This window comes from Gastrolobium bilobum, unplaced genomic scaffold (assembly GCF_033153095.1).
Source record: "Gastrolobium bilobum isolate Gb01-03AN ecotype WA unplaced genomic scaffold, APGP_CSIRO_Gbil_v1 utg12135, whole genome shotgun sequence".
In the NCBI taxonomy this organism is placed as follows: domain Eukaryota; kingdom Viridiplantae; phylum Streptophyta; class Magnoliopsida; order Fabales; family Fabaceae; genus Gastrolobium; species Gastrolobium bilobum.
The window spans coordinates 20,159-92,247 of NW_026899990.1; the positions used below are offsets into that span (position 1 = coordinate 20,159).

Sequence of the window (72,089 nt, forward strand, 5' to 3'; positions counted from 1 at the left end):
AAGCATTTTTATATATGTGAAATGATAAATCAAGCATTTAAAAATAATATTATAAACAGTTCGTCATTAAGGCTTTGTTTGGGAGTTTGGAGGGGAGGGTAAAAGATCCAAGGGAGAGGGAGGGGGAGGAAGGGAAGAAAATTGAAGGGTATTCTCTTCCCTTGTTTGAGAGTTAAAAAAATGGTAAATGAGAAAAATTGAGGGTTAATGAGTTATTTTTATCATTTTACCCTTTTTTAAATTAATATAATTATTATATTTTACAAATTAAATTAAATTTAAAATTTTTAACATTTGTATGTACTTTTCACAACACCAAAAAAGATCATATTTTCAATGAAATTTCTACGTTGCAAATGATGAAAATTTTATCACAAAATTATTTTTTTCGTCTGAATACTTTTCGTCGAAAAGCGACGAAATTTTTCAACCGATGAAAATTTTTACAAAAATAAATTTTCTGTCGAAATTTCGGACGAAATTTAGTTTCCATCAAATGTTTTAAATGAAAAAAGAATTCTGTCAAAAATTTTGACAGAACGTTTTTCGTTCAAAATTTTGATAGAAATGTGTTTTGACAAAAATTTCAACAGAAATTGTTTTGATAGACATTTTGAGGGAAATGTTTTATTCGAATCTTTCGACGAAATTTAGATTCTGTAAAGAATTTTGACAGAATACTTTTTTCGTCAAAATTTTTTGTCGAAATATTTTCCGTCAAAAATTTTTACGAAAACATTTTCAATCAAAATGTTTTGACAGAAATACGTTCCGTTGAAAATTTTGATGGAAATATTTTTTATCAAAAAACTTGAGGAAAATATTTTCCGTTGAAAATTTTCGATGGAAATGTGTTTCGTTAAAAATTTTGACAGAAATTTTTTTTGCCAAAAAGTTTAACGAAAATATTTCCGTTGAAAACTTTCGGCGGAATTTAAATTTTGATGAAATTTTTTTTCGTTAACAATTTTCGATAACATGTTTTTCATTGAAAATTTTGATAGAAATATTTTGCGTCAAAAATTTTAATGAATATGTTTTTTTGTGAAATATTTTGGAAAAATTTAGATTTCGTAAAGAATTTTGACAAAAAAAATTTCCGTCAAAATTTTTTACAGAAATATTTTTAGTCACAAATTTTGATGGAAATAATTTCCGTAAATTATTTTGACATAATTGTTTTACGTTAAAACTTTTCGATGAAAATGTGTTTCATCAAAATTTTGTACGGAAATATTTTCGTTAAAAGTTTCGACGGAATTTAGATTCTATCAATAATTTTGACTGAATATTTTTTTCCGTACAAAATTTATGTCAGTGATTATGGCAAAATCTGGTTCCGTCTCTAATTTTGTCTTTAGTTTTGATGGAAAAATTTTTACTTATATGATTTTCATTAAAAATTTCATCATTATTTTTGACAAAATATTTTTCGTCAATAAATTCTATCGGTATTTGAGACTTTTCTAATAATATCACATTTAAAAATGATTCACAATTTTGTAGTTTTAACATTTTAATACTAAGGGTAGAAAAGTAATTTTTAATATATTCCCCCTCAAACCCTCCAAATTGGGGAAACTTTAATTTTAAGAAGAATGAGGGTTTAGTGAAAATCTCCAAACTCTTCCCCTCCTTTTTGTAAACTCACAAACAAGGGAATGACTTACTAAAATCCTCTATTTCCTTTCCTTCCCCTCCTAAAACTAACTCACAAACACAGCCTAAGGCTCTGTTTGAGAGTTTAGAGGGGAGGGGGAGGAAGGGGTTCCAAGGGGGGAGGGAGGGGAAGGAAGGGGAGGAAATTAGAGGGTACCCCTTTTCTTGTTTGAGAGTCAAAAAAAGGGAATGGGAGGATAATGAAGGAACTTAAATTTTAGGAAGAAGGGGGATTTTAGAGGGTTTAGTAAAAATCTTCAAATCCTTCCCCTCCTTTTTTTAAACTCCCAAACAAGGGGAAGGTTTCCTAAAACCTTTCATTCTCCTTCCTTCCCCTCCTAAAACCATCTCCCAATATACTTAAAAAAATTGCTATAAAATTAATTTAAGAATAAAAATTCAATTCACCTACTTAGGTAGCAAATCTACACATCAATGCATTGCAGTTTAATGCCAAAAATAAATAAAATAGCCAAGCAGAACATAATATAATAAGTATACTTTTAAAAGTTAAGGATTCAAATTAGAACAGAGTTGGACAATTGAATAAATAAGGACAATCATAAAATCTGCAACAATCCATTATAATTATATATTACAAGTAGTATATAGTTATAGAGTTTTTTTTTTTTTTTTTTTTGCAGTTACTGCAGATAAATTATCCATAATAAGCCTAATACGACGTTGTTTTGGGGCGAAAATTATGATGTTTTTGTAATTTTAATTTATTTCAGTGTTATTATAGTCTTTATAATTATAATTATTTAATTTTTCAATCCCAAAACGACGTCGTTTTGAGAATAAATGCAGATAACTTATCTGCAGTAACCGCAGAAATATTATTCTGATAATTATAATGATAAAACTTTTTTTTTCTCAACCACAACAACCGATAATATATGAAAAAAAAACTTTAATAGAGATAAGATATTGTTACTACCAACTAATATTATTATCAATGTTATTATCATATCTTTACCATTGATTTCCGTCAATCAATGATTATCATTTATTGCGAATTTATAATTAATTAATGAGTTTGATTTGTGGAAATAATAACCGTTGATTGACGAAAATCAACACTTAAGAAATGGTAGTGACATTTATAATAATATTATTTGGTAGTAATAATATCATATCCAACTTTAATATTAAATTATATATACCGTCGTTACATAACATAATTATGATAGATTAGAGAAGATAATTTTTTCTTCATAACACAATCATTTCCCATTATTTATTCCACTTCTTATAATATGGAATATCTCTTCCTTTCATGACATTCCCCATTGCTTCCTCTCTATGGTTAGCCATCTTTAAACCCCTTAAGTTTTTTATGATTTATTTTGTATCAAAGAGAATAGACTAAGAGATGGCGAAGAAGGGTGCGTTTGAGAAAGTGCTGCTGCAGAAGAGCAAAAGCTGGAGCAATGAAGAGAATCTGAAAAGTAGGAACAACAATACCAACAGGTTCTTGATAACGATCAACATCCTGGGGAGTTCAGGGCCAATAAGGATTGTGGTGAATGAGAAAGATTTTGTTTTTAGTGTCATTCAGACAGCTCTGAAATCTTATGCTCGAGAAGGGAGACTTCCTGTTTTGGGGTCTGATGCCATTGATTTCTTTCTTTACAGTTCACATGCAGGGTTCGATGGTAAGATTGCTTACTCAATGGGAAAATGATGTTTTTTTCTTTTGCACTTGATTTTGATGTATATATGAATGGGATAGAATATTGTAACAACCAATAAATTTCACCGTTAGATTGTTTATGTTTGATTCAACGGTTATATTTATTTTCATCTTTGTACGATTATGATTCCTTATATTTAATATTTTATATTTATTTTCACATTTGTATGGTTATGATTTTTCTTCCCATTAAATATGAAAAATCATAACCATACAAAGATGGAAATAAATAAAATCATTAAATCAATAGATCAATCTAATGGTGAAATTGAATGGTAGCAACATTGATAATAATACTAATTGATTGTTACAATATCCTATCGCTATACGAAGTTGCTCTTTGTAAGTGTTTTGAGATTAATGGTTACTTATCCTTATTTTGCATGTGTATTTTTTTATTTTATTTTTAATTCGTTTTGAGTACCGTCTGATTTATATATATTACACGTAATTCTCCTAATATAATTTATTCCATTCCCAAAACCTGAAATGTTTGATTAAGCGAACAATTCCTGGCTACTTGAATCAATGGTTCTAGATTCTTATTTGCATGTTTAAGTAAAAGAAAAGAAAAAAAAAATGAGGGGAATCCTTTAACGAGTTGTGTTTCTTCCTTGTGAGTTTTCATGTCTCTTTTTATTTATGAAGTTGTTAGCGTATTGTTTTCCATGACAATGACCATTTCGTCATCTTTTTGGCAAAAATTTATTGAGAATTTTTTTTTTCCAAAATGTCACGTCATCAAACTAGCTGAGCTGTGCAGCGAGATTATGTGGCATCATATCAGCAAGTTTAAGGCCACGTAATCTTGCTGCACTGTGTAGCGAGATTACGTGGCAGGGCTAATTCGCTACATTGTGCAGCGTTTTATATGGTGCCAGTAATAATTTGACACATAGATTAAAGGATGAATAAAAAAATCAGCATTTATTTGACATTAAATTGTCTTTATAATTTTTCATATTTCATTTGACACTCCATCGTCTTTATTGTGTATTATACTTTCCAAAAAGAAAATAAAAAATAAATCAACATTTATTAAATATTAAATCATCTTTATCATTTTTCCATGGATATTCCATTTGACACTGCATTGTCTTTATTGTGTATTATATTTTTCAAAAAGAAAACAAAAAAAAAATCAGCATTTATTGGACATTAAATCGTCTTATCATTTTCCTATGAAAACTCCATTTGGACATTCTTTCGATTTTATTGTGTATTATATTTTTCAAAAAGAAAATAAACAAATAAATCAACATTTATTGAACATTAAATCATCTTTTTCTATTGTGTATTATATTTTCTAAAAAGAAAACAAAAAACAAATCAGCATTTATTGGACACTTCATCGTCTCTAGTGTGTATTATATTTTCTAAAAAGAAAACAAAAAACAAATCAGCATTTATTGGACACTTAAATCATCTTCATCCAAAAAGACAATTTAATGTTCAATAAATGCTGATTTATTTGTTTGTTTTCTTTTTAGAAAATATAATACACTATAAAGTCGAAAGAATATCTAAATGGAGTATTCATAGGAAAATGATAAAGACGATTTAATGTCCAATAAATGCTCATTTGTTTTTTGTTTTTTTTTTTTAAAATATAATGCACAATAAAGACAATGGAGTGTCAAATGGAATATCCATAGGAAAATGATAAAGATGATTTAATATTTAATAAATGTTGATTTGTTTTTATTTTCTTTTTGAAAAGTATAATACACAATAAAGACGATGAAGTGTCAAATGAAATATGAAAAATTATAAAGACAATTTAATGTCAAATAAATGCTATTTTTTTATTCATCCTTTAATCCATGTGTCAAATTATTACTGGCACCACATAAAACGCTGCACAATGCAGCGAATTAGGCCCTGCCACGTAATATCGCTACACAGTGCAGCAAGATTACGTAGCCTTAAACTTGCTGATATAATGCTACCTAATCTCGCTTCACAACGCAACTAGTTTGATGACGGGACATTTTATCGAAAATTTTCTCTAACGTGGCAATCCGATAAATTTTAGCCAAAAAGTGGCAAAATAATCGTTCTCAATCTAGACCTGTATGTCAGCCCTGTCACATTTTTATTTTCTTTTCTCGTGTCAGCAATATTATCATTTTCTATTTGGTATTACTGTTTCTCAAAGAAAAAGCATAAAAAGTTTGGTTCCTGGTGATTATAAGATAAAGAGTTATATATCTCGTGTTTGTTGGTGGAACTTTTTTACAGCTCTATGCCCATCGGAATCCATAGGAACTTATGGGACGAGGAAATTTTTGTTGTGCAAAAAACAGGAATCACAACCAAAGACAGAAGCACGATCAAAGGTGATAACTCAAAAGGGGAGTGCTGGCTGGAAATGGTTAGCCAAATTATTTAGTTTTAAGTCATTTCTGGCCAGGACTGTGCTGTAATTAGTAGTAGAGCACAATTTACTTGAGGGGCCATTTCATCATTTCAAGGATAAACTATATTTTTCAACTCAATCCTTGATTTCTTTGTATTTAACAATTTTAATTTATTAATTACGTAAGTTGTTAGATACAAAAAAAATTAATGACTAAAATTGAATATAAGACTTTTTATTTTTTATTTTCGTTTCAAATAAAATAGCGTTAACAGAATAATTCATGTAATTAATCTTTTACAAATGAGTTTAAAATTTTTCATATTGCAAGAAATAAAGTTATCTCCTACAAATATAAACTTATGTCAGCCCATAAAAAAGAAAAAATACAAATAGAAAAATTAGGTTTAACACATTTTTATCTCTTACAATATCATAAAATTTAAGGGCTTTATGTATATAATGTTACAGGATAAAAAAATAAGTTTTCGGTTGACACAATAAACTGATGAGTTCCTCCAGTTTATTTTTCTTTCTCCTCAGTCCACTTTCTTCGGAAACTTCTGTCTTCTTATGTATGTAACTTTGTTGTTGTATTTCCCAAAATTTAAACCTTTTATAAATTGGGGAAATATACTGTAACAATCAAGAAGTGTTATTACCAATCAATTTTACCGTTAGATCAAGTATGTTGATCCAACGGTTATATTTATTTCCATCTTTGTATGGTTATGATTTCTCATATTTAATATGGGTAATCATAACCATCAAAGATAGAAATAAATACAATTGTTGGATCAACGTAATCTATCTAACGGTGAAATTGATTGATAGTAACACTACTTAGTTGTTACAATATCATATCCCTTATAAATTTGAGATAAATATTGACTCTTAAGGGATGTTTGGTACACGTTTTTTTTTTTAGATTGATGGAGAAGTATGAGTGGATATTAAAAAGGGAAAAATATTTCTGCAGTTAATGCAGATAAGTTATCTGCAATTATTCCCAAAACAACGTCGTTTTGATATTGAAATATTAAAAAATTATAAATATAAAGACTATTATAACCCTGAAATAAATCATAATTACAAATACACCATGATTTCCGCTCCAAAACGACGTCGTATTGGACTTACTGCAGATAACTTATCTGCAGTAACTGCAGAAAAAGCGAACCCTATTAAAAAATACCATGTTTGGTACAAGGTTTATAAAAATAATTCTAGTAAACTATGTTGTCCATCTTATTCACATTTGTGTTGAAATTGTAAAGAAAATTACTATTCCAAAATACCACTTCCAATGTGGTATTTTGGAATAAATGGGCAAGTGAAAAATGAGATGAACCAAAATGACCTGCTGTGTAAAGTCAGTTGTACGGCCCGTGTTGTTTTTGTAATTTACACTTATTATCCTGTCAATATTTTACATTCAATCAAACATAGATTCAGGAAATTTAATTCAATTTTTCTAGTAATATTTTGGCGTACCAAATAATTTTTTTTTTTTAATTTTTCTACCAAACTCATTTTCCTACCATATTCCTAGTAATTATATTTTTCTGGTAAAAAAAAATTTATCCTCTTATCTTTATAGCACCGGATTGCTTACTATGGATCCAAGCAATGGCGTGACACTTCACAATACCCTCTGAAAAGCAATGGATTGGGAGAATATCTCTACTTGTTGACATTCGGTTCGTTCCTGATTAAACTCCAGGGCCTCCTAGGTGAATGTTGCACTACCAAAGTCAGACAGAAACTTCGTGAGAAGGTGTGACCAGTAAAAGACTAACGCTTTTTCACCGTCAAATTAACCAACCATGGCTTCATCCGCAAATTGTTGGTTATAGTTGTTATTCTTCAACCCATCAAAAGAGATTGTACACAGGCTCTCGCTTTAAAGATTAAATTTTTCGTTATGAAAATGTTGCCTAATTTTTGTTACGTTCATAAAAAGAAAAGAAATATGGTCTTGGATAAGCATATTATGTTGGGCACAAAATTGAAAATTCAAATCAACATACTTGGGCTAGAACTAGGGGTGTAAATGAGTTAGGTCAGCCTACAGGGGCCTACGATCTAGTCTATATTAGGTTAGACTTTGCTTATTATAAATAGTAAAATAGAATAGGCCTAGACTTTTAAAAAAACCTATTTAGAAAATAGGCCACAGACTTTTTTGTACATGTCGGGTCTATAGTTGAATGTTTAATAGGCTTAAACAGGCTAAAAGGCCTAGGTCAAGACTTTTATTTTTTAAATATAGATCATGTCAGACTTATAGTTTGGTGCCTACACAATTTAATAGGCTAGGCCATACTCAATATTTTTTACACAAACTTAACCAATTTAAATCAAAGTCTAACCTAGTCTAACCTATTTACACTCGAACACAGCATACCTCATCAAGTGACACCCAACTCGTTAGCTCACTTTTTGCGATCTCTGAGTTACCTAAGTTTTGAGTATGTGTTTAGCAATAGATAGTCCGTGACAACTTTAGCTAAATAGATTTTGTTAGGTAGTAGAAGAAATGATTGAGAAGGGTGCTCAGAGGATTTACTATTCTATTAATCTCAAATCACCAAACCAATGATTTTTAAAGTTGTAGTCCTTTTATAAAGTAGCTATTACAGCCTTGGATATCTCACTTTTACAAAGGCTAGTTATTACAACATCTCTTTTAGATTACTTATATATAGATACTAATTATAAATAAATAAAAAGTCATAATACTAATTTTTACTTAAAAATATTTTTTAAACGTTGTTGTAAATGTAAAATAGCTCCGATTGTTGAAAAAAAAAACATTTTAAATAAAACAATGTGCAAAAAATTCGTCCAACCAGATCTTTTCTCACTGAGCTGAGGTGTACTTCATGAATGTGATCAATTAAGGGTCTCTTTTGTTTATTGTAATGTATAAGATCTGATAATATAAATTTATATTATATATTATAATATTTTAAATTATTAATGTGACTATCGTATAATATAAACTTATACAATAGCATCTCTTAATATATTAAAATAATATATAATTTAATCAGGTGCAGAAATGAGATTAGAACTAATTATAAAGAGTTAATGTATTATGTTAATTTGTTCTCATCTTTCTCTTTGCCATTGTTAGAACGAAATATAAATCATTTAGAAGACCTTCACCTAACACCTTAAGGTTTTAAACTGAGGTGGTTTTTTACATGGTTTCTAGCTCAAGGGGCTCTTGCGTGAGGAGTGCGTTAGAGTTTAATATAAATCATTAAAAAGACTCCACCTAACACCTTAATCACTGTGTGATGGTGTGTGTTAGAGCTAATTTCTCAATGTTGAAGAAACCTAGACGATGATGGTGATAAGATAAAGACCGAAACGTGGAGCGTTCTGGGTTCGAGAGTGAAGTTACAGTGTGAGAGAGAATCTTCAACGGTGTATGCACTAATGCCCAATAATCCTTCATTCGAAGAATAAGCTTTTTGAAAACTGGAAAAGGTGAGACAGAAAAAGGAAAGGCTCTTTCTTTCTTCTTCTTTTTGGCATGATGAAGAAGGAAGCACATGGAATGACGTTTCGCGTTTCGTGTTGAAATTTGAATTTGAAACGGCTATAGTTAGGTGGAGGAGTTTGGCACAGCTAATTACATGAATAATGTTGTCTTGTCCTCCGAAAGAAGAATAATGCTAATTTCACCAAACATGTAAGACCTCACATCTAGACTTTTATAAAAGTTAATATTATATAATTTTTTTTATATAAATTATTTATTAAAAGATATTTTTATTAAAAATATTTTTTTTATCTTTTCTAATATTATACAGTGTATTACCAAATACTAAATAATATTATCTTGTACAATATATTATCTTATATAGTATCTTGTTAAACACAGGATAATATTAAAATTTAATTAAATTTTATATTATTAAATTTATATTATCATATCTTATTCTAAAATATATACCAAATACGGTCTAAGTCGTAGAATTTTAAATTAAATTCTCGAGGCGATGTTGATATGTGTTTTACATAATTCACGAAAAGTCTTGCTCTTGTAACATCTTACAGATTTATAATACTTTTGTGGTATTTTCAATCTTTACGACTAGATGTGACATTGCTCAAATGTTGACTGAGGTGACGAATACTTTGATAGATGCTTTCTCTTCATATTTAACAATTATCCAGCCTTCTCGTGATTTTTTTATGTCTGCACGTAAAAAAATTTATTAATTAACTTCAAAAGTGTTAAGAGTAGTCATATATCATAACTCTGAATTTTGTTGGTCATTAAAATCATATAGAAAGAACTGGATGAAAACAACATTGGAGCTTACATGCATTTCGAATATGTTGTGCATCGGTTCCTAGCCATACTAATATTCATACATGACAATTAAACCATTATCGCACATTAAATGTTAAACATTTAAATTCTCTAAAATCTTCACCCTATCACCAAACATGGCATGACAATTCGAATCATGCCACCAATGTAAAATATCACACATACACATACAAAGAATTGAATTCTAAGAAAGAAAATTATACGCAAGCAAAACTCACTCGTTAGACCATCTCTCATGGAGAATACACCATTAACTTATATATTTATCTCTTGCAGAGGTTTTGATTCTTCATACTAGGATTATTATTATTATTTTGAGATATTTCAATAGTTTATCACTCCGCAACTAGTCCGATTCAGAACGTGTTCCGAAATTAAAATTTTAAACCACTCCCAAAGATATTATACTAGGATATTTAAACTGATATATGAAGCACAATTAATCAACTTTGTTACTGGTTGTAAACTTGAATTGATTTTCACAGCTTAAAACAAATTTTAAGATCAAATTATGAAATTAAAAATTAAATATAACTTAAAATAAAGGGACAATAGGCTCTTATGTTGCAGGAATTTCATGTTCTCCTGCAAACTATATAATCCATGGAGTATATAGTTATAATATTAAAATGGGGAGAGATCATTTGACTCCAGAGTAAGATTTATAAGTCTTACTTCTCATCCTAACCGTTGATTTCCGTCCATCCAACGGTTATAATTTAGGAAGTTATATTAATTAATTAATTATTAATTACACTATAAATGACAATCGTGGATTTCCGTCCATCAACGGCTGAGATGAGGAGTAAGACATAAAAATCGTACTCTGGAGTCAAAAGAACCCTCTCCTATTAAAATTATGTATTCTTCGGAGTACATAATTTTTAGGAGAACTTCAAATTCCTAAATATGAAAAAAGGGACCCTAAAATAAAGGAATAAGAATTCTAATCAGTAATACAATAATTTATGGGGGTTACTTTTCTCAAAAAAGAAAAATTTCCCTATAAACTTGTGGAAGCATAAATTGAGTTTGATGGGGCTATTCTATGTAGAAGTGTCACCACGAGAGTAGAGGTAATCTCACGGGACTTTTTAGCGTGATTTATCGTTACTCATATACTTCTTGGGAAAACTTCTCAAGAGGTCACCCATCCCATAATTGCTCCAAGTTAAGCACGTTTAACTATGAAGTTCTTCTGTTATGGGCTATCGAAAAGTAGATGCATCTTGTTAGTATAGGGAGTACCAATAAATTCTTATAAGCTATCCCCAACTGTGTAGTCCGATGGAAGCCTATCAAGAGTCGCTCCTTGTTTGTGCCCTTTTGAACCATGTCTTTTCTCACCGGCGATCACTCTCCACCCTCGACAACGCTCGGGATGTTACAATAAAGAGGACAATATTGTCTTATGGAGACAATGTCTAACACTGGACTTAGATTTTTTCTTGTTACATTCACATATATAATTTTGTATGGTACATTTTAATTTTGAGTTATTGCATGTTTCAATTTTTGTACTTTATGAAACTGTATGCAGTGTGGAAGTGATTTTTCTAACACAGATTATCCCCTCTCAATGATTTTATCATCATTTATTTATAACATAAACAAATATTTTCGTGGGACCCATAATTTTTTTTTAAAGCAGGCTCAAGAGTTAGGAAGAGTGATCCAAATTAATGCCATTGTTTATGAAGTTATTTACCCAACTCGCATGCAAACAATAGTTATGAAATTATTTACTCAAACAATAGTTATATTTAACATTTGGAAACATATCAATTTTGTTTTATGAGATACTAATCAGTTTGAAATGGTTATCAATTAAGAAGAATGAGATGCTTATCAGTTTGAGTAAACATTTGTAATCTTAATTTCGAATGATTTTAATTTTACAAAATTCATTTTATCTAACAATATATTTAAGGGAAAACTTCAAAAAAAACCCTATAACTTTTTTCATAATCATTTACCCCCTCCCCAAAACTTGAATCATTTACCCCTGACTTAAATTTTTTTATCATTTACCCCATAAGTTACCTATCCAATTTCTAATGAATCAAGATAACCATTCGTTCCGATATAAATAGTTATTATCTGTTCTTCCACAGCGAGAGGAGCTGCTTGGGATTGTTTTAGCAACTCGCGCAATCGTTGACCTCTTGCCAATTGATTTTGAGTAGCTTTATCGAGATCAGAAGCGAACTGCGCAAAAGCTTCTAATTCTGCGAATTGTGCCAATTCTAATTTACCAGCTACTTGTTTTTTCCTTCCATTTGAGCTCGTTTCAATAATTCTTTTATCATCTTTGATAGGTGCTATTGTCGTAGCTCGCCAATAAGAAATCTTTATAACTAACAATATAAATAAATAATTCAATTTGATATGAATTTATCATATTTATTTTCGTTGAATTCTATGTGAGGGTGAAAGGGCGTTTGCGTAGAAGATCGTTCTCAATCAGAAAAAATCCATAGAAAAAGAATAGAAATTGATCTATATATATATATATATATATATATATATATATATATATATATATAGAAACTAGGGTTGGCAAAACGGGCTAACCCGGCCCAACCCGCATTCAACCAGAAAAAAATGAGCCGGGTTAGGGTTGGCTTGAAAAAAAACGAGCCAGAAAATCCAACCTGACCCGAGTTGGGTTAGGGTTGGCTCAACAATTGGCTCGCGGGTTGGCTCATTTTCAGCCTATTTAAATGCACCAGCTATGTGGCTTCTATTAGCTTAAACAAAGGGTTACAAAATGAGAAATAAAAGTAAAATATTTTAGTTTCAAATTTTCTTCACAACAAATTTGCATCAACATCTAGAAACAATCAAAACCACTTGATACCAAGTGGGTAAGATATTTGAACCAAATAGAGTCCGCACAGCCTAACAATATAAAAATGGCAAGGATGTGAGAAGATTAGGGACTTAGGTTTAGAGAAAGAAGAAAAATGATGATAACAAGTGTGGGTTTTGTCCAATTTTGTATATTATATTTTGTAATTTTTATAAAATAAAAAACTTACCCCGCGAGCTGGCTCGTTTGACCCGTGGGTTGGCTCATTTTTTCACGGGTTGAAACGAGCCGGGTTGGCAGCTCATTTTTGCCAACCCAACCCGGTTCATTTTTGGCGGGTTATGAGCCAACCAGACATGTTGGCTTATTTTTTCCAACCCTAATCGAAACAAACGAAAAGGAAAAGGAAACGAAAGACGAAACATAAATCATGGATCCACTAAACCCTCTCGGGGACTTGCTTAACTTAGAAAATAAGAAAGAGGAATCTTCTTGAAATACCATGGATAAGGGTTGGTCATATTCATGGTGATTCTGTAAATATTCCATTCCAAAAGAAAAAAATGGAAACAATTGGGATTTTTTTAGAGATTGAATGCAGTTACTAATCCATGATAAGTCGCTCCGGGGTGGGGGACTACTCCTTTGATGGGTGTTGCAATGGCGCTATTTGCGATCTTTCTATCTATTATTTTGGAGATTTATAATTCGTCCATTTTATTGGACAGAATTTTTATGAATTAGATTCACAAAAACCGACTAACTAGCTTTTCAATACAAAAATAAGTCTTTAGTTCTTTTTATTTTTAGCCGAGCCAACCAAAACCGATAAAAAAAAATACATTCGCCGAGTAAAAGGAGAGAGAGGGATTCGAACCCTCGATAGTTCTTTGTTTTGAACTATACCGATTTTCAAGACCGGAGTTATCAACCACTCAGCCACCTCTCCAAAAGATAATTTCTATTTTATCTTTATTCCATTGAATAGAACATGACCATATCTATAATATCCTTATTCTCTATCTATGTATGGTAAAGATATCAGATGTGAATTTTTTGGTCTAGTTTTCTATCTGTATATCTATATATAAATATATCTAGATGCAGTATCTAGCATGCGAGTAAAAAAAAAACCCTCGATCCATGCCCTCAAATAAAGGGGTAGTAATAAGTCATATAAAATATAGCTCCAGAATGTTTCAGTTTATGTTCCTATCTACTATCTGGATATACCAAGAAAGATATACATTCTAATGAGGCTACTACGAAATATTTACTAATGGGTGGGGCAAGCTCTTCTATTCTGGTTCATGGTTTCTCTTGGCTATATGGTTCATCCGGGGGGGAGATTGAGCTTCAAGAAATAGTGAACGGTCTTATCAATACACAAATGTATAACTCCCCAGAAATTTCAATTGCGCTTATATTCATCACTGTAGAAATTGGGTTTCAGCCATTCTAGTTGTTCGAAATCGACAAACCATTCCCACTTTCAGTCAGAATTTCTTTGAATATGTCCTTGAATTCATTCGAGATGTGAGTAAAACTCAGATTGGCGAAGAATATGGTCTGTGGGTTCCATTTATTGGAACTATGTTTCTATTTACTTTTGTTTCTAATTGGTCAGGGGCTCTTAATCATACAATTACCTAATGGGGAGTTAGCTGCACCCAAAAATGATATAAATACTACCGTTGCGTTAGCTTTACTTTCCTCATTTATTATATAGAAAATATATCATGATTTGCTATTATTCTTCATCGAATCACATGAATAGATTTAGCAAAAATGGAATTTCTATTCTTTTTACTGAATCACATGAAATTTTACTCAACTCCGTGTACAAAATACCTATTATAAAAGAGAGGAATAAATAGAATTTGATACTCAAATTGGAATTTGCACTAAAAGGCATCATCTGTGGCTCAAGTGGTGACTACTTTACAAGAAACAGGAGCAACGGAATACACTATTGTGGTAGCCGAAACAACGGATTCTCCAGCCACATTACAATATCTCGCCCCTTATACAGTAGCAGCTTTGGCTGAATATTTTATGTACCGGGAACGCCACACTTTAATCATTTATGATGATCTCTCCAAACAAGCACATGCTTATCTCCAAATGTCTCTTCTATTACGAAGATCGCGAAGCTTATCCGGGAGATATTTTTTATTTGCATTCGCGTCTTTTGGAAAGAGCCGCTAAATTAAGTGATAAAAAAATTCTAAATAAGGGTGTAAATTATTCAAAAATGTTACGAGAGAGATAAGTGATAATTAAGAAAACTCATACGATTTTTTTTTGAAGTTTTCTCCATATTTAAAGTGAACTTATCTATGTTTAGAATTTTTTAAAATACTTTATACTAAAGCTTATGTAATATTGTCAACCTAATACAGAAATTAGTTTTTTATTTTAATTAAAAATAAAAACGTAAAAATACATCTCGTCGTATTAATAATATCTGATTTTGATTCTAACTGATTATGGAAATCATTAATTATATTTGACTTTGATTTTACAGATTGATCAGTTTCTTATTTTATGCATATCTTTTAAGCTTATGTGTAAGATTTTTTTAAATAATAAAAAAAGTATATAATATGCTCTAAAAATATTTATCAACATTTAATCTACCGTGTTTTTAAAAATCACATCAAAGTGAAAATCGGCAAATATATATTTAAAATTTTAATGTTTTTATAGTAAATATAGATAAATTATCTATATTTACTCTAAAAATAACATTATTTTAGGTTGAAAGATTAAAAAATAATAATAAAAAAAATTATTATAATCTCGAAAGAAATTATAATTACAAAAATATATTAATTTTCGTTTTTAAATAATATTATTTTAGATTTGATGTAAATAATTTATCTATATAAAAAAAAATAGAAGAAGACATATTTGACATTTTATGTTAAAGCAGAGTTTGAAACCGGGCGCACAAATCCAAAGAAACTGTGAACTCAAAGCAAGTGTTTGCATTTCCCAAAGAAAAGACATTTAAATAAATAAAAGATAATGATCCAAGTCCAAGTCCAAATCCAACTCTAAATCTATATTCCAAATCAAATTGCAGTTGAGGATAATAAAAAACGGATAAAGTCATTATCGTAATTGATTTATGAAACGATGTCAAACTCGAAAAGTAGAAACCAAACACCCACGTGTCCAATTTAACACAATACAGAGAGAGAGAGACTCATATCTTTCTCTGTCATCGTCGTCTTCTTCTTCTTCTTAATAATCCTTTCTATCTCTCTCTCTCTCTCTCTCTTTAAAAAACACGGTTTTTGATCATCATCTTCTTCTGAATCATAAACAAAAAGAAGCTTCAGAGAGAGAGACAGAGAGTGCGTTGATTGAAAACATGGACGAGAATTCAGCTCTAATCCAAGCCATTCTCAGGGAGCAAGAAGAAGATGAAGAAGCTCATAGAAGAAGGACCCTCCAAATACTAAACAACAACAAAAACAATAAAAACCATAACGAATGGCAAACGGTGTCGTATCACAAGCGCAACCGTAACAATTCCTCTTCCAAGCAGCCCCTCGCCGACGATAATTCCGCCGCCAACAACGGCGCCGTCAATTCCTCCTCCGACGTCTTCCGCTCCATCGAACAACATTCCGAGGAGCGCCGCCGCCGTCTCCAGGAGGCTCAGATCGCCGCCGCCGAATCGGTGGACCCCGCTCCGAGCAGATCGAAGCGGCATTCCGACGAGGAAGACGACAGTGATGTGGAACCGGCGACGGAAGCTGTTCAGAATGGTTCTACGAAGGTGAAGAAGGTGAAGCAGAAGAAGCCTAAGGTGACGGTGGCGGAGGCCGCTTCCAAAATCAATTCCGATGATCTCGCTGCGTTTCTCGCTGAAATCACCGTGAGTGCTGATATTCGATTTCGATTTTGAGATTGATCTGCTATGATTGCGATTCGCTAACTTGTTGTGTTCATTGAATTTGAAAAAATTGAATCGCGTGTGCGTAGGCTTCGTATGAATCGCAGCAAGATATTCAGCTGATGAGATTTGCTGATTACTTTGGTCGTGCGTTCTCGTCTGTTGGTGGGGCTCAATTCCCGTGGTTTAAGACGTTCAAAGAGTCCACTGTTGCAAAGATTGTTGATGTGAGTTGTTTCTCTTCATCTTTTTGTTTCTCTCTCTCTCTCTCTCTCTCTCTCTCTCTCCTGAAAAAGTATAATTCAGATTAAGATTTGATTGCAATTGTAGAGTGCCAGCATTGTTTTGAAGGGAAAAAATTAGACCTTTTTGTGATGCGAATGACATATAGCATGGTATAGAATTTTGGAATGCATGAGTAATTAGACCTTTTAAATTGTTCGTTGGAAAATGTAGCTGAATCCTGTGAGTTACAAGATTTTTGCAATTCTCTGTTGTATGGTCATTGTTATTTTTGATGGTTAAGATGCAGGTTATGCGTGATAAGTAATTTTAATTAGTGTTTCTGATCTGTTTACTTTTCCTAACAGATCCCTCTTTTGCATATATCTGAGGATGTTTACAAAATATCAACTGACTGGATTGGTCATCGATCATCTGAAGCGCTTGGGTCTTTTGTGCTATGGTCATTCGACAGCATTCTTACAGACCTTGCCAGTCATCAGGGAGTTGTTAAGGGATCTAAAAAGGTGGTCCAGCAATCATCACCGAAATCTCAGGTACCTTTTGAATTCATATCATGCTGCACAACTTGACGTAGGTCTTTAAGGATGTTACATTGCTTAAAACATTCCTATATTTTTATTTGTTTTTTTGCTCAAAGAAAAATTTGCATCTTGGTCGCTTTGTGTCTCCATATGGGGCATGAATCTTTATGTGTGAGAGAAGGTACATAGTTTCCTCGGTTAACCCACATAGCTGACCCCACCTAGTGGGATAAGGCATGGTTGTATGTTCTTCTTCTAGCCGTGCCTGATGTCATTGGTATTGGGTACTTTTTCTGAATGATGATATTAGTTTTCTAGGAGTTTTTAATTTATTCTTTAACTTTAGAATTTTATACCTGACTGCTATTCAATTTTGAGTTTTGTCATAGTTTCTTTACTACATTGGTTTCCTATTTATTGAGATATAGCAATAATCGAAACAAAATAACCATTTTTAAGGCCTTGTCTTAGATCCTGGAAATTTCTGATTTATTCCTTAGCTTTGTTAGCAATAGTCACTTGTGGTTGACTAACTTGTCAAACAACATGAAATTGGGGCTATCATTTTATGTGTTCTATGAGACTGAATTGCATTAAGGTATGGCAAGGATACATGTTAGAGGCAGGGAGAACCAAGTTTGGATGTCGGTGGAGTATATGTGCTTCCTAGGACGGAAATCTACAAGAGCTTGATCCTCAATTTTGAATGGATGTGCATTGGATTTTCCGGAAATGTAGCCAGATATCAATAAGGAAAAATGCACTTTTATCACCAATGTGAAATTTTGTAAAGTATGGCCTTTTAGTAAACTTCTTGGTATTCTAGAATCAACTTGACTCTTGTCTGACTTCTTTCAGTGAAATTTGATTTTTTGTACTACTTTTTTATGATTGCCACATGACCCCCAAATTTGATTTCATGTGGATAAATTCATTGAATTATCAGTCAAAAAGCTTGTAATGTTTATTTAATGTTTTAATGACATGTTGCATATGAGCTATATGCCTATAACATATAATTGAGTGAGTATTTGATATGAATATTGTGTATCATTTGGACTGCAGGTTGCCATATTTGTGGTGTTAGCAATGGTGCTTCGACGGAAACCTGATGTCATGATTAGTTTATTGTCCATATTAAAGGAGAGTAATAAATATCAAGGACAGGATAAACTCCCTTTCACTATTTGGGTGATTACACAGGTGATTGTTTTCAACATGATTTAGTGTCTCCATACCGAACACAAACACACATGAATTGTTTATATGGATTTTTAACTGGATTTAAATTTGTGTAGGCTTCTCAGGGAGATCTAATTGTGGGGTTGTACTTGTGGGTATCCCTTCTTTTGCCCATGCTGAAAGAGAAGTCTGGTTGTAATCCACAGTCAAGAGACTTGATATTGCAATTGGTTGAGAGGTGAGGAAACCTTTGTGATTCAACACTAATTTTTGCTGATTTATTTATTGTAATTAGTGCACAGTTCCTAGCTGCTCCTTCTTGCCTTTAATGAATTAGCTCCTTTCCATCCTTTCTTTTCTGAAACAGAATTATCACATTTCCTAAAGCTCGACCTATCTTGCTAAATGGGGCAGTCAGAAAGGGGGAGCGTGTTGTGCCCCCATTGGCTCTTGACTCTCTATTGAGAGTTACTTTCCCTCTTCCTTCAGCTCGGGTCAAGGTAGATTTTTTGTACAGAATCTTGTCTGTTTTCCAATGACGTGCATTATAATCATTGGCTATTAGCTGTGTCACTCTTCTGGTATTTTTATTTGTTTATTTTGTTAAGGCCACTGAGAGATTTGAAGCTGTTTATCCAACATTAAAAGAGGTAGCCCTTGCGGGGTCCCCAGGAAGTAAAGCAACAAAGCAACTTGCACAACAGATGTTCAGCTTTGCAATCAAAGCTGCAGGAGAAGGTGATGTCGAGTTACTTTAGATTGTCGTCTTTTTTTACCTCTTCTTTTGCACATGTCAATTACTTATTTGCAGCATGTGCTGTCTCTCAAGTGCTTATAATTGAGAATTGAAGAAGTTGGTTTTGTACTTTAGTGTGAAAACTTAAATGCTTGAATCTTTTGCAGCCAATCCTGGCCTATCAAAGGAGGCAAGTGACATTTTTATTTGGTGTTTGACTCAGAACCCTGAATGTTACAAGCAATGGGTGAGTACAAGAGAGTAATATTTAACAATTACTTTTTCATTTGTTTCCTACTTTTTTCCCTAGTGGCTTTTTTCCTACTTATTAACACGAATTTGTATTGAATGCTTGGAAACAGGATTTGCTTTACACGGATAACCTTGAAGCAAGTATCGTTGTATTGCGAAAGCTTTGTGATGAATGGAGGGAACACTTTGATAAACATCCTACTCCTGATCCTTTGAGGGAAACTCTTAAGAGCTTCAGTCAAATGGTAAACTATTTTCATTTTTAGTAAATACAGTTGCATGATACCTTTCTAACTGTATCCTGCATTTCATGTAAACTTGAACACTGTCAGCATGCACATTGAAGCTTTGTCTATTTTACAAATTGCTCTTGTAGGTATTGACAAAATGAGGTTAATTATGAGCAACAATTTAATGTGATTAAGCTGGTTAATCTCTGGCGACATTTTCTAATTAGCCTTTCTATGGCATATTCTCTTAATTCTTAGGCCAGTCAGTCTAAAATCTAAATAATGATGTTATCTTAGGAGATTTTTTCTTTCTTCCAGATATGTCATTGTAGGGGATGCATCTTATCCTGAGCCTATTTTTACTATATTTGCAACTGGAAAGAAAAAATCATGTCTTTTCTCACTTAATTTGTCTTTATAGAATGAAAAGGCCTTGGCTAAGGAGGATGATGGTGCTCGCCTTGCATTATTGAAGGATGCAGACAAGTACTGCAAAGTCATTTTGGGGCGATTGTCACATGGTCATGGGTGTATGAAGAGCATGGCATTTGTTTCCGTTGCACTTGCTGTTGGTGCCATTTTCATGTCCCAGAACATGCATTTCTGGGATTACAATAAACTGTCAGAAATGTTGAATCTCTCCTAGGTTAACAGAGTTATCCTTTGGCTTACTCTCTTCTCATGCCCAGAGTGAAAGTGAAGTGTGATGAGGAATATTTAATTTATTTTAGGCTTCAACATAGTGAAATTAAACAAAAAATAGGAGGAACAAAGCCATGGAAGCTTGCGCTGGCCATCTCTACATAGGTATTGATTCGTGTTCTCTCAAGTTTTAGATTGATTTGAGAATTTACTTTTTTCAAAGTTTTATAGTGGCTTGTTATATATTGATTTTCAGATAAGTGCCAAATGGCTATAGAGAAATGCAAATCAAGATAAAATCTAATTGTGCTTGAAAGCAAATTTTGATGTATCCAGATTCCCATTTGTTTTTATTTTAACTTATATTTCTTACTGTTATTTACACTCGAGACCGAAATTAAATAATTAATGATGCTTCTGTTATAACATTATAGATCTGATATCAGATGGTCCGGTCTTTACACTATTGAAATTTTGCAAATTAGTTACCATGTCTTGCAATTTGGTTAAACCCTCTGCAAAGATTTGTGGATTTGGCATGTTTTTTATTTTATTTTGGCATGTTAGTTCTTGGTACTTTTCCCAGTTTTAAGACAACTGTATTTGAGTAGTGCTATTTGCTCAAATTTTCAAATTCTTCCCAAACTTATGCTTTTATTTAGTAATTTTCCTCTTCTTATTTTCAAAATGAAATGTATGCAACGCTTTTCAATTGAAAATTTATGGAATTAAATTCCCAAGGGTGGTACACTTGCTTTATAAAGTGTGTCCAAGGACTGGGTCTCAGGTTTGATTCTTCAAAAGTTATTTTAGGGCTAGAGATAAAAAAAATTGCGCTTAATCCTCGGTGGGAAATTAACTTCACCTTAGATAAGGGTTAATATACCATTCGTTTCAATAAAGAGCTACTTTAAGGCTGTGCTCGAGGGCAATGTAGGGTTTAAAAATTTGGTCCGGCCATCGACCCGGCCGAGGTCAAGGTTTAGGGGTCACGAGTTTAATTGGGGGATCACGAGGTCACTACGCTGACCCGGTTTTATATATTAAAAAAATATAAATAAAAATATATATATATATATATATATATATATATTCTATATGAAAATATTAAAAAATAAACCATCAATCATCAAAGATTCAAAATATACTTAACATAGTTCACTAATTACAACCACAAGTCAATATTAGACAACCTAATTAAAGTATTAGAAGGTCCCTGATAAAGAAAAATTTAAAGGAAGTAAGAATGAGTTTTTGTTTTCCATCGACGATCGTAAAGATTTCATTTGAATGGATAAAATTCTTACCTTTTCTAGAAGATTCACAACAATGAGGTGAAGATTGAAGACGTCTAGGTCGCTAGGAGAGAAGAGAACAATTAGATTTAGGTTTGCAAACATTTTTATTTTATTTTTTTTAATAAAACGATGTTGTTTCAAGGATTTATTATTTAAAGGAAAAAAAAATGCAGTGACCCTCTTTGACCCTTCCGACCCGGGAGTCACTGAAACCCGACCGGATTTTGGGGGGCGGAGGGGTCGATATGCATATAGTGTCCAACTTGTGACCCCAACCCTCAGAGAGAAGGAGTCAGGGTTGACCCGGGTCAACCCGAGAGGCGGGGTGTGGTTTTAAAACACTGGCGCAAAGTGATGTTTGAGTAGAGAACGGAGATACTTCTTGGATTTTATTTTTTTTTTATTGAATTAATTATTTTCTTTCTCTCATTGCACATTCGGCTAAACGATGAATCTTGAATTGGTATCAAAAATCTAATTATCCTCTTGGTTATACTTGAGCCAAAATTGGGGGCTCCAATCTTGAATTTTTCATTCAAAAAAGTTTAAGGATAGTGAATGAAATTATGATAAAGTCAACTTTTAAAGTAGTCGTATCTCCTAAAAAATGTTATATAAATTATTCTTAAACCAAAAAACGATTCTCACATAAAAGGAAATATATTAGCGTAGGCACAGACACAATTTATCGTAGTTAAAATATTACGTATATACCATTATTCCTCTCTCTTTTTTAACTAAAAAGGATATTTCAAATATCAGCATCAAAAGTGGTGGTAATTGTACATTTAGTAATATAAATAGAAAATTTTGGAAATATTGTGGAGCCCACCCCCACCCCCCATGGAGATACTTGCCCCCAATCTTGAATTGGGGGCTCCACAATATTTTCAAAATTTTCTATTTATATTACTAAATGTACAATTACCACCACTTTTGATGCTGATATTTGAAATATCCTTTTTAGTTAAAAAAGAGAGAGGAATAATGGTATATACGTAATATTTTAACTACGATAAATTGTGTCTGTGCCTACGCTAATATATTTCCTTTTATGTGAGAATCGTTTTTTGGTTTAAGAATAATTTATATAACATTTTTTAGGAGATACGACTACTTTAAAAGTTGACTTTATCATAATTTCATTCACTATCCTTAAACTTTTTTGAATGAAAAATTCAAGAATAATTATATATTATTTGGGTCTTTAGGAAGTCAGTATTTAGGTTAACAAAAGTTTAGGAAAAGAAGACAACTTAGGACATGCCATAAGCCTTAACTGATAGATGACTAACAACTAGATTAGAATACAAGAATTTTTTTTGTACCAATTATACTAGTTAGACTAACCATTAATAGCTTAAGTAGCTAGAATTTACTAGTTAGGGAAGGGAAGGGGGGCTGTTCATGATTGCTTTAGGAATAAGAAGTTCTTACTCTAGAAGCATGTAATAATTTTCTTAAAATTTGAATCTTTATTTCGTATTTCAATGTAAAAAATTGACCCCACTGAGCAAAATTTCTGGGTCCGGCTGGAGCTAAGAAGTGTGCTGGTGTTACCAGTATGCCATCTTTAATAAACATTGTACACGAGTCTTTAAATTCATTTTTTTTGTTGGTATCAAGTCTCAAAGTTGTGACAATCTTGAGATTTCCAAATTATTCATTTGTATGTACAGCCTTTAACTTATCATTATATTTATAAAAAAAGTAATAATATTAAGTATGAAGTTTAATTTTTTCACAAACTGATGAACATGGCAAGTTGCAGTCGATGAAATGGTAAATTGAAAACATACGAGGGGAAGGATAAGAGCCCATGAGTAATGAAGAAATATGGGGGGAGACAAGTTGCAATTCCGAGTGACCTTCCTCTATTTTTAAAGGGATGTATTGAATTAGGATTTTAAAATATTATTTTGAGATAAAATAATTTATTGATTTTAAAAGACTATTTAGAATTATAGTGATTTTAGAGATTTTTTTTACAATCAAGATTTTATAAGATTAAACTTTAAAGGATTTTATAAGATTTGAAAGGATAATATAGATTTATAAGATTTGTTTATAATTTTTTTTTACAAATTACACTAAGTATGATCGGTCATACACTCTTGAATGAAGTATGACTGGTCATACTTAGTGTAGTTTGTAATTTTTTTTTGTAAATATAACCTTTCTCATATATATATACTAGTATATTGCCCGTGCGATGCACGAGAAAAAAGATTAAAATTTTTGTCGCCCGCCGTGGTTGGTTAATCGCATTGCAAATTTTATACTTACAAAAAAATTGTTTTGCTATTTTGTTCTATATTTCATGTGAAAAAAATTACATCATTGACACAGAACTTTGCAAATATCAACCACATAAAAAAATCTGCTATTTAGAGAGATAATTAATTTTGCATACAACTACATCATAATACACCATAATACGTTATAATACACCATTTAACATGAGGAAGAAATATAAAAAAAAAATGGATACAAATCATTGCTAACTATAACATTCATCAACAAAATCAAGGTAACAATAACACCTAGCAAATATGGATTTAAAAGATCAGTTTTTACCTATAATATGAAAACGCTATTCATTCAGTGTCATTTCATAGCAATCATTGGAGGGATGAGTTCAACACTTACTAAATATTTCATTTACTACAATCAGATTTATAAAATGATAATAAATAATTATTATTTTTTTGCAAGGATTAGTGTCGTTAGTCATTGGAATTTCATAAATTTATATTTACAAAAATTGAAATCAGATTTAGTAATTTAATTATAAAAGAAGAAGGATAGAATTTCAATTGAATTATAAAAATATATTGGCGGGACGGCCCGGAGCCCAGTTTTCCACCTCTAACTGTCAACATTTTATATAAATAATTCTTTTTGCAAGGATTAGTGTCGTTAGTCTTTGGAATTTCACAAATTTGTATTTCCAAAATTTGAAATCAGACTTAGTAATTTAATTATAAAAAAAGAAGGATAAAATTTCAATTGAATTATAAAAATATATTGGCGGACCGGCCCGGAACCCAGTTTTCCACCTCTAACTGTCAGCATTTTATATAAATAATTATTTTTTGCAAGTATTTGTGTTAATTACACTCTTGCAATAAAAAAATGAAAGTTTAATTTCTTTCTTCTGTACTAAATTAAAATTTTCAATTTTATAGTTCTTAAATTTTAATAATTTTTTTACAGAATGACACAGGTCATTTTTATTCACGTCGTTAGTATTTGAAATTTTACAAATTTATATTTACAAAAATTCGAAATTAGATTTAGGAATTTAATTATAAAAGAAGAAGGATAACATTTTAATTTAATTATAAAAATGTGTTGGTGGGCCGGCCCTTCGGGCCGAGTCCAGTTTGCCACCTCTAACTATCAGCATATAAAATATTTTTATATTTATCTACAAAAAAAGGTTTTTATAGTTGCGTCTAGGTTTTTATATTTTATCTGAAAGATGAACTTTCATTTACTACAATCAGATTTATAAAATAATAATAAATAATTATTTTTTTTGCAAGGATTAGTGTCGTTAGTCATTGGAATTTCACAAATTTATATTTACAAAAATTAAAATCAGATTTAGTAATTTAATTATAAAAGAAAAAGCATAAAATTTCAATTGAATTATAAAAATATATTGGCGGGCCGGCCCTCCGGGCTGAGCTCAGTTTTCCACCTCTAACTGTCAGCATTTTATATAAATAATTATTTTTTGCAAGTATTTGTGTTAATTACACTCTTGCAATAAAAAAGTGAAAGTTTAATTTCTTTCTTATGTTACTAAATTAAAATTTTCATTTTTATAGTTCTTAAATTTTAATTTTTTTTACATAATGACACAGTCATTTTTTATTTAACTTTAAAATTTAATTTTTTTTATATTAATTATACATATTTTTTATTTTAATTTATGATTTTTATATATTTTGTTAATTGGTTATACATGTATATTTAAAATATTTATGTTAAATATTTTTCTTAAAAAATACATGTATATTTTTTAAATTGGTTATACATGTATTTTTAATGCAGCATTAATAGAGCTAATAATTATCCATGTAAAAAATAGTGGGATATACAACAAAAGAAAAGTAGAGGTATTTTTTACTCATAATATACAACAAAAGAAAAGTAGTGAGACATTAAATGAGTTGTCTAATAATAAAAATTTTCCAAAATTTTTTCCACCATTACAAAGTTAAAAATTCAAATTCAAAATTCAAATTTAAACATAAATCTGAAATTTTGAAGAGTTGAGTTATTATTAATTTGAAAATTCCAATGTACAATGTAGTGAGATATTGAATGAGTTGTCTGCCACCAATAATTGTCCAAATATTTTTTCATCACTACAAAGTTTAAAGTTCAAAATTCAAATTCAAAATTCAAAATTAAATAAAATTTGAAATTTAAAATAAATATTTCAGAAAGCCATGAGTTGTTATTAATTTGAAAATTCCAATGTAGAAAATAATGAGATATTAAATGAGCTGTGTGCCACAGAAAATTGTTCACATAGTTTTTCATTTTATTTATTTACAAATTTTGATTTTATTTTATGTTTACTTAATTTAAAATACTTGCGTTTTTTTACAAAATATGTTCGTTTTTTTAAAGATTCTTTTTAAACAAAATAGTTTTTTTTATGCAGCATTGATATGATTAACAATTGCCCATGTAGAAAGTAATGAGATAATAAATGAGCTGTCTGCCACCAATAATTGTCCAAAAATTTTCTCACCATTACAAAGTTTAAAATTCAAAATTCAAATTTAAATGAAATTCGAAATTTAAAATAAATATTTCAGAAAGCAATGAGTTGTTATTAATTTGAAAATTTCAATGTAGAAAGCAATGGGATATTAAATAAGTTGTCTGCCACAAAAAATTGTTCACATAGTTTTTCATTTTATTTATTTACAAATTTTGATTTTTTTATATTTACTTAATTTAAAATATTTGCACTTTTTTACAAAATATTTTCATTTTTTTAATGATTATTTTTTAACAAAATAGTTTTTTTTATGCAGCATTGATATGGTTAATAATTACCTATGTAGAAAGTAATGAGATAATAAATGAGCTGTCTGCCACCAATAATTGTCCAAATATTTTCTCACCATTACAAAGTTTAAAATTCAAATTCAAAATTGAAATTTTAATGAAATTCGAAATTTAAAATAAATATTTCAGAAAGCAATAAGTTATTATTAATTTGGAAATTCCAATGTAGAAAGCAGTGGATATTAAATGAGTTGTATGCCACAAAAAATTGTTCACATAATTTTCCATTTTATTTATTTACATGAGATGTCTCTGTTGCATGAGATACATAAATAATTATTTCCCTATATTTAAGGTCCGTTAATGATTTTTTATACTATATTTTTCTAATATAATTCCCTACACAAAAATTTATTTAACTTGAAGGGTGGATAATGCAAGTTCAATCTATCTGTATTAAAATATTCTATAATATTTAATTATTTTTATTAATAAAATAGAGTGGTGAAGATTAAACTTCTGATCATATATTTAATGTTCACCAGATTGATTAGCTGATAACTAACGATTTTTCCACTTTAGTCCTCATTTTCCTTCATTTTTTCTTTGTTTTGACTTGGCATTTCAGCTTATTCTTCATGCTCTGCGTGCTTTTCCTTTTTCTTCTTCTTTTCTCCTCCATTCAAATTGTTGTCCCCATTGGGCAACTCAACATATTCTCAGTAGAATCCTTCCTCCTTTTCTTCTTTTCCTTTTTCACGGGTTAAAAACACGGGTTGAATTTGAAGAGATTATGCCAGTTTTCCCGGAATAATCAGATGTTGAGACACAATTTAAGCATAAGGAAGACAAGAAAAAACAAAATGATTTGAACTTTGAAGTCCATATAGAAATTGACGACGACCAAATACTCAAATTGATCTTCTAAATAACAATTTGGAGGACCGATTTGAGTATTTACTCAAATAACAATTTTTTTTAAAAATAAAACAAAAAACATTAAAATATATAATTTTACTAACCACATGTCCCACATTGCGAGGATGCTACTTAATACTTATGAATTGCTTTGGACATAGAGCTGGATCCTAATATTTTTCCACCATACGAACCCAATCCACCTCGAACGAGTCTTGAATCCGCAACATTAAATGCACTCCTAAAAGGATTAGGTTGCGAGCTTGTTGGGAGCTACGGTGCCCCAGGTTGGGAGCCAATGTTATTATACATTCTTACCGCCAGGATAAAAAAAAAGCAATCAGAAACAACTTCAATGTGCAGAAAAATCGACATCAATATAACATAATAAACAGATAATAAATTATACCCGAGATCTATTTCTAACACAGATTGGCATTCCATAAGGCATAGAAACCAACGCTTCAAAAAATGATTAACAAAAACAAAATGCTTCATCATATTATAGGCAACAAATGAATTCAGTGAAAGAGAATAATAATTAGAAGACTTGAGCAGGTGTTACGCTATCGCAACACAAATAAACACTGAAGTATACGTAGATTCAAGATCCATAAGAAAAAGAAAAGAAGCAGAAGCAATGAAAATTCGAAGATACATGCAAATCTCAATATAATCGCCGTCAAACTGGAACACGAATCTGGGATCAGGTTCGGCCTTCACATTCAGATGAAACTGCGCGGAAGAACATTTGGCTTCCTTTCCCACCGTAATCCACCCATTGTGAAACACTGTAGTCTTCCGTTCCCGCCAGATCCAACGACACAGAAACTTTTCCCAGCAGCCTCCCGGAGTTGACGCCGCAGGTAGTGCCCCTCTGACCAGTGTAGATCGAGATTTTCAAGCAGAGCCTCCCGGTGAAGATGGATTTTCCGGCGAGTCTGTCAAGATCGGACTTGCTAAGGTGGAAGGTGGCAGTGATAGGCTGCACCTGAGAATCATAGAAGTTGCTATCAGGAGGGATGAAGGGAACGACAGCGGATTGAAGAGGGAAGTTCTTGAGTTCGATCTTGCAGAAACATGGAGAGGAAGAAGGGTGAATGACGGAGCGAGCGGGTTTGGAAGCAACAGGAATCTTGAGGGCGAGGTTACTGACGGTGAGGCGCACGAAAGGGCAAGGATCCATTTATGGGAAGTAGGCATATTATTTAGCCTGTACCGTAGGGGAGAACGAAATACCAGAGGGAATAAGTTTGGTCTTTTAATAGACGCAATCAACAAAAGAAGTGGGACATTTAAAATTTAAAATTTGAAATCAAAACATAATTCGAATTTAAAAAAAGAGCTGAGCAATTTCAAAAGCATTTAAGAGAGTTGAAGAATTCTAATGTAAAAAGCAGTGGGGCATTAAATGAGTTGTCTGCTACCACAAATGGTTAACCTTATTTTCCATTTATTTTTTATTTCGATTTTTAAATGAAATTATTATTTATTTAATTTAAAGATTTACCAAAGAAGGAAAGTTTCCCGGTGCCATGTAGTGTGAACAGAAACCTCAGAATTAAGCAAGGAGTGACACGTCAGCTGAGCTTCCAAAGTTTGGGTTTCCTTTATATATATATATATATATATATATATATATATATATATATATATATATATATATAGATGATTTAATTTGAGAAATTATGGCTTTAGCAATTAACATAGAAAAGGTAGAAATGAACAAAATGAAAGGAAGTAATATGCATTATTGATATTTTCTGATAGAAATCATAGTAAGTCAATAAGTCAAAGAAAAAGCTAAATCAGTAGTGGAAATTGGAAAAGAAAAGAAAAAACTAAAATAAGCCAGAAGGCATAATGGAATCACGGAAGAAACTAAGTAGTGGGTGCCATCCAAGATCCATCCAAATTATCCAAAGGAAAGTACTAAAGCAAACCTATGATTGGAATTTGGTGTCAAAGTTGTAATACGAGCATCACTATGAGTAAATTGAATAATTATTAGGCCACTTGACTCAGAATTAATTTCATATTTATTTTGGTCCTTTTTTCCATCATAGTTGTGAAGATATCAGAGACCCGACTTGTCCGATAATTAGGATCATAAACTTACATAAAAATGTTGTTTCTACTTTCTATTATGAGATAAAAAACATTGCATTTAAATTCTTCGTAGAACGCATCTGAAATATATTAATATAGAAAGGATAAGCAGAATAAACCAATCCTCCTAATGCCCGAAAAGCATGCACCAAAGAGTGGCAACATATATAATATAAGCGTCAATTCTCCACAAAGGCAAAGATGTCACGGTGTCCTAATAACTCCTAAGAATCACTTAGACCCAACGCAACATAAAGTTAAACAACACTAGTTTGAACTTAATAATGCTTTATCCAACGTGTGTGTCGCTGACCCAAAACTCACTCACACACACAAAACATTAGCGCGGACGCAAACGCAAACGCAAACGCAGCTTCCATTGCTTACCGGAGAAGCAGAAATCTCCAAACCTTCTTTCCGAAACTTTCCTTTATCATTTCCCACAACAATAAATGTCGGTTTCATGCGGGGTTGAGTGCGTTGTTGTGTTTGGCTGCGCACGTTGGATATGGAAGCGCTGCACCTACGTCGGCTCCTACGACAGCGCCACCTGGCCTTCCGCCACCGCCGACGAGTTCGAACCTGTCCCCCGCCTCTGCCGCCTCATCCTCGCAATCAACCCTCGCTATCAATTCGCAGCACTCAACCCTGACTGTGTCGTCAAGCGCGTCACCTACAAGGACACCCTCGGCCACGCGCCGCCCTACATAATCTACGCCGACCACAGCCGCCGCGAGATCGTGGTCGCCGTCCGTGGCCTCAACCTCGTGAAGGAGAGCGATTATAAGGTTCTGTTTGACAACGGCTTGGGCATGCAGATGTTCGACGGTGGCTACGTCCACCATGGGTTGCTCAAATCAGCGGTTTGGTTGCTGAACCGGGAATCCCATACCCTTAAAAGTTTGTGGGTCCAGAGCGGTTCACATTATAAGATGGTGTTTTGTGGTCATTCTTTGGGTTCGGGTGTTGTGTCCTTGTTGACCATACTCGTTTTGAATCATAGGGAACGTTTGGGAGGGATACCCAGGGATTTGATTCGGTGTTACGCAATTGCACCTGCAAGGTGCATGTCCCTCAATTTGGCTGTTAAATATGCTGATACTATACATTCCGTTGTGTTGCAGGTGAACTTGCTGTTGTTGTTAACTAGTACAATTTTACTTGCTTCTCTCTGTTTTTGTCGTTTTCATGTTTTCTCTTGTTTCATTGGTTGTTCAAATTTATTTGGCATTTGATTGGTTGTTATGATATCTGTGCTATTAGATTTTCATCAGTTTGACCAGACGGTATTTGTCGTTTCCTCCCTTTTTTTGTCGTTTTGCTGATGGTGCTGGTCCAAATTATATGCTTCAATTTTTGTGCAGGATGATTTCTTACCAAGAACTGCAACTCCCTTGGAAGATATATTCGAATCAATCTTCTGGTTAGTTCTCGCTTTTCTGTAGTATGGCAATAAGGGCATCATCATCATGTTTCCAAAGAGTGTGGGTGTGTGTGTACGTGTATAATTATTTTATGTTGAATAAGTTGAGTAAATTATCATTGCGGTTTCTTAAACCAGGCCTTGATGATTTGAACCTTGCTTAATATTCTTGGTTTGCCTGAGGGACACCTTCATACCTGAGGGTAGAAAGCTTAGGGATCCAAGGAGGCTTTATGCACCTGGACGTATGTACCATATCGTGGAAAGAAAGTTTTGCAGGTATTGATCGACATTGTCTTGTTTCGCAGTATATTCCTTTGTAATCATGAATCTGCTCTTTCAGATGTGGTTTCCACTGTCCTGTTTTTCTTTGACAAGTGCATTGGAAGGATTTCATCATTTCACTAATTCTAATAAGGGACAGAAATCCATTAATTAGTGGTAGAGTTTAAATCTGAGATATCATATTCTTTGTCAAATATGTTGCTGAACACTTATTGCCTACATGTAAATAATGTACTGTGCCTTTCAACGATGTTCCTCATTGCTTGGGCCTTGGGGAACACAGATGTGGGAGATTTCCTCCTGAAGTGAGGACTGCTATTCCTGTTGATGGGAGATTTGAACATATTGTCTTGTCCTGTAATGCAACATCTGATCATGGAATTATTTGGATTGAAAGGGAGGCAGAGAAAGCTTTACAAGTAAGGGAATTTAGTTTTCAGAATCTGCCTACCATTTGCTATTTGTGCTGATTTTTTCCTATATCATTTACTAACCTAAACTATGAATAATAGATGCTGTTCTGTCATCTGGGTGGGGATCCCCAATTTTAAGGTTTTTGTTGCTTCGCAACTGCTTTGACAATTCCCTGCAAAGTTTTGAAAAATCACTAAGGTAGAGTTGGCATCAAATGTATAGATTATTATATATATATAGGACAGGATCAACTTACACGTATAAGAGTAATAAGTTTTACACTCAATCTTAGCCATTGATTTTCGTGTATCATATGATTGTAATTTATTTGGTTACATTCATTAATTAATTACCATCGCTAGATGTACGAAAATCAACTGTTAAGATTTATTATTCTTATACCGGTGTAAGAAGATCCTATATATATAGATAGTGGCTTCTTGTTTGCTTATTGCTCACCATGCTTTTTGCATGCTTATACTGTGAGTGAGGGAATCAAACATTTATAAATTTTGATTAATGAATAACTATATTACTAAAACCTCATAAATGGATATTTATACATTAGATTCTAGCGAAAGAATCCCTTACTTTCTTTTTGCTCCTGCTTATCAGTCTTACCTCTTCTTTAGGTCACTTCATGGCATTAACATTTTAACATTATAATAAATTTGTTTGTACCTGTGTTTTTAAACCAATTCTTGGTTTTGACATGAATTGGGCGTGATTCACCACCTGTAATGTCATGCTTTAAAAAATGATCTGAAATATCCTTTTTCTTTTATTCTATGTGCTTATGTTTGGTGAATAGATAAATCTTGCTTATTTATCATGAATTGCTCAATTTTATTAAAATTGAATTCGGTCAGTAGATACATGGATTGCCTATGAAGTTGGAAGTTCTGACTGTTGGTATTCTAGTGTTTTGAGGCAGAGTAATAAATATCTTGAGGCACAGCTACTGCCTTCATAGAGAAACAGGCAAATTTCCTGTTTTAGGCCATTTTTTCTTCCTTGCTTTAGCTCTCTCTTGATCAAAGCCATTGCTGAACACCTTATTTTAAAACGAATGTGAGCTTTAGTATGTCACGTAGAAAAAGTAGTATATGATTTGTTGATTTCTTTCCAAAAGAGTGTTTAGATCTTCTGAACTTTTCTTAAAATTTATTTTCTTTATATTATTTGGGATCCGTTCTTGAGACTAAAGACTAATGCAATCTATGTACATACCAAAATGCTGTTGAAACTTGAAAATCGAAAGTGCTTAACCTTTTCTGCATTTCAAGAATTACTGACTGTTCTTGATGTTTCTTTTTAGAACATGAAGTGTAGGAACTCGGAAACTGTGACAGTCCCTCCAACTGTACAAAGGTTTGAGAGATTGAAGACCATTGAAAAAGAACATAAAGATGCTTTAGAAAGAGCTCTTAGCTTAAACGTCCCTCATGCAGTGGATGCAGACAAAGAAATGTCTAAGAACATTGAAGGAGAGCTTTCCAGTAGAGAGAGCAAAGATGCATCGTGCTCCACATCAGAATCAAATGGTGGAAGGTTAAACTGGGAAGAAGTTGTTGAAGAACACTTCAAGAGGAATGATTCAGGAGATTCAGGTCTGAAAAGAGATACAAATGCGCCACAATAACATCTTTTTTTCTCTTCTGGTCATATAGGTTTTGTTTAGTTATTTATACACATTGTTATATATTTGGTTCTCTTGCTTTTCCTAGGTATTTCAGATTATGTACATTTATAATGTAAAAAAGATTGTTACAATTTTTTTGAACCCCATATTTACAGCCTTTAGGGGAATTACAATTAATATGACGAGAATTGCTTTCTCAAATGTCAGTCCTGAAATTTTTGTAGAACCTGTTTCTGAGCTTCTTTTTTTTCGGCTGTGTAAAATTTTGAAGTAAACATGAAACTATCGAAATTTCTAATGGTCCTTGTTTAGGGGTGAACACCAATGTCTAGCGTGGAAGCTAGTAATTATATTTACAGTGCAAGTGAAAGAGATAATTTGCAATGATGAGTCCAACAACACCTCTAGCCAAAGTCCGAGGGGGGGGGGGGGGGGGGGGGGGGGGGGGGGGGGGGGGGGTGATTTCTGGGAATGGTAAGAGCTCTCTGATCTCAAATAGCCAACATTTTCCTGCAATAGTTAGAAAAGGCCGACAGCTACGAAAGTATTGAAATGCAGTCAGCTTCCTATGTCTTTAAATATCAAACTTCTTAGAGAACATTAAAAGAAGAAGAAAATACCCTAAATCATGCTTCATATCTAAGAATCATTTTCTTGTAAAAGTTTTAAGCTTTAACACTGAAAATACCCTTGAGAGTGTAAATCCTATTTTCATGTAAGGTCTTGTGTGGTTGTGTGTTTACTAGTTTATGAGCTAGAGTTTTAGATATGTGAGAATGAGTTATGAGCTTTGTAGAAAGTGAGCAGTTGTTATAATTAGCTCGGAGAGGCTATGTGAACCAAATAACAATTGGGTTTGATAATTAAAAATCTCAATTAAGATGAGGACTAGATATAAATTTCACATTAGGATTGAGCTAGTATAAAAATATTCTGTGCAAGCTAGCTCTCTTAATCCTTGGTTTAATTTTGAATTTGCATTGTTAATCTTATTCGTTTAATGAGCTGTTTGATTTCTATTACATTTCTAGATTTATTTTGCTTTACCGAATTTGCTTTTAAGGGACTTGATTCAACCATTTCATCAACTCTTCCTTCACCAAAAGTCTTCCCATGCAGCCTAGCACTTACTAGTAAGCTAAGGTCACCGTTACTCGATCAATGTTATTCATTCCGGATAATAAAGTATATGGTTTAATATTTTTGTTTTTATTGCAGATATTTTTTTTCTATCACAATCATTCAGTGAGTTTTATTATAATAAAAAGATAAAGAAATAAATGATGAGTTATTTTTATATAAATGTGGCATAAAAAGTTTTCTTAGTAAAAGCCGAAAACATACATCTGCCAAAGAATAGTTTTCACACTGAAAAAAATATAAAAATATCTGCTAACAAATCCACGATCTTTACTAACGAAAATAAAACCAGTATATATATTGACCATTTGATGTTTAAAAAAATGCGACCGTTATTCGTATAATATTGTGTTATCTCGTGTCATGTTAATTCACGTAATAGGTAACATTTTAAATTTGACAGGTTATTCATTTGTATCATATTGTGTCAACTCACATAATAAATAATATATTTTGAAATTGTTGGGTTATTCATATGTATCGTATCAATTCAATGAATTGTGTTTATGTCAAAAGTTTTATTCCATTTTCAAATTCCTATGATATTTATATTGAGTATATTCATGTTTATATTAAATTCATAAATGTATTCTCAGTGACCTCCAGCCGAAGAGAATAAAAAATCATGTGCATGTCATGTTATCCATATATGCTGCGGGGAACAAGTAACTATATAAGTCATCTATTCACCATATGGAATTTGTTAATTTGTACCAAAAAAGAAAAAAGTATTCATTAAGTCATGTTACTAAATCAATGCATGCAACATCAAAGCCCATGTTCACTCACATGCTATTGGGACCGTAAAACAAAGAAACAAATGTAGTAGGTCCCATCAAAGGTAATATAACCATTTATTCAGTTATACCTTTTCGTACTAAGCTTTCTTTTGAGTTCGTATGTGTTTTTTACAACATTCAAATAAGATTGTATACATATTAACATTAAATTCTATAGATAGCATTACTCTTGAGAATTTTTGAAACGATCATATGTTATTCTTGTGAAAACAATGATATTTAAGTTAGATTTACATATTAAATGCAACGGTGGAGAGAAAGGAAAAAAAGAAAGAAAGAGAGAGAAATGAAGAATGATAAAATAAATAAGGGGAAAGTTAATCTTACGTTAACGAAGACAAGCTTCCATTTCTGCTGATACATCGGTTTGAGTGGTATTTTTTTTTTTTTTTTTTTTTAAATAAATAGCTGGGGCCCATGCTTTGGTGTGTCTATGACTGAAGATAAAATGTCTTCTATTGAATGAGACTATTAAATCCCAGTAAATAAATGGAACGAGGAAGGACCTACCATGTTACAAAGTTGACAAAAGCGAACAAAAACAAATGAAACAACAGACACGCCGCTGTTATCGCTCACTTTCTCAAGCAACCTCCTTTGTATTTTTTCCAATTAGTTCCAACTTCCCTTTTCAACGCCTTAAACAACGCAATTCTATTGTTATTTTACTTTTTGAGATTTCATGATTAGCGTCGATGATTCGGTCACTCTTATTCCTATAAATATTCATCCAATTCTTAGGTGAGAGATAACTAAGACTTTTGTTTGTTCTTTTTGCTTTTCTTTTACTCTGAAAGTTATAGCCACTTCTTCCCTTCACTTCACTTATCATAGCAATGGCAGCACGTGCTCACAGTTCCATCTTGATTGCACTCTCTCTGCTTCTTTTGGTTACATTCTCTAACGTGGCCGAGGTACATAAATAACAAGAAAAACACTTTGCTTTGTTCAACTATGATTTCCTCTCTAGTAGCATTATGAAATCTATTTATAACATCAATATATTATATATATGTTTCCAAATCCAAATGTTCTATCTAACTCTAGCAATATTTGTTTCTGTGTAATCCTTGAACAGGCTTATGGACAAGCAACACTTAGTCCTTCAGGTATGCCATATCAAGTCACAAATTTTGGGTTTTCTAGTTATGTTAGTTTTGAGGGGCTTTATTTTGCTGATAGTGTGAACAATTAAACAGATTGTAAACCAAGGTGTACTTACCGTTGCTCTGCAACATCACACAAGAAACCATGCATGTTTTTCTGCCAGAAGTGCTGCGCCAAATGCCTCTGTGTTCCCCCTGGTACAAATGGGAACAAGCAAGTGTGCCCTTGCTACAACAGCTGGAAGACAAAGGAAGGAGGACCCAAATGCCCTTAATCCTCTTTCCTCATATATATTTTTATGGGTTAGTCGCTTCTCCTTTCGCTGCTAATGAGAAAAGTTGCAGCAAATTATTAACACTAGGATACAAGATCGTATCCTGACCTAAAAAAAAAAAATACATCAAGATCCGAATGCGTGTCCTGAAGAAAATAAGTGTTGCTGCACTTTTTCCCATCTGTAGTGACGGAAGAAGTATATAACCCTATATTTATATATAACGAATAAGCAATGTAATCTTTATAATGCTTCTTCGACAATTAATTCTCTTCTCTACATATGTAAGCGATGCTTTTGCTTGCTAGTATAAGGGCACATTTAGTTATGTTCCCTTTCAGTTTTCGGAGGTAAAGTGTTTTATGCTGAGTGGATCTGGGGCTGCAATTATGTAACTTAATTATTTCTTTTAAATTGTCTCCAAGCAAGGCCTTTGATGAAAAGAAGAGCGTACTTCCTTTAGAAATAACAATTATACATTTTACATGAATCAACGTGGCTCAACGTTGGCATCTGAACTTTTCTCTTTAATTAAATAAGACCTAACATATATTTTATTTATTTTAATACTTCAGTTCATTGATTAAAGTGAATGAATGGTGGTTGAAACATTAACTAGAGATACCTAACTGACTAACTCTAAAGGTACAGAAACTCAACAAATTAAACATACTTAGCCCAAAAGAATAGATAAATCATATAAAGAACTACGTAGTTCCTACTTGAAATTGACTAAAGCCCCTAATTTTCTTTCTAGCATAGTGTCAAAGGCTCAATGATACGCTGACTACAGTTAAGCATACTCAAATAATTTATATTTCCCTTTTTTTTTTTTTGGTAAACATATATTTCCCTTCGATTAAATGATAAATCATTCGTAATTCAAAATTCTAAGCAATAACAGTCCTCTAATATTTATTTGTGTATTAATTATTTTCCTTCAACGAATAAACTCTTCAAATATATTTTTAATAATGTGAATATAATTTTTCTTATTAGTATAATCCCCCGGAACCAATTCAATTTTTAACTTTCTAAGGTGAATCTAATATCCAACTTACTTTTATTTTACAATTTTCTTTTTAGAATACCCTTTAAAATTACTATATAATAAATAAGTGTCAAACGTGTTGGATCAGCTTAAATAATATCATAATATGTGTCGGTTGGGTGAATAGAATTAAAATTAAAAAAAATAATTTGATATGACCTTATTTGATGTGAATGTCAATGAACCGAAAACTTAAAAAAGCCCGAATTGAAAATGTAAAGTCTTATTCACCAAAAAAAAAAGAAAATGTAAAGTCTTTATTTATTTTTTTGGGTGGGGGTAAGCTGTATGTAAAGTCTTATTACTTAAATCATACCCGTTAATCTTTGGAGTTTACAATCTTTTCACAAATTATGATTCATTACCAGAACAATAATATTATATAATAGTTTTACTTAAAATAAAAATGAAAAAACAGAAAGTGTTTGCTGTATTTATCAATTATTCATTTATTACTATTACCATTATTCAAAGGGTTTTATTAATCTAATGTTAGAAATAAGTTACTCATAGAGATAAATTTGTGAGCTCCACCATCTGCAAAAAAAAAAAAAAAGATGATACAATTATCGAAAAGTGTATAGAAAAGAAAGTTATGACATATAGTATAAGAATAATTTTTCCCTTATTCAAATTCTACCATTTTTTCCGCGTAACTATAATTAATTGCGAGACAAGTGTAATAATTTTATGTAACTTTCTTACCAAATAGTTTTGCCATAGCAGGGGCTTTGCATACCTAATCAGTTCACCCTTCACTCGCCTCGTAACATTTTGGTGAGTCTTGCTAATTCGCCAAGTGAGAGGAACAAAATCATACTCCATTTTTATACACAGAAATTTCTTATCTAAAATAAAATAAAATAAATCTTCCCAAAAGATACAGTGAATTACTATATTCCTATAAGCCATCTAGAGTATTTTCCCTAGGGCTTGCAGCTTAAAAGTCATGAATCCAATACCTTGAGTTCATTAAGAACTCAATTCAATACCATGGTGAGCCTCGTAGTATATAATGTATAAACAACTTTTCAACTACCTACCAAATAAAACTTGGGGCATGTAATGTAAACTACGTCAAACAAAAATTCTAATCTTACGTAACATATCCTATAAAGGTAAGTTGTATATAAACTTTGGAGTGTCTATTCCTGCCTTGCATGATCTAAAGGTTCATGCCTCATGGAGAGATTCAACTGTCGTTCAACTCTTACATTTCAATTGCAGATACACTGATAGATGTACATACGGCACAGCAAAATTCAACAATAATTAATATAAGAGTAAATACCATCGTTGGTCCTCAACAAATTTCACGATGTTCGCTTTAGTCCCTAACAAATAAAAAAGTTCATCGTGGTCCCTAAAAAAATTCAAAATGAACCCATTTAGTTGAAATTGTGGTCTTTACAAATTTAAAAAAGACTCATATTAGTCTATAAAAGAACTAAAATGGGTCCATTTTAAATTTCTTAAGGACCACAATGAGCCTTTTTATTTGCTAGAGACTAAAGTGGACATCGTGAAATTGCTGAGAACCAAAAAAGATATTTACTCTTGATATAATGGAAGAGTATTGGAGGAGTTCTCTCCCTGCCGGACCAAAATAGCATATTTCTTTATTGAAAAAATGAGGTTATAACTTGAGACGGAAAACATGGAACCCCGAAGGCCCGAACATATATTTCACTATTTCAGTCTTTCCCTATGGAAATTACCACTGAGACACTTCACTTCCGTAGCCAAAACAAAAATGAAAATCTCGTCTGGTGGTGTGTTTATTTTCACGAGCAAATGAAGATGTCATCTTTTCACAATATGATTTCAATTCAATTGATAAAATAATTCAAATCCTTGATCTTACTACGGTTTAAAATGTCATCTATATATGGAATATATGCATGACATCCTTAAATTTTTATTTTTCAGATATTATCGTAAACTGAATGTTTTTATCATATTTTTGAAAATCAAGATTCCTGGATAAAAAAGAATTTCTCATCTACCAAACGCCAAATTCAATGTAATATTTGATTATTGAGTGATTTTTTTTTATTTGAGAGCACTGGAATCCTTGTAGAGAGTGATTTTAAAAAAAATTATTTTCTTTATTTATATAACTCGAATTTAAAATCTCTCGCTAAGAAAAATAAATTCTTTTACCATTTGAATCAATTATATTATTAATGATACTTTTTCACATCTCCAAGAATAGTAATATACATTAATATATGCTGTTAAGTGAGATGAAGAGATGTGTTTAGAAATTTTAATGGACAACAAACACCACGCATAGAGACACAACATTTATAACTAACATAGCTATAAAGTAAAAATGATACAATGCCAGAAATGTGAAAAAAAATGATTTTAAAACTCACTAACAATTTATTTTTGGAAAAGTTTATGCACAATTTGATTTGATGAGTCAAGGGATTATTTTTTCACATCTACAAGAATATTTTTATACATTAATATGCGCTATTAAGTAAAATAAAGAGTTGATAAATTTTAGGAAAAAATGTTTCTCATTTTAAATGACACAACTTGTGTCATTTCACTCTCACAAGAAAGTGCACTCCACATCTTTTTTTTTGTCCACTTTCTCTCCCATGATCTATCTCTTTTTTCTCACTTAAAATGACATAACTTTACATCTTTTAAAATAACTTTTTTTCTTAAATTTTAATGTACAATCAAACATGACAGATAAGAGAATTATTTCCCATAAACTTATTATCCAAGAATCGTCAGTTTAGACTTTAGGCTATTTAGTTAAACGGAAAAATATTTGTTTTGTTTTTTGTTTTTTTTATAATTTGGAGGTATCGTCGTTTAACCTCCTCTACGGCCTTGAAAGCTACCCCTCACCAGAGGAAGGAGGAGGCCAATGTTGTAAAAACCGGACCAGACCGGCCAGGTGGACCCGAAACTCTATGAACCGGTCATTTGACCGGTTCGGTTATTATATTAGATCAGCCAAGTACCAGACCTAGTATGATCCGACCGATTTTGGTGATAACCGGTGATCCAACCCGGAGTTTTTTTTAAAAAATAATTCCAAAAAATAAATAAATATAATTGACATATTTAAGTGATTTGTTATTTATTGACTTACATAAGTTATGTATCTAAAATACTAATATTATCTCAGTTATGTACTATGCATGAAATTTTGATTTGATTTATAGTTAGAGATGTCGTTTATTGAACTTGGATGTCATTTATTGAACCTAAAACACCAATATCACAAGCATTATATGTTTTTTATATTTGTTTGACTCAATAAATTATACCCGTTAAATTAACAGAAATCAACAGTTATAATTTAGTAGTAAGAGATAATAAAAAAGAGAGGTAGTAACTATAACCTTCTTATATTTTGTATTTAAAATTTAAATTAAAAAAATACTCACTTCCTCTCCGTATGATTTCTATTACTTATGTCTTTTTCTCATTTAAATTCTGTGAGTCACAATTTTTATTAGGATAGAAAAATATAAGAATTAATATTTTTTATGTGATAAGAAATAATTTTATCTCTTAAATATATATAAAAATGCGTGTCTCTGGTATTATCTTTTTTCTCTTCGTATGAATCTCATATATTTTAATGGATAGGAGATAAAAGAAATAATAATCCAAAAATATAAACTTGCAACTGGAATAATCTTGGACAATATTAAGAAAAAATAAACTCGCCGAATTTTATCAAAGTAAATCAAAGGTGACCTGCGATCCTACATCACTTGATTAATTTAGTTACTTTCTCTGTAACTTACAATGACGTGGAGTGCATCATAGTCCTCATCCACTTCACTCCAAATCTATGCCCATTACTCAAATTCCCAGTTTTTGTTAGTTGTTGGCATTCAAAGGGCCACACCCTCACCTTGTGGTTCTCAATTCTCCTCTCAATTATATCTGTCTTTTATCCATTCTTTTAATCTATAGTCTCTATCAATATCTATATATTTGCACCTTTAGCCCCTCTAATTCCTAGTTCCTCTACCTCTCCACTCTTGTTCTCCTTGCCTTAAAAATAAAAATAAACATAATAAAAGGTTTCTTTTGTTCCACAGGTCAGTAGTTGCTGGGTTCTCTCGCACTTGCTTCTTTTTCCCTTGCTTTAAGGAATGTTTGAGCTTTTTTCTTAAATGGGTATTGTCATTTACTGTTTTTCATTGGGATGTACTGCACAGTTCTTGTTCTATGTTTTTAAATTTGTAACTGCATCATATGTTATTGTTCATGAGGACAAGTGCGATGCTGGTGGAAAGTTTTTTTTTTTTTGAATGATCTATCAAATTTCGATGTAGTATGTTCCTCCTGCAGCAATTGTTGGGTATGTGAATTTTGAGTGAACTTGGTTGTCAAACCAGATATTCATATTTCTAAAAATTGGCAAAATTAACTGCATTTATAATTTTTAACTTCAAACTTGAAATCGTTATAATCACATCGGTATTGATACGGCTCAATATTTACTTCTAGTTATTGAAAATGGATTAACAGCATCTTGATCTGCTACATGGTTTTACAAATCAGTTGACCATCCGATTTTTTATAAAAAATTGAGCCCAACTAAGTAAGTGTTTAGTACCAAGTATTTCAAGCATTTGAGTTATCTTCCTGCATATAAATTTTCAAACATCTGAATAATGGAAATAGTGATCAAAAACTGGGGTAGTGACCTGAATTTGCTTTGAAATAAGAAGATGATTGATTTATGGGGAATGTGGAGAAGCTAATTAAGCTGTACCACTTCATTAAATAGATATTCTTTTCAAGAAAAGATTGGATTAGGTTGGGTATAAGGTGCAGAGTATTGCATAAATGCTGAATATTATCAGATATCTGAAATAACACAACCCAGAAGCAGATTTGCAGAGATTACATAACAATACCCTAAGAAGCATGTTTACTCTTTAGTACCTTTTTTTGGAGCTTGAATGTCCAAATTAGTTGCGTTGTAATTTCTATAAATAATTCTCTACAAAATGATACATAACTTCACCAATACTCTAATCTGTCCGTCTTATGTGTAACACTATATGCATCAAACTGTTTATCTATACCTATCATGATTTTTATCAGGAAAAAAAAAATTATACATGTCATGATTCGTATTGAGGATTTCTGATTCTTTTGTATTTTTTTTTTTTCTCAATCAATCCTGAAATTGTATTTTTCATAACACAATTCATTCTTGTATTCCTTTTCTTATAATATACCTGTTGTTGAATGGAACTTGTGGTTGTAAAAGTACTCAGATTGTAAAACCCACTACTTCTATGTAGATTCTATGTCTTTATTCCCTTTTTGTTGTTTTACTTCTACAGAATTGAGATATTTCAAGTGCAATGAAAGCCAGGCCTATCTAATTCTTTACTTGATCTTCTGATGGCACTTACTGCAAACAAAGTTTCAAACGGTCCTTTTGTGACTAACAGAAAAGCTCTTTGTAGATCACATGAAAAACATTATTTTTCCATGTCAACAAAGATCAACAGAATACAGCCATCAAGACATGGACTGGAACATGGATATCTGAACCATAGATGGCTCCACGCAGAGAGACCAACCTTACTCAATGACCGGTTTTGCCCCAACAATGGAAAACCAGTTAGTTTAATCTCCAAGAAATCTTCTATCTCATGCAAATCAACAGGAGCAAATAATACCGAAGAGAAAGAATGTGTTACCACTTATGGTGACGTTTCTGATTTAACTAGGTGAGAAAATTAAAATATAGATGATTAACCACCAACCATATAAAATTCATCCATTCTTTTTCAATTTTTCTGCTGTTTCCTATGTCTGAACAAGTAGACCTTAATTATTGCCTTTCAGTTGCCAATTTTTTTGTACATCAAACTAGCATTTATCTTTCTTATCCTTTTGATGATGGCATGTAAACTTATCACAATTAAATATTTGAGGATTCAAACTTACGGATTAGAGATCCTTTCATATGTACAGAATACATACCAAAGATGAGAAAAATGATCACATTCATTCAGTTCATGGCTTGGCTGAAGCTTGTAGATTCGTTTGTAATGATGCAAAGTTTCTCTCACGGTACTGCCAGTAACCTGGTTTTGGTCTTATACTAATAATACTGTTTCTGTTTGAAATGTGCATCCATTACTCACTACTGTTCATCTGCCCACTTTTTTAAGGATATGTTAAGAAATATATAAACTGGCAAAGAATTCTTTAATTGGAGAATCCTTTGGTAATCACTACCAAATAAATTACTCAATAAACCATGTTTTAACTTCTCCAGATATTTTAGTAATCATGACATGAGGAATTGCATAGCTGACTTAAATATATTGTCTGTTCTTTTCACGTAATTGTATATTGTAAACTATTAAATATCTTTCATTTGAGAAATAACAGTAAGGAATAAAATAGTGTTCTGATGCGTGGAAATAACTGTTAATTATTTGTTTCCTCAGTGGCATAATGAGGCTGGATGCCCGTGCACGCCAAGATGTTGCTTTTCTTGGAACAGAAATTCTCAAACTTGATGGTTAGCTAATTTACCTTGTTTAAATAATGTGCTATTGTACTTTTAACTTTACATCAGCTATTTCATCCAACGAAGTAATTGTTTTTGTTAGAAGTAATAATTGTTCAAATATATGCCATAGTATCAAACAAAAAGAAAGGAAATAGCATGTGTATCAAACAATCATCTTCAGTTTGAGAAGAGATTAGTTTCTTGCGTATCAAAGGGTTATTTTTGGAGCATCTGGGGAATATTGAAATGCTGATAAGATTATATAAATCCATTATGGTGATTACTTAGTGTAATTCTCCTTTTTCTGCATTTGTTGAACTTTCCTTCCTTTTACTTCCTTCTTATGAAGGGAAGGGTTAAAGAGCTGCACCTTTGTAGATGATTTTATTCATATGTTCCCACTTGTATGATCATCTTACACTTTTTCTATTTTGCTGCATAGCTCGGGCAAGAGAGGATACTGAGAAAATTGACCGTGATGTTAAGGAAAAAGCTAAGCGCCTTAATCGCATTGCTGCTGTCTGTAACTTATCATCTAGAATCTTCAAATTTGTTGGTTGAAGATGAAAGAGCACACATTGGTCGTATAATGCTAATTTTTTTGTTATATTTTTAATATATGGTCTGCAGATCTTGAAGGATAAAGCTCAGTCCAGATTGAAAAGTGTTGCTGATGAGCATTGGAGTGACGGGGCCTTAGAGGTAAATCTGTTAATCTCTCAGTTTTTATCCGCAAGATGATATACTAGGTTAGTTAGGTTTAAAATTATACTGAATCTACTGATAACATTTGCATTTTGTGATATTTGTCTTCTGTATTTTGCTCATATCATTATCACTATTTATGTACTCACAACTTATTGGTTATCATGTAGAGTCGACTGCTGAAATACAAAAGAATTTTTTTTTACAAACTAGCTTAAAATTAGACCTTCTGGTTTTTTTTTCTTCCATTGAAGATTAATATTTTTATTTAACCAAGAACTAGACTCATTGGTGGACATAAATAAAAAGGGTAAGCTAACTGTTCTGCTATTTGGGACCATTATAAAAATAGTCAAGAAACGCAGTTTGGTTTGGTATACCTAATTTAGTTTTGGTTTTTTAGCTCCCCTGTTCCGTTCATCTGTATCATATGTCTGATTGGATTTTTTCCCTTATGAATTGTTTTTGTTCTTATAGATTTTTCCTATGTATTCCTATCCCATGTAGATCTATATATGGAGTGTGAGGTTCTTTTGCAAGTTTGTATCATGAGAAACAATTTAAAATGCATATGAATAGCCAGAAAATACAAGAATCCTTTTCACCTAACCCGTGAACTATAAAGCTGATTTTTTATGTACCCTTTGTACTGTCAGGCTGATTTACGCCTTGCTGACTTCCGTGCTAAGCAACGTGCAATGGAAGACGCCCTTATGGCTTTGGAGGTGATATTTTATACTCTGCAAGTGTTAATTGTGGAACTTTTCTTTTATTTAAACAGTTTATTAACCCTGGCAGCAGGCATTATTCAGCTTATAATAAATCTGCTACATTACCTATTTCAAAATATCATGCCCATTATTTTGTTTTAAGCTCCAAAGGAAGAAATTCACTTTCTATTATGTAAATATTGCAGTTCATCAAAAACATCCATGACATGATGGTGAGCAAGACGTATAACATGTAAGTCAAGTAACTTCAAATGCTTGCTTATATGTATAATAAGCTCTAAATTGTTTCTTATGATGTTGGGGTGCAGTCCTCTTCTCAGATATAAAGGCTCTCTTTCAGAAAATAATGTAAGAGGTCGTATAACGCTTGAAAAGAATGGAAAAACCACTAATTTTTTTCCTGGGGATGTGACCACAGAACGGATTACTGCTCTTCAGGTCCTTCTTCTTTTCTGTTTTTGTTTCCTTCTGTTTATTTGTATAACAGTCCCCCTAAGTCAATTGAATAAGGAAACATATCTATCATATTGTAAGATTTTTAGGTTTACAGGAAGCTTACTGGAGTATGGCATCAGCACTTTCTGAAGCAGATGGAATTGATTACACTGATCCTGAAGAGGTTTGATTATCCGTTAAGTTTTCTATCTGTCTGATCCTAGTCACTATTTAAGTATTGATATTACATACTTTTTTTCTACTGGGAGCAGCTTGAGTTGTTGATCACAACTCTTATAGACCTTGATGCAATGGATGGTAAACAAAGTGTATCTTTGTTGGCAGAGTGTTCTAGTTCCCCTGATGTCAGTACTCGGTAAGCTTCCAGTGATACTACCATCTTTCAGATAATCCGGTTGCATTCTGTATTCAAAGTGCATAGTTAAAAGTGGAAAGCCATATTTTTCTTTAAATCAAAATCTTTTCTGTTAAAATTTCTGGCAATAATATAACTAGCAGGAAAGGTATTTTGTTACTGCTATGAACCATGAAGAGCATACCATGGTTGGCTTCCTGGTTTGAATTTGTATTAGCTTCATGTTTTGAATTTGTATTAGACATATTTTCATCATTGTCACAAGTTACAACATTCTCAAATACTGAAAGATCGAATTTCCCTGACATTTAAGTTATGCAATATTGAATTAGTTAATGATGTAATGATAAAAAAGAGTTTAGTTAATCATACAAAGCTTTCGCTGTATACTTCTAAAGAAATATATGGTAAATACAAGGAAAGAGACCACTAGGGGCCCAAAAATAAAACTGTTGAGATATATAGTCCCACAGGCTTTGGGCACTCCCACCCTTTGAGCTAGCTTTTGGGGTGGTGACCTCAAGGTTCTTTAAAAAAACTACTAAATAAATAACAAGCACGAATCAACCCTAATCCATACATTATTATACTTTTCTCCCCCTTTGTTTATTTTTGTTTTCTGTGTTGTTTGTGTGTCCACGGGTGCATGTGTCTAGACGAGCTGTAGCCAATGCACTGGCCGCAGCACCATCCATGTGGACTCTTGGAAATGCAGGGATGGGAGCATTACAGGTGGGGGATCATAGTTTAGCTTGAGAAGAACTTTTGACAGGTGATATAGTTTCATTTTTTTCCCTTTGGCAAAGTTGATGTCTTTGGTTCATGTTGCAGAGACTGGCAGAAGATAGCAACCCAGCTATTGCTATTGCAGCATCCAAAGCTATTTATGAACTGAAAAAACAATGGGAAATAAAGGAGGGGGATAGCTGGAGGTTTATGATGGATGAAAACACCATGGAAGAAAAACAAAGTAAAGAATCTGATAATGAAGAAGATATCAAATGAGAAATATTTGAAACTTTTCACTGTACAGTATAGATGCCTCCCGAGGATTCTAACTAGTATAGGATTAACCCACATGATAACTAGAAAGTGACTATTGCTAGTGTGTAACATGCCATTATGTTGGTTATATGCATCTTAAAATGCTTAGCTTTCCTCATTTATACATAGATGCATATCAGTAATAATGCTTGGTTTGTATGTAAGAGCGTTCCATACTACATATATTGCTCAACTGCTGTGCTTTTATCTGATACAGCACTGAAGTTGGGCTAGCATACTTTTTTGTATGTTGTCCTAGCATATTTGATGGAAACACCTGGCTTGTGGGTGGTAGTATCAGTGTTGTTTGAGCATTTCATATGTTGCGTGATTTGAATATTATTAGACAATGATTGTGGCATAGTACGTGGTTGAAATAGTTGACAGGAATTTGTGAATGACTTGAGAAATTCCTAGCCGCCTAATTTATTTATGAGTTAGTATATTCATATTATTATTATTATTATTATTTACTATCAGTTTACTACCATTCTAATTACCTTTAGATCAAATTTTTCAGCAAAATATGGGCTGAAAAGAGAGAAAAAAAATTGTTGAAAAGTTTGATCCAATGATAATTAGGGTGGCAATGGATTGGTAGTAGAAAAAATGGTAGCATGAATATCCTACCTCTTTATTTATTTACAAATCAAATCAAGTGTGATGAATCAAATTTCCTAAAAGCTTAAGTTGATAAGAGAAAATGCATTTTATATTACATTTTCATTCACAGTTAAAGTTTCATCATCGATTTATATTTTATCTCTAATATGATTCCTCATGCAATAGTTATTTGGATTTGGATTTAAATAAAGATAATGTACAGGTCCATCTATTTTGTATTCAAAAATTTAGCTTTTATTTTTATTAGAGTTATAGAGGTGGGCAAGGATCGAACTTGTCATAAAGGCAAGATTTATGAATGACTTGAGTGATTATTCAGCAGCTCAATTTTATGTCTAAGATTTACCATCACTAACTATGAAAATAAGAAATTACAATTATGGTATTTAGAAAAATATAAATCAAATTCTAATTTATTACAAATTCAATGAGGGAACACGAGAAATAAAGATAAATCAAGATATTTTTTTTTGGCTTATGTGTTTTACAACATCTTTGGCACAAAAATGCAAAAAATCTAGAAGATTGAACGTATATATATTAAGAAATATTTAATCATAGACAACAATTATCACACTTTACTGACTGCTGCAAGTGCCATTAGTTGAAGGGGTGCCTCGAAAGTTATAACCAACCATTTTGGCTGATAGTGTAACTATGATATCAGGTTTAATTTTGAAAAATGGTCATACAATAGCCACGAAAACGTAAGATCGAATCTCTTAAACAAATATGTGTAGCCTAAAAAACATTTCAAACATGGAAATAAAATGCAAAAAATACCTTTAAGTTACTCTTTGGGCTATTAGTTGAAAGCCCACAAGAACATTTGGACCACAAAATTATACAATCGTAAGTCTCTAACGGTAATTATTTATTTGACTATGATTTTTTTTTTTTTTTTTTTTTTGAGATATTTCAATTAGTTCATCGTTTCACAATTAGTTTGATTCGGAGCGTGTCTTAAAATTAAGACTTTAAACTCTTCTCAATTTTTTTTTTTGAGATATTCGAATCAATTTATTACTAATTATTCCAATCGGTTTATTTTTTAGAGTCACTAAATTCATCTCAACCTCGAGGGAGATGCTTTAGGTATATGTGGGGTAGCCATTGTTCTTTAATTAACAAAATCCTAATGATAGTTTCCGACTTTCCGGTTAGTGAACGTGGTTTAATGCCGTCTTCACTATCTTTAATTTCATAATTAATGTATCAGTTGGTAAGATTTGATTTGATTATTTCATTAACGATCCCTTTGCTTCTTAAATCCAGGAAATAACTTTTTTAAAAGCCAAAGAAAGCTGAGACCTGAAAAGCAAAAGCTGGTGGGAAGACCGTGATCCCACATTACATTATTTCCAATCTTTATTCACAAAAAAGCCCTTAAATCACTATCACAATGTCTCAATTCCTTCCCTCCTTTCAACTCACTTTTTCTTTCTAATTTAGCCTTTTCATCATGCCAGCCACTGTTGACACCCTTGTTCCATCATTCCAGCCCCTTCACTTTAAAATTTTCAATAGCAGAATCCCAAGTCACCCATGATTCCTTATGATGTTTTCTACATAATAGATATGTAAGTATAAAACTTCTGATTAGAAAGTTTTATGTATATCTATTACTGAAAAAGGAAGTGCCTGGCTGAATAATTTGAATGTTAGGGACCATGCACTTTAACAGTAAATAACTAAATCAAAACTTCAATGAATATGTAGACACTTCATTAAACCAATGATAGCAATGTGACCAGTGCATATATTTGTTAGAAAATTATATTGAATAATGAACCTTAGAAGTTTATGCCATTGCTAAGAGCGTATGTCTATTAGTACTAATGTAGGTGGGCCTAAGTAACATTTCACTATGTAATATGTATGACCAAATGGATGGTGGTGGGGACCATCTTGCGCGTGGAGTGGTCCAAAGTCCAAACCAAATTCATGGAACAACAAGGTCTGTCTTTAGTTTGTTTAGTGTTTCTTTTTTCTTTTTCTTTTTTGGGTCACATTCTTTTTTTCTTTTCTTTTTTAGATTTTTGCTGTGATTTGGTTGTGTATTGAACCAGGGTGCTTATTACCGAAAATAATTACATGCGTGGATCTTATGTGAGGAGTGAAAGAAAAAATATTCTCCAAAAATTCTCAGTATGTATTTACAAGTTGTTCTGCAAAGAAATATAACTATTTTTGTCTTTCCCAACGTTGGATAATCAAATAAAAGGAAAATTAATTAAATACATAGTTCAAGCTTCAGACATTTTTAAGAGAAAATCTTGTTTTTACCTAAATTTATTTTGGTTGTTTGTACTTAAATTTTAATATTATTGTTGTTGTTGTTAATGCTGTTGGCATTTTCTTTAGCAAAATAATTATATTTTCTTACATATACTTGTCACTCTCTGATGTATCTCAAGTGTATTGCAATTGCACATCCATACTAAATATGCATGCACTTCCCCAAAGCTTGCATTCATTTTGAACACAAATGAGAATACAATATGCTGCGACGGATCATAGTCGGGTTGCCCTTAAAACAACCACAGATAAATCTATAATTAATACTCTTTAACCTATAGGTAATTAGAGGAAAATATTTTTTAACCTCTTTTTTTCAATGCAATCTTTATTAGGGGTGTTTATCAACCGATCGAAAAAAATTGATAATCGAAAAATAAAAAATAAAAAATCGAAGAAAGAAAACCCATATATTTTAATTGGATTAGATCGGTTTTCGGTTTGTTTGGTGAAAACCGATCCAATGTATTATGTATTTATTATTTTCGAAAGATTGTGACTTGAAATCTTGTTGATTTGTAGACTTGGAATCTTGGATGTTATTGATAGCAAACTATCTTGTTTTAGTTTTTAATTGTCTATTAATCTATTTTAACTCTTCATGAGTTTTAAGACTTATTTTAGTTTGAAGACTTGATTTTTATAGTGGTTTGTAAATTTGAATGACTTTATTTTGGTATAGCTAATAATTTGTAAGACTAAAATTTTAGGCTTTTCGTTATCCAATTTATTTATTTTTAGGTTTTTCGAAAAATCGAAAACTGATTCAATCTAAACCAAATAAAATTAGATTGAATTAGATTTAAAAAAAAATTCAAACCGAATAAATGATTAAATGATCAAACTGAAGAGATTGGATCAGATAATTTTTGCTTCAAAATCGATCCAATTCAGATTGCGAACACCCTTACTCTTTATTATTAGATAGATTTTATGTGGATCTTTGGGCTAAAGCACCTTTCTATGATTGTTAACCAAAAGAATTGTCCAGTTAAAGTTGATTGAATATGTTTTTCCAAACTAATGCAGTCAAACACGTCACTAATAAGTACTAGTCCCGTCAATGATCCTTATATCATGTTAGTGCCACATAGGTAGTCTCATCATCGTAAAATTTTGAAAGGTCATAACTTTTGACTCCGGTATCCAAATCAGGTGGGGTTTTTTTTATTTCACATAACTTTTCGAGATCTACGCAATGAAACATCATTTGAAATATTTATCTCCCACAAGCATAGTTCGAATTTGCAACAATAGTTTCACAATCAAAAGAGCGTTTAAACTCAGAAGCTCCTAAGTTCTTTCCAAACCAATATCATGAGCTACAGGACGTGCCATCGATTTCTTGGCCTAGTTTTCCCACGGTTAACCTTTAAGGCAATGATTTTTTCAGTAACAAGATCAGTACTTTTGGGCTTTCCTTAAAAAGAAACGTTGTTATCCGTTGGTGCGTCTGCGCGTTGATGGAGAGGAAACCACTGCCATTATTTGTTATTATTGGATAGTTAAAAAATAAGAAAAGGAATTAAATAACATCATTCACATAGATAAAACATGTCAATCAATGGTATGTGTTGTAGGTCATGGTGTTGGTTCGAAAAGAACTAGGGAGCTTCTGGATTTAAATGTTCTTGTGATTGTGGTATCATTGTTACAAATTTGAACTATGTTTGTGGGAGATAAAATACATCAAATGAGATTTCATTGCGTAGATCTCGAAAAATTATGTGAAATACAAAAAATCATCTGATTTAGATACCCGAATCAAAATTTATAATTTTTCGAAGTTTTACAATAATTGAATTGCTTACGTGGCGCAAATATGACATCAGTCTCGTCAGTGCCATATTTGATTGGATTAATTTGAAAAAAATTATCTAATTAATTTTTACTGAATAATTTTTTTACCCAATAGTCTTACAAGGGTGTTGATTTTATCTAGGAATTTTAGTATAACTCAAACATAAAATTTACTCAATAATAAAGAATGCTGGCATAATTATTAATGGTGCAAAATCCTGATACAGTGACTGAATCACTTGCACGCTTTTCAGACTCTGCTCCTCTTGCCAAGTAATCAGCCTTTGCTGTTCTGCAAAACTTGAGAAACATACCCTTTTCTTCTGAATCTGTTTTGTATTCTTTTTTGTACTCTTGACTCTTGAGCTCCTTCCTCTATCTCTTCCCCTCCCTCTCTCCCAATCTCTCTTACACTTTCCCACTGTAACACAACACATCCACACAAGAATAACATAGTTTTGGAAAGTGGAAACATCAATGGCTGCTAACAAGTTTGCAACCATGTTGCATAGAAACACCAACAAAATCATCGTGATCCTAGTGTATGCATTTCTTGAATGGGTCTTGATTGTCCTCCTTCTTCTAAACTCTTTGTTCAGTTATCTCATCACAAAATTTGCCAAATGGGTTGGCCTTCAACCACCATGCCTCTGGTGTTCAAGAGTTGATCACGCCCTGCAGCCCGGAAACAGCACAAGTTTGCACAGAGATCTTGTATGTGAGACTCATGCAGCTGAGATTTCCAAGCTTGGTTACTGCTCAAATCATCAAAGACTAGCGGAAACACACAGCATGTGTGAGGATTGCTTGTCCTCTCGGCCAAATCATCATGAAAACTCCTTTGGAACGAGACATAGAATTGCTTTCATTTCATGGGTGAGTCATGACAAACATGAAAATGGTGAGAGTATAAACAAGTGTTCTTGCTGCAATGAGAGCTTGAGCAGCCAGTTTTACCCTCCATATTTGCTACTAAAGCCTTCTTGGAACGATGGGAATTACACAAGCAAAGGGTCCATGATTGTAGAAGCAATAGATGATGAAAAAGAAGGTGATAAAGGCCTTGAGTTTGAGAGAAACAATGGAGAAGTTCATGACGATGATGATGATGATGATGAAGGGGTAGCAGATGAGCATCAGATACTTTCTGATATTGAAAGTTTTATCCTCAGAGAGGTGGCGGAGGATCGTTCAAGTTCTGTTTCAAACTTGCATTCTGATGAAAAGGATGCAGAGAAAGATGAGAAAGAAGATGATCTTACCATTACAGAGATGGATCCAAGTGGTGCTGACAATTTTATTCGTCAATTCTCTGATACTTACACTATGCAGGGTTCATTCTGGGAAGATAGATCACTTGAAGTCATCAATATGCACTTTGAGAATTATGAAAATTGTAATACCCACCGCTTGATACCTGTCAAGTTAATTGATTCCATTACCTCTTTGAATTCTGAGTCGTGCAAATTGAATGATGATCTGGAGGATATGGAGCAAAAGACTCAGACTTTTGCTTCTGAGTCACCAATTGAAGTAAAATCAAGTATCTTAGAAGGAGCAGCATTACTCACAATGGATGAGAATGCAGAGAAAACAAGCATGAGAGGAGAACTTGAAAGCTTGGAAAGTTCTATAGCATTGGAAGAGTTAAAACAGAATTCAGTAGTTGAAGTACATCCACAAAGGATAACTGCTGAAGAAGTTCAAACTTCGTTGAATGATGACAACAGTGTTGAAGCAGCCGCAGAAGAAGAAGATAATACACAAGGTACAAGAAAGTGCTTGATTTGTAGAATTTCTGGATCTTTATCTATTCACACTTGTGTTGTTCACGTTTCCTATTTGTTTTTTTGTTTTTGTTTTTATTAATGTCAGCACTTGAAAACAAAAGCCATAGTATGCTTCTGTTGAATGATCGTATTACATATTGTCTTGACTACAAAAAATCACAAGTTTTTGGTCATGCAGTTGATGATCTACCTCGATCTCAAGAACCGGTCTGCTCATATGAATGCACACAAGAAGATGAATCTTCATCAAGTGATGATGATGCTGAAGTTCAAAATGCCTTTGATGAATTTATTGCTCAGAATAATCTAAGTAAGTCTCAAAGTTTATCCAACGATGACAACAGTATAGAAGCAGCCATGGAAGAATCAGAAAATACACCAAGAGGTACAAAGAAGTACATGAATTATAAGAATTAACATTATCCTTATGCAAGGGTGTTGTTTCATGTCTCTAGTTGGCTAGTACATTATTTGTGACCGCATATGTAGATAAATTAGCTTGGTTTGGCACACTTTACTTGAGAGATTATGTCTTACACATTTATGATTTGAGCATATGCTCACCCAGTTAATCTGCTTCCATCTAAAGAACCAGCCAGCTCATGTCAATGCATATCAGAAGATCAATCTTCGGCAAGTGAGGATGATACTGAAGTTCCCAATGCCTTTGATGAATTCATTGCCCAGAATAATCTCTGTAAGTTTGACATCCAGTACCTTATTCTTTTCTTTTTGTTTTAACTTCTCTAATTGTAAAGAACTTGATTATAGAAGAGATGCAAATGTTTTCTTTATTCAATACCAGTAAACTCTAATTGAACTTCAACAATGCAGGTCCAGATAAAACAGGAGCAAATGATAACGAGTATGCTGAAATGATTGAGAAAACAATATCTGTTGAGAAAAATCATGAAGAAACAAGCCACCAATCATCCAAGTGCTCAGAGTCATGTGAAGTAGAAGAAGATAAACTTCCCGAAACTCCTAGTTCTGTAGATGGCTTGCATTATCTGCATAGGAAATTGATGCTATTTGAGAAAAGAGAATCAGGAACAGAAGACTCTGGGGATGGTAGTGTTGCAAGTGAGGTAGAATATGGTGATCCAGTATTAACAATTGACCGGCTAAAAACAGCTTTGAAAGCCGAACGAAGGGCTCTAAGTGCTACATATCAAGAATTAGAAGAAGAGAGAAGTGCCTCTGCAGTAGCTGCAAACCAAACAATGGCAATGATTACAAGGCTGCAGGAAGAAAAGGCAGCAATGCAGATGGAAGCATTGCAATACCAGAGGATGATGGAAGAACAATCAGAGTATGATCAGGAAGCTTTACAGCTTTTGAATGAGTTAATGATGAAAAGAGAGAAAGAGAAGCAAGAACTTGAGAAGGAATTGGAAGAGTATAGGCAGAAGGTTATGGATTATGAAGCAAAAGAGAAATTAAGGGTGTTGAGAAGAATGAAAGATGTAAATGCAAGAAGTAGAGACTCTTCTTCTTCTTCTTGCAGCAATACCGATGAGTTATCCATTGATCTTAACCGCGAAGCAAGGGATGAAGATAATACAAATGCTGATGCTGTTTCTAATTTGGAGGAGATGGCATTGGACTGTGTAAAGCATGTAAGTGCTCTTGATAATTCATTGGCAGAATTTGAGGAAGAGAGGGCTTCAATTCTTGATCAGCTCAAAGCATTAGAGGAAAAGATTATTAGTTTGGGAGACAATGAGGAATTACTTGATGACATTAAACTGATTGAACATTCATCAACATATGGTGACAAAGACTTGAATGAGAACTGCAATTTTAGCAATCCAGATGATAACAAGTATTGTAATGGGATCTCAGATGATAAACACTCTCCAAGAAGAACAATGGGTTCCTTGGCAAAGAGGCTCCTACCATATTTAGATGCAGCTGATGATGAGACTGAGGAAGCATATACATTTGACAAACAATTGGAAACTGAATCAGTTGATATTGAAAACTTAGTTCCTATACTTGAAATGGATAGCATGAAGGTATCCATTGAAGAGGAGGTTGATCGTGTTTATGAGAGGCTACAAGCTCTTGAAACAGATAGGGAGTTTCTTCAGCACTGTGTGGGATCCATGCAGAATGGAGATAAAGAAGGGGATCTACTTCAAGATATCTTGCAACATCTTCGTGATCTTAAGGCTGTGGAACACCGCCTTAAGAACTTGGATACACCTCCTAATGGTTCAGTGTAATGAAGTTGCATACACCAACCAAAGACGTGTAGGCATAAGGTATGTATTTTATATTGAAATTTATTCTAGTTTGTTAGCATCAATGTTTCAAAATACTGAAATATTTCACATCCTCCCTAAATGCAGATTGCTTTATTAATTGGAGGCTATCATGTTGAACATGAACAATTAGGATTTCTGGCATGTTATTTCTCACTCTGCATCATGCAGAAGCATGGTAACCAAATTTTGTTGCAAAAAAAATAGAAAAATTTTCTCAATGGAGGAAGGGATTTCAGGTGTCATGTCAAGGTTTATTAAATTGGTAAAAGAATGCAGATTTCAAAGTTGAAGTTTGTCCATATTTAAGATTTTATTTTGGGCTACCTACAAAAATTGTATGAAGCCCAAAATTATTGTCAACTTCTCCCAGCATAGGTGGAAGATGAGAGAAGAACATCAACTCTGGGATTTAAGAAACATATTTATCAAAATCATCAAATGTGGTGATTATTTTACCTTTCATTTCCTTATCCGTTTGTTAGGTGGGGGAGGGAAAGTAGGGAAGTTGTAGGTGGGAATGGAGTGTTAAAAGTATGGGCTTTTAAACTTCACATCAAAATCATGTATAATATGTATCTATTTTTCAATCGTTGTTGTCTATGGTAAACCGCGTGTTTCTGTTTCTTTCTGATATAAGCTATACCACAATAAAATAAGGGTTTAATTTTTTTTTCGTAGGAGATAAATTTTATTTCCTACGCGTAATATATGGGATCCATATGAAAAAAAATAAAAATAAAATAAAATATGAGTTTCACACACTTTTATATATGTATAAAAAATAAATTATTTCCTATAACATAAGCAACGAACCATAAAATAATTTGCTTGCAAATTTTACCATCATGTTGAAAGTGAAAAATCAGCTGATAAAAGAAAGGTAAAGCAGAAAGTGAGGATTTGGAAAAACAATGGCAATTATGAGGGAAACAAACATGTCTTTATGAAATTATTCCAAAAAATTGCATGAATAATCAATAATCAAAGCACTCAAGAAACATAAATTAAACTTATGCAAGATCATCAACAACATGTGATAAAATGGGAATTCGGGCAAGGATAGCCTTTGTTTCCATAAGATAATTTGTCGCCGATACGATATTTAAGGACAACGGTTAATTATCCCCCGAGAAAGAACGGACTCACGAGTCACGGCACCATCACAGCAAAAACCCCTTCGAACTCAACTATAATTGCAGAGAGTGATGGGACTTCTAAATAATATGAATGTAGAAAAAATTAAATCACACCAACCGGAAAAATATTTTTTTTTAATCCTTTACATTTATAAAAATGTGAATGATTATAAATTAAAAGATACTCATTCAAGTTACTTTTTTAACTTTTTATTCAAAATCTTAATTAATTTTAACAATTTTTTCTTGACAGCATCACACAATAGCTAACGTTGGATCGAGTACCACTTGAGCCACACGAGCTGTGGCAAACGAATCCATAAAAAAAGAGCTAAAGAATTTTTATTAATAATAAGCAATCCAAACTTAATATTAAATTATAATTTCTTATCACTTTATCGATGTCCGGCTCAAATTTAAATTAGTGAATTTATAATTGCAATAGGATAAAAAATGAAAAAATAAATTTTCTTTTGAAAGTGGCTTAAGTTTTTAACACATTCTTTTATTTTAAATGGCACATGTCATTTTTTATTTTTTTTTCTTTTGAATTTTAAATTTAAATTCTTTTAAATTAATCATGTATATCTTCTTCATAATTTACTTTTTGAACATATAAGTATATTCTATTTAAATTGATTATTATTTATTTATATTTCTCTTATGGTTTTCAATATTTTTTTCTATCTTTTTAGTTTATATTTTATTAAAAATTAAAAATATCCATACACGAGATAATTGTTAACTAGAGAACTTTTACCTAAGAATGGTTTAATTTCTTATTCTACTTTTCTTCAACAAATGATACACATCATTCATAATCAAAAAATAAATAAATAAAATTCATTTTTTTTCATATCATTCTTAACGGCAAAAAAATTAAAATATTATTTTTTAATAAATAATTACAAATAAGCTGTTGTTTTGAACTTAATTACAAATATACTACACTTATTCACGTCCAAATTGGGTGTTACTATTTATGCCTAAATTAGGCGTGACTCCCGCATTCATGCCTAAATTAGACATGACTCGTCTGGTGTTGACACGTGGCACAAAAAGTTAACAGTCCAATCATAAAACTTCATAAGACTATAATTTTTGACTCGGGTATTCGAACTAGGTAATTCTTTTTTTGATTCCATATAACTTTTCAAGATTTACGTAATGACATCTCATTTTATATATTTTATCTCTCATAAACACTGTCATGGATATATATCATATCCTAACTACCCACTTAACAAATCATCAAAGCATATATACTCAATTATCCTAACAATATCAAACAACCAAGATACTCAGGATACAATCCTTATCTCAACAGCAAGGAAGTCGAATACTACTGCAACTGGGAGATCTTCACAAATCCTAGAGGTAACCCTTATAAATAAGAGGCTAAAGACCCAGGTATACACTTTTGAACCTATTTACTATTACTGCCAACACTGGGCACACATCTACGTCTTGGCTATAAGCCTATTGCTTGTGTGCAGTGATTGGGATATTGGCCATTGTCCAGATACATACCTATTCTTACGGTATCTCTGAGCGAATACAATTTGGTATAGCAATACGGTCTATCCAGGACCTAACAAACACAATTCAAATTTGAAATAATGATTTTGTTGGAAGCTTATAGCCTATGAATGATTTTTAAAAATAAAATCATTTTTCTTTAGAGATTTAGAATATTTATTTAATTATTTTTTTTATTAATACAGATTTTTCAAATTGATTTTTGAGTTTAAATCACAAATCAAATCTTTATTTTGTTTTCCTTATTAATAATAATTTTTTAATTTTTTTAATTTTTTTAATTAAAATCACAAAAAAAATCTTTATTTAATTGTTATATTAAAAATTAAAAAATGTGATTTTTTTAATTTAAATCACAAATCAAATATTTATTTATTTATTTATATTAAATCACAAATCCATAACTCGGAGGATTCTAGGTTTAAAAGCTCTTATAATATCATTATTGCAAATTTGAATTGTGTTTGTGAGAGATAAAATATATCAAATGAGATGTCATTGCGTAGATCTCGAAAAGTTATGTGGAATAAAAAAAAAATTTACTTGATTCGGATACCCGAATCAAAAGTTATGGCTTTCTAAAGTTTACTGTTCGTAAATTGATTTTTTTGTGCCACTTGTCAATACCAGACGAGTCACGCCTAAATTAGGCGTGAATACCTTGGGAGTCACGCCTAACTTAGGCGTGAATGGTCACGCCTAATTTAGGCGTGAATACGTGCAATAGATCCGTAAATAGTTTCGAAACAACTATATATTCATAATTATTTATTAAAATAGTAATATTTTAATTTTTTTACCCATTCTTATCTTTTATTTTTAAAAAAAATTAATTTTTTCTTTCATTAATAAAGGTAGTTGAGATTCTGATTTAATAATATTAGAAGTGGTAGAAAAAACTAGGTAGAAAATAAAAGTAGTTAGATTAACCTATTCTTTATTTTAATCTAATTTCTTTAAACCTGAATTTACTTGAAAAACTCCGTGTAATACAACGGATATTCAATAGTTATCTATATTCATGTCAAAATGCTTAATGAGTTTTTCGTATTTTCTTTCACTTTTTAAGAATAAAAAAGGGCGTTAATTTTCGTATGTCGCAGATGATAAGCAATAATTCTTGTAGATTTTTTTTCAAAAACAAAAAACAAAAATAAATGGCACAAGTTTCGATCCATGTGCAGGAATTGTAATATATTTTTCTGCAATAGAAGATGATGTTTTCCCTAAAAAAAAGATGAACAATAAATTAAGGATTTATCATCTATTATTTAACATGATCATAAAAAATTTTCTACACACAATATTTTGTGGGGCTCGCAGCAAAAAAAAAAAACCTTCGGCACGCAAAAAAAATCTCTATAACATATGTTATCAAAAAAAAAAAAATCTCTATAACATAACACAATCACTTTTCCTATAACATAACTCTTATAAATTCCATAAATTAATTATTGAATTAAAAAAAATTGTTTGTTAGAAAAATTAAATTCAATTAAATTGTCTGCATATTAACCTTCATTTTTACACATATCGTATTATACATTTATTGCAAGACAAGCGCCATAAAATCCGGCGACGGCCCTCCAAAAAACAAATGTAATGGGGTATATGAATTGAAAATTGGGAAAAAAAAATTATGTAGGCATAGATTGTTATAAAATTGAGTGACGTATATTAAAAGTGGGAAAAATTATTAGTCTTTTAAAAAGAATATAACATTATTTTCTTTTATCCTTTATAATTATGTACTTCGAGGAATACATAGTTATAATATTAAAGTTATTTTTTTTATTTCTTCAGAGACATTTTTCATAAACTTGTCGGCTAACGTAAAGAAAGAAAAAGAAAACATTCATATTATAACTATGTATTTCTCGAAATACAAAATTATAAAAGAGGTGAAAGGGCATACATTTATATCTTGTAAAATATACACAATAAACCTTTAAAAGTGTATTTATGTCTAACAAAATATTTTTATACATGTAAATTATGAATTTTAATGTTTAATGTAAGCTATACGTAACAACGAGGAACAATGATCAAAATGTGCTTTTTGATAAAAAATTTATTCAAATACCATGTGAATAGTTCTTTTTATCAGACTGCTATGTGTTATAATTTGCTATCACTGATAGCGAATTTCGTGGCCAATGATTTCGTACACGTGATCATATTGCAGACCAAATTCGTTACCGCTGGTAGCGAATTATGTCACGTCAGCCTTTTCCTGCGAGAGTGTGCCACGTGTCACAAAATCATTGACGAACGTAATTTATTACTAGTCGTAGCGAATTACCCCACATGACAATCTGATAAAAAGTACTATTCGTGTGATATTTTTGATAAAAATTTTGCTAAAAAAATAACATTTGGGTCACTATTCCTAACAATAAACTTCAGTTGAAGATATTTCGTGGGGCATGTGGGTTGGTGGATTGAATCTTCAATTGAATATTCACAAGAACTGGGAGTCTTCTTACATGAATCGTGGTCACGGAAAATAGGATATCGAAGTCGCGGTTGGGATAGGATTGAGACGTATGCACCGGAATCGCTGATTCTGATGTCTCTGTTGCCGTTCTCGGGACCATCCTCAACCCATACCCTACTTGAAACTTACTTATCCACAATGCACAAATATGGAAAACTTAGTACTTTCAACTTTCAAGCGGATGCTGAGCAGTTGAGGCCTGTTTGAAATCTATTTCTCAAAACAGATTTTTGATTTTCAGAACCAAAATAATAAAATAATCGTTTGATAAGGTTTTTATGACTGTTTTTTGTTTTTAAAATCAATTGAGTTGTTTTTGTTTTGTATTTTCACTTTTAACTTTCACAATAGAAAAAAATAAAAAAACATATTTCATTAACTATTCTATAAAATAGTTTTAAGAAAAAAAAAATCAGAATACAATCAAATACATCCTTAATTTTTTAAACGAATCATGGCAACATTCTAGAACCAATACGCTAATATTTTGATTTTTGAAAGATAAAATGGTAGTGATGATATATGCTCTCAATGTTATTAATTAGTGGCATATTTGGGATATTTGGGATAATTAATCACTGCTCATGAACAACAATTATCCACTCTGGAAAGATCCATTGACCACCGTCTAGAAACGTCTGAGCGGTTACACGTGCACTGGTTAGATGAATTCAACCGACAACTTCAAGAGGTGTTCGGGTTACTCCAAAATATGCAGCTCCAAATGACTACGCTAACCGCAAACCCACAACCTGGCATTCTGGGTGCTTCACCCTCACGACCACAGCCACCAGCTCGATCCATGAAAATAGACTTTCCCCGCTTTGGATCTGGAGATCCAGGCCCCTGGCTTTTCGCCGTAGACAGGTATTTTCATTACCATCAGATTCCTGAACTGGACCGACTCGATCTAGTTTGCTTTAATTTGGATATGCCAGCTGCTTGTTGGTTTAAAGCACAGTTTGCTAACGGCCAGCTACCTGATTGGCAATCCTTCGTCCTGGCTATTAATCAACGCTTTGGTCCATCAGAATTTGAAGATCCATTGGGATCTCTGGCCAAACTGCAACAATCCGGATCTGTGATTGAGTTTCAAACGGCATTTGAGTTGATAGCACGCTGGGTGACAGATCTGACCCCCGTAATGCGTAAGAGCCTATTCATCGCGGGCCTGAAACCACAGCTCCGTCGAGCAGTCTTGGTTCATCGACCTATTGACATGACCTCTGCATTTTCTTTTGCAAAAATTTATGAAGATCAATTTGCCGAAGCTCGTGTAGCTAAACCATGGGTCCCACGTACTACTCAGTCCCCACAACCCATAGCAGCTCCACCAATTACTACCGTTCCCCCTTCCAATTATTTTAAACCCGACCCATCCTTACCACCCATACTCATTAAACGATTGTCACCAGCAGAAATGCAAGTTCGCCGTGACAAGAATTTATGCTATAATTGTGATGAGATTTTTGTGCGAGGTCACAAATGCAAAGGCAGAGCCACTCTATTGTACCTGGAAGGAACTGATGATGAACCACCTGATATACCACCAGACCACACGCTTGACCATACTGTTGAAGAGGTTGAACCACCTTCCCAAGAGGTTCCGCATGAAATTAGTTTTAATGCGTTATTTGGTCACCAATCCTCCAATTCCTTCAGGTTGCAAGGTACAATTTATGGCCAACCAGTCCAACTGTTGATTGATGGAGGTAGTACTCATAACTTCATCACTTCTCGTATGGCTTCTCATTTGCATCTAACTTTACATGCTATTTCCCCTTTTAAGGTTAGGGTTGGAAATGGAGATGCATTATTATGTTCTGCTTCTTGTAATTCTATCCCTGTTAATATTCAATCTCACGTGTTCACCATTGACGTTTATGTGATTGACTTAAAGGGGGCTGATATTGTAATGGGGGTGCAATGGTTATCCACATTGGGACCAATTGTTACAGACTATGCTGCACTAACAATGTCCTTTGTTCACAACAATACACAGGTTTTACTCCAAGGGGCAGTAAACACCCACCCTAGCCACATAAGCTCCTCCCAACTACATAAGCTCATGGTTTATAACTTCGTATCATCCTGTTTGATGTGCTTCACTACTCAATCAGTGGAACACGTGGGCGATAGTGGGCTGAATGACGCTATCCCATGCTTAAGTCAGCTACTCCATGAATTTGCTGATGTGTTTTTAGAACCAACCTCTCTTCCACCCGACAGAGAGTATAATCATCACATACACTTACTGCCCAATTCCAAGCCTGTGCAAGTTCGTCCTTATCGCTATCCTCATTGTCACAAGAATGAGATTTAGAAGTTTGTGACTGATATGCTGAAAACGGGGGTGATTCAGAACAGCCGCTCTGCCTTCAGTTCACCAGTACTACTAGTTAAAAAGAAAGATGGCACATGGCGTTTCTGTGTGGACTACCGAGCTCTTAATGCAATTACGGTGCAAGCCAAGTTCCCCATCCCCACCATAGATGAGTTGTTAGATGAGTTACATGGAGCCACTATTTTTTCCAAGTTGGACTTACGCTCCGATTACCATCAGATCAGAATGCACTCTGATGATGTGCACAAAACAGCATTTCGCACACACCATGGTCACTTTGAATTTCTTGTAATGCCATTTGGTTTATCTAACGCCCCATCCACATTTCAGGCCACCATGAATACCATCTTCGCAGCATACTTACGGAGATTTGTAGTCATTTTTTTTATGACATTCTAATTTACAGCTCCTCCCCAGCTCAACACCTCGAACATTTGTTGGCGGTTTTAAGCACCTTACGGACTCACTCCTTATTTGCAAAACAAGAAAAGTGTTCCTTCGGTCGTAGGGAAATTCCTTTTTTGGGCCATATAATCAAAGGAGACGGAGTTGCCCCTGATCCAGACAAATTACAGGCCATTGTTGATTGGCCCATTCCCTCTAACACCACACATGTGCGAGCTTTTTTGGGCATTTCAGGGTATTACAGAAAATTTATCCAGAAATATGCCTATATTGCAAGTCCCCTCACTGATTTATTATCCCGAACGGGTTTTAGTTGGACGCCTGAAGCTGACAGAGCCTTCCGTGAGCTTAAAAACTGCCTTATCACGTCTCCCATTCTGGTGTTACCAGACTTTTTGCAGCCGTTCGTCGTTGAAACCGATGCTTCCGGGGTTGGCGTAGGTGTCGTACTGTTACAGTGTGAAAAACCTATAGCCTTTTACAGCCGCAAGCTCTCTCCGGCAATGCAACGACAGTCGGTTTACGTACGCGAAATGTTTGCAATTACATCAGCCATCAGTAAATGGCGTCAGTATCTCATTGGATCCCCATTTACGATCTGCACTGATCATAGAAGCTTGCACAACTTAATGGGTCAAGTCATACAAACCCCTGAGCAACAACAATTTTTGTCAAAATTGTTGGGCTTCAATTATACCATTGTTTACAAGACCGGAAAGACCAACACAGTGGCCGACGGTCTCTCACGAATACCTACAGGGGAAGTCCACCACCAACCGCCCCAGTGCATGGCCATGTCTGGCCCAGTACTGAATCATACAAATGTTTTACAGTCCGAGTACAAAAAAAGATCCCTACACTACGGTCCTTTTACAAGAAATTCAGAAAGCTCCTAGTTCTATGCCTGACTGGAGACTCCGCAATGGGTTGCTCTTCCATCGTCATCGCATCTATATTCCAGCGCAATCCTCACTGATTGCTGTCATACTTCATGAGTACCATGCGTCGGTTCAAGGTGGACACTCAGGGATCCAAGCTACCCTGCAAAGAATCACTAGAAATTTCACTTGGAAGGGGATACGCAAGGACATCAAAAATTACATACAACAATGTGAAATTTGTCAGAAATTGAAACCGACCAACCACTCCCCTTTTGGACTACTCCAACCATTACAAATACCAGAGACATTATGGGCTCACCTGAGCATGGACTTTATCACACACTTGCCTATGTCGGCTGGGTTCACGGCTGTCATGGTCGTTGTTGATCGGTTTTCAAAGGCGGCTCATTTCATTCCCCTACCCACACATTACTCCGCGTCCAAAGTCGCTCAGTTGTTTTGAGATTTTGTGGGCAAGCTCCATGGTTTGCCGGAGTCCATCGTGTCTGACCGTGACCCAATCTTCCTCAGCGATTTTTGGCGCTCACTATTCAAGCTGCAAGGCACAAAACTCCATTTTAGTTCCAGTTATCACCCACAGTCAGATGGCCAAACAGAGAGAGTTAATAGGTGCTTAGAAAATTACCTCCGAGCTTTTTCACACAGTCACCCTTCGTCCTGGTCCAAATTTCTCAGCTTGGCAGAGTACCATTACAACACGTCCTTTCACTCGTCAACAGGGATCACACCATACCAAGCTATGTTCGGGAGAGCCCCACCGAACCTGTTGGCCTACTGTCTCGGATCTTCAGCTAATGAAGCTGTTGATTCCACCCTCAGCGACAAAATGTCTCTCATGCAAACATTAAAAGAAAATTTGGTCCGATCCCAACAAGTGATGAAAGCTCAAGCGGATAAAAAAAGAAAAGTTTGGAACTTTACCGTAGGGGATCTGGTACTCGTCCGTCTACAGCCGTACAGGCAACTATCCGTGAGTCGCAGATCATCACAGAAATTGGCCTTGAGGTACTACGGCCCGTTCGTAGTAGAAGAACGAGTGGGCTCGGTGGCGTATCGCCTTCAACTACCTTCAACAGCACGGATCCACCCAGTGTTTCATGTGTCCTTACTCCGGCCATTCCGATCAACTCAACCCTTCAAGATTCATGCTTTCCCACCCACAACAGCGGAAAACCCTCTTAAGCACACGCCTTTGGCTATCGTTGGGTCTAGGAATATTTGGAGGAGAGGTGTCTTAGTTCCTCAGATTTTAGTCCAATGGTCAGATCTACCACCAGAGGACTCGACATGGGAAGACGAATCAGAGCTATCTGTGACAGATCTTCCTCACAACAAAGGGGACGAATATGGGCGGAACTCTAACCTTGGCCACTCAGAGCGAAAGGAAACACAGAACCAGACGCACAACCATGGAGAGAACGTAGTCGTAACAGGGGAAACAAAGAAATCAGAGGGAGACACTACAAGCTTTGAAAATGAACACTATGACCCTAAGCTTCACGCAACCCCACTTTTAGCTGACAAAGCCTGCTCCTCGTCAAGTCCCCAGTTCCCACATTCAACGGCTAAGATACAAGCCCCTATGTCGATGCAATCCTCACCATCTGTTCATAATGGATCACAGCTGGCAGCCAACGACTCTCAAAATCCAACGCATCAGATTGCATTGGTTTCAAACAAAGCAGCTCCACCGTCCAAAGTGCGCTCCACCTATCCTCCACTACCAGCTACTCAATCGTTGCCACCCTTTAGCCCCACTGTTGGGCCACACGCTATGTTAGTTCCTTCACAGCAGCCCACGTTTGCTCCAAAACTCAGCCTTGAGGACAAGTCTGTTGTGAGAGGGCGGAGTGATGTAACGGGTTTAATGAAGAAAGAAGACCCACAACCCATGTCAACCAGAAGCGGAAGAGTGACTAACAAACCATCCCACTTGAATGATTTTATTTTGGGCTGAGAATGCCAGATAGCCCAATAGGAGGCACTCTTTTATTGTAATATTGTCTTTAATTACCACCGTTTAGACTTTCAGTCCACGTATCCATTAGTGTATTACAAATAGCCTATGAAGCCAAGAAAAGAAAATATAGAAAATTCAGCAATCTCTCTCTCTTGTCTCTCTCTCAACCCTATCTTCTCCTTGCTCTTACACTGATACAACGAACCCTGTTACATAGACGAACCTCATAAATTTAAATTCTTTTTTTAAGTCTTGAAATCTAATCTATTTAATTTTAACATTTTTTTTTTCAAAACAAAAATCTTAGCCTAATCTTTTTGTTAAAATATAGCAGATTTCAAACAAATCGGCCTTGTCTATTCCACCACTTGATTCCCTCATTATTTTGGTTCATGACCATTTATACATGAAAACTTCAAAAAAAAAAAATCACTTTACAATTAAAATTACACATATAAGCTTATAATTGAAAAAAGATGCATAAAATATTTATATTTTTTAATTTAAATACAATTGTTCTTTGAAAATGTACAATTTATTATGAGTTTTGTTAACTTAAGAGTACACGTTTGATTATGAATATACAACAAATAAATAAATTTGACCATAAAATTAATAAATATAAAATAAATATTTAATATTGATCTTAACCTATACTAAAAGATATAAAGGAACATATCCAATAATGACCCAACATAATGTCCAAGGAAAATACTTAATTTATAAGAAAATGTACATGCAATCCCGCAAGGAAACAAGAAAGTTCCCAATAGCACAAAATTTTATAGGCCATAACTGGATGAGAGACCTGAGATTCCAATCAAGTATATGTACTATAACTTACCAAGAGGCATACCGCAAGAGGGATAGGCTTACATAACCACCTAAATTAGCCAATTAAAGAGATTTTAATAATATTGTCATACTAAGATGAAATAATAAACCAACAAATAGGTTATGCCGCTAGTGTAAAAGGGAGGCTTAAAACTTAATCATCTTCTTATCATATATACTTAAGATCATTTATTCACATACCAACTTGAACATTGGAGTGTACCAATCCCCTCATGTTCTAGCCAACCTATCATGTTCCAGCCAATTTACACTCCACCATCTTTAGTTGAACTGAACTGATATCATCGCGCACAACAAAAGAGATTTTGTCACTTTAACCATTAAATCACCCATTTGGATTAGGTTCAACCATGTGTTAGACCCTTGGGTCTGATCACTATCTTATAAATAAAATTATTTAATATTTTTTTTACAAAATTAATAATTTTTAATAAAAGACATTAAATTTTTATTTTTATTTTTTTGACCTGTATATTAATAATATATGTTAACAAAACTTATTATATCCTACTTTCATGTCTCAAATGGATTAATTTGGATTTTGAAAATCATAAGTGTAACACCCCGTATATATCCGGTAATGTTATCATACTATCGTATTAAGCTGCGCTTAATTAAAAATGCGGAATATCTTTTTCTTTTCAATTATGACGTCATTAATCATTACCAACTTGATTACTTAACCATTTTCAAAGCATAGCTTGTATGTACATTGCAATAAACAGCTAACCGAAATACCTCATTAATTAAAAACATAAGTATGAGTCTCTAGTCACGGAACTACAATACGTAGACCAGACCATTTAACGGTTTATACAACTCAACTCAAAAATACTAACAACATAGAGGCATAGACAACTCACATGCTCACCCAAATAAGGCAACAAAGCTCAATATCAGTCTCAACAACAGCAACATAAGCATAAATGACAGAAAACATAAATAACATCCAATCCAGTCATGCCAGCATAAAATGAATAGCACTAAACATCAACTAAGCTCTGGCCTCCTGCCGCCAGAGGCATCAGTCCACATACTACCTGAACCTGAAATAAGCATTCCCCAAATGTGGGGTGAGATCTCTAAACAAGAAATCTCAGTAAGGCAAGGGGTCCTCAAGGATCTTCCACCCCAAGCTCATTTACATGTGCAATATAAGTTCAAAAGCAGTTTATCATCATCAGTTCTAAAATAGTGCAATGCAGCAGATAATCATGTCATGTGTGTCAATTCTATTCTACTGGCCAGAGAAATGCAGGATGTATATACGTCTAATACACAAAGTGCAAGACACCACTTGCATCCACCCCAGATCACCGTCTTGTATGATGCCACATACTCAGGCTTACCGTCAAGATGGAACAACACATGCATATTAAAAGTCATTACACATAAAGCTCAACAGCATTTCAAATATTCAAAGCATGTAACACATCATACATATAACCATACCCCCATGGGACATGGTGGAACCACAACATGACTAAACCGAGGACACAAAAGCTTACCTTGCAAGCTAACACTACAAGCCAAGAGTCCAACCAATCCTCAAAGTCCAAACACAGCAGAATCACAATCTGATATGGACCAATAATAAATCAATAAACATGCACTACAAGCATACATCATAAAGACAACGCCTTTCTTACGTTTTACGTCTTAAGGCTTCTCACCAAGCCATAATCCCTTAATCCATTGATTATGACTTAGTTCAATTAAAACAGAAGTTCAACTTCATCGATCTAGGGTCTACAAACCCCCAATAGCCTACTGTATGAACATTACAACTATTGTTCCTCGCAAACCCAGAATATCCGGATATTTGTCGGGGGCATATCCGGATATCAATATTTGGATATCCAGATCACCATATCCGGATATCCATATCCGGATACCATATCCGGATATTTCGCGACAGAATGCAATTTCTGCATTTCACGAAGATATCCTTTCAAGGTACCATTTTTAACACTTTAAAACGTCAAAGCATGCATCTTTAATCTGTTTTAAGTCCACATACCAGTTGGTTACTTGTTTAACCCATTTACATGCAAAGACACCACCTTTAAACCATTAAAACTCATGATCAAGGTTAGACAACTTACCCAAAGCTCAAAACAGCCAACCAAAGGTGCTCTTGGAGCTCACAAGTCAGCTTCAAGGTGCTGACACAAAGGGTGCACGAAAATGTACAACAAGGTGGTTCCTTTCTTCACAAAGATGACACTTTGAAGCTAAAAAAGCCACCACAAAGGCTCCAACACCAACCAGCACTCTCCCTTCCCCAAAACAGAAGCACCAACTCAGAAAATGGCTGACTCAACCCTCCCATACCACTCTACCAAGTGTTTACAAAGAAAGAAGGAGAAGAATCAAAGGAAAATAGAAGACTTTGGAGATTTTTCTTGAAGAAATGGTGAAGAGAAGGCAAGGCACAAAGAGGCTGACCAGCACACACTAAAACCCATGCATAAAAGGCTAAGGATCAGCCTAGGGTTGTGTGCAAGTGGCTATTTATAGCTGGTTAATAATTAATCACACAATATTAATTTTAATTGCTACACTTAGCATTTTAATCCCAAACTCAGGATTCTTAACCTAATCAATTTTACAAGAACTATCATATTTTTCTTATATTTTTCGGAGCACCTTTTCGGTACGCGTTTTTCATAGCCAGTACCAGTTTCTGGCACCAGTTATTATTATTTTAACTTGAAACTCGTTTTACAAGTCCTACATATTATTCTAGTAATTATCATGCACTTAATATAATTTTCTGGGATACTTTTTCGGTACGCATTTATGCCGACTAGCAGAACCGGTATCTGCATTTTTCGTCAGAAAAACGACTTTCAACATTATTACTCACTTACTATAATTATTAGAGCCTCATAATAATTATTATGATCAATTATGAAATTATCTCATTAAGCTTATAATTAACTGATTAATTTTCTTAATTAACGGTGCAAGTTCTTACAATAATCATTTATTATCTCATTTATGATCGTTTGATAATCCTATATCTGGATATCATTATGTTAATGTGAGTGAATCTTTTTCTCATTCTCATTTTCTTCTTGACTTTCCCCCTTAATTTACTCTCAAATTTTTACTTCACTTCTTTAGTACAAATTCCCCTGATGTTATATCTCTAAATTCATATCAAGTACCAACATGTTAATGAGTTATAAAATATTTATTGATTACGATTATATTATGTAGAGTTTAATTTATTTATTTTGATTTACCAAAAAAAAAAATTATTTATTTTCATTGCGTTTAAGTGATTTTCATGTCCATTTATACATATCTTCCCTAAAATACTTTTCAAGGACAAGTTATCTATGATAAAAATAAGGAAATTACATGGACATCAAATTTTTTATTGAGAAAAATTATTAAAAATAAATATATGATAATTTATGAAGGATTTCAACGTCCCAACAACAAATTAATAGGTACAGTTCCGAATTTCAACTCTCTTCAAATTATGATGAAAATAAATGCCAAAAAAGAAAACGTTAAAAGATGAGATTGTCTCCATATGAAAACCTCATCCAAAGGAACAAAAAACAATCAAGCAAAGGACAACAGGGTACCTTCAAAAAAATTTGTAAACTAGCACATTCCTACCACGTCATCGATCCAAGTGACCTACTCCATAATAGAACCTCAACCGTAGGATCATCATTCATTTGGTGATTCCTAGCCGTCCATATTCTGGTAAAGATGAACAAGAGAAGGTTGAAGAAAGAGGT

The 72,089-nt window shown here is 33.0% G+C and overlaps 6 protein-coding genes across 10 annotated transcripts in view; all 6 read left to right on the plus strand.

Annotated features, from left to right (window-relative positions):
• Nucleotides 1–16,120: 16,120 nt before the first annotated feature.
• On the plus strand, nucleotides 16,121–20,751 carry LOC133294663 (uncharacterized). Its single transcript, XM_061493377.1, has 10 exons — nucleotides 16,121–16,766; nucleotides 16,874–17,011; nucleotides 17,375–17,563; nucleotides 18,617–18,754; nucleotides 18,850–18,971; nucleotides 19,101–19,233; nucleotides 19,342–19,471; nucleotides 19,637–19,716; nucleotides 19,832–19,966; nucleotides 20,373–20,751. Exons 1-10 carry the CDS (start codon nucleotides 16,257–16,259, stop codon nucleotides 20,595–20,597), a joined length of 1,800 nt encoding a protein of 599 aa, XP_061349361.1. The 5' UTR covers nucleotides 16,121–16,256; the 3' UTR covers nucleotides 20,598–20,751.
• A 9,653-nt stretch (nucleotides 20,752–30,404) lies between these two features.
• LOC133294656 (uncharacterized) lies at nucleotides 30,405–33,716 on the plus strand. The gene is made up of 5 exons (XM_061493366.1): nucleotides 30,405–31,076; nucleotides 31,317–31,375; nucleotides 31,526–31,654; nucleotides 31,944–32,079; nucleotides 33,393–33,716. The coding sequence occupies exons 1-5, from the start codon at nucleotides 30,405–30,407 to the stop codon at nucleotides 33,714–33,716; spliced, it is 1,320 nt and encodes a 439-aa protein (XP_061349350.1).
• Nucleotides 33,717–36,429: 2,713 nt separating this feature from the next.
• On the plus strand, nucleotides 36,430–37,413 carry LOC133294665 (protein RSI-1-like). The gene is made up of 3 exons (XM_061493380.1): nucleotides 36,430–36,570; nucleotides 36,735–36,765; nucleotides 36,856–37,413. The coding sequence occupies exons 1-3, from the start codon at nucleotides 36,493–36,495 to the stop codon at nucleotides 37,035–37,037; spliced, it is 291 nt and encodes a 96-aa protein (XP_061349364.1). The 5' UTR covers nucleotides 36,430–36,492; the 3' UTR covers nucleotides 37,038–37,413.
• A 4,639-nt stretch (nucleotides 37,414–42,052) lies between these two features.
• Nucleotides 42,053–48,026, plus strand: LOC133294657 (senescence-associated protein AAF, chloroplastic). Of its 5 annotated transcripts, none has more exons than XM_061493367.1 (13): nucleotides 42,053–42,170; nucleotides 43,431–43,823; nucleotides 44,071–44,169; nucleotides 44,553–44,626; nucleotides 45,060–45,136; nucleotides 45,248–45,319; nucleotides 45,979–46,047; nucleotides 46,239–46,285; nucleotides 46,362–46,491; nucleotides 46,604–46,672; nucleotides 46,761–46,864; nucleotides 47,521–47,596; nucleotides 47,696–48,026. In XM_061493367.1, the coding sequence occupies exons 2-13, from the start codon at nucleotides 43,492–43,494 to the stop codon at nucleotides 47,867–47,869; spliced, it is 1,323 nt and encodes a 440-aa protein (XP_061349351.1). In that variant the 5' UTR covers nucleotides 42,053–42,170; nucleotides 43,431–43,491; the 3' UTR covers nucleotides 47,870–48,026. The 5 variants fall into 5 exon arrangements, with proteins under 5 accessions (XP_061349351.1, XP_061349352.1, XP_061349355.1 ...); XM_061493368.1 differs by having other exon boundaries at nucleotides 46,239–46,276; nucleotides 46,374–46,491; XM_061493369.1 differs by having other exon boundaries at nucleotides 42,077–42,170; nucleotides 43,557–43,823.
• Nucleotides 48,027–53,107: 5,081 nt separating this feature from the next.
• Nucleotides 53,108–56,648, plus strand: LOC133294659 (myosin-binding protein 3-like). The gene is made up of 4 exons (XM_061493373.1): nucleotides 53,108–54,398; nucleotides 54,506–54,805; nucleotides 54,989–55,117; nucleotides 55,255–56,648. Exons 1-4 carry the CDS (start codon nucleotides 53,108–53,110, stop codon nucleotides 56,646–56,648), a joined length of 3,114 nt encoding a protein of 1,037 aa, XP_061349357.1.
• A 15,312-nt stretch (nucleotides 56,649–71,960) lies between these two features.
• Nucleotides 71,961–72,089, plus strand: part of LOC133294662 (HMG-Y-related protein A-like) — a 1,519-nt gene continuing 1,390 nt past the window's right edge. Inside the window, exon 1 of the mRNA XM_061493376.1 lies at nucleotides 71,961–72,087. The gene's annotated coding sequence lies outside the window, so the exon portion shown is untranslated. The remainder of the gene's footprint in view (nucleotides 72,088–72,089) is intronic.

What these genes read in the sequence shown, in the direction of transcription:
- LOC133294663 (XM_061493377.1), top strand. Translation starts at nt 16,257, where the DNA reads ATGGACGAGAATTCAGCTCTAATCCAAGCCATTCTCAGGGAGCAAGAA. An exon ending in AATCAAAGCTGCAGGAGAAG is followed by an intron (nt 19,472 to 19,636) that starts GTGATGTCGAGT and finishes AATCTTTTGCAG; the next exon opens with CCAATCCTGGCCTATCAAAG. An exon ending in TTAAGAGCTTCAGTCAAATG is followed by an intron (nt 19,967 to 20,372) that starts GTAAACTATTTT and finishes TTGTCTTTATAG; the next exon opens with AATGAAAAGGCCTTGGCTAA.
- LOC133294659 (XM_061493373.1), top strand. Translation starts at nt 53,108, where the DNA reads ATGGCTGCTAACAAGTTTGCAACCATGTTGCATAGAAACACCAACAAA. An exon ending in AGAAGAAGATAATACACAAG is followed by an intron (nt 54,399 to 54,505) that starts GTACAAGAAAGT and finishes TATTAATGTCAG; the next exon opens with CACTTGAAAACAAAAGCCAT. An exon ending in CATTGCCCAGAATAATCTCT is followed by an intron (nt 55,118 to 55,254) that starts GTAAGTTTGACA and finishes TCAACAATGCAG; the next exon opens with GTCCAGATAAAACAGGAGCA.
- LOC133294657 (XM_061493367.1), top strand. Translation starts at nt 43,492, where the DNA reads ATGGCACTTACTGCAAACAAAGTTTCAAACGGTCCTTTTGTGACTAAC. An exon ending in GGAGTGACGGGGCCTTAGAG is followed by an intron (nt 45,320 to 45,978) that starts GTAAATCTGTTA and finishes TTGTACTGTCAG; the next exon opens with GCTGATTTACGCCTTGCTGA. An exon ending in CAGGGATGGGAGCATTACAG is followed by an intron (nt 47,597 to 47,695) that starts GTGGGGGATCAT and finishes TTCATGTTGCAG; the next exon opens with AGACTGGCAGAAGATAGCAA.
- LOC133294656 (XM_061493366.1), top strand. Translation starts at nt 30,405, where the DNA reads ATGTCGGTTTCATGCGGGGTTGAGTGCGTTGTTGTGTTTGGCTGCGCA. An exon ending in ATATTCGAATCAATCTTCTG is followed by an intron (nt 31,376 to 31,525) that starts GTTAGTTCTCGC and finishes GCCTTGATGATT; the next exon opens with TGAACCTTGCTTAATATTCT. An exon ending in AGGCAGAGAAAGCTTTACAA is followed by an intron (nt 32,080 to 33,392) that starts GTAAGGGAATTT and finishes GTTTCTTTTTAG; the next exon opens with AACATGAAGTGTAGGAACTC.
- LOC133294665 (XM_061493380.1), top strand. Translation starts at nt 36,493, where the DNA reads ATGGCAGCACGTGCTCACAGTTCCATCTTGATTGCACTCTCTCTGCTT. An exon ending in CATTCTCTAACGTGGCCGAG is followed by an intron (nt 36,571 to 36,734) that starts GTACATAAATAA and finishes ATCCTTGAACAG; the next exon opens with GCTTATGGACAAGCAACACT. An exon ending in AGCAACACTTAGTCCTTCAG is followed by an intron (nt 36,766 to 36,855) that starts GTATGCCATATC and finishes ACAATTAAACAG; the next exon opens with ATTGTAAACCAAGGTGTACT.